Source organism: Adiantum capillus-veneris, chromosome 12 (genome assembly GCF_014529385.1).
Source record: "Adiantum capillus-veneris isolate H3 chromosome 12, ASM1452938v2, whole genome shotgun sequence".
NCBI classification, from domain to species: Eukaryota; Viridiplantae; Streptophyta; class Polypodiopsida; order Polypodiales; family Pteridaceae; genus Adiantum; species Adiantum capillus-veneris.
In genome coordinates, this window is record NC_140942.1 from 45,246,427 (window position 1) to 45,312,605 (window position 66,179).

Genomic DNA, 66,179 nt, shown 5'->3' on the forward strand with positions numbered 1-66,179 from the left:
TGTATGTAAAGCGTGAGGGTGATGTACTTCTCATTGTGGTTCTTTATGTTGATGATTTGCTGATCATTGGACCAAATGAGAGACATATTGCTAAATTTAAGGCTGATTTGAATGTTACTTTCAAGATGAAAGATTTGGGGCTGTTGCATCATTACTTGGGCATGGTGGTATTGTCTTGTGTCAGAAAAGTTACATAGAGACCTTGCTATGTAAGTTTGGACTTGAGGATTGCAAACCTATTGCCACTCCCATGGAAACAAGTTTGAAGTTGAGTCTACATGATGCTGGCGATCCTGCTGATGTCACTCTTTACCAAACTGTTGTTGGCAACCTCATTTATGTATGCAATAGCAGGCCGGATATTCAATTTGCAGTCTCACAGGTCAGCAGATTTATGCATAGCCTAGGGTCTAAGCATTGGTAGGCTGTCAAGAGGATTTTCTGCTACCTTAGTGGCACTTTACATCTTGGCTTGTTTTATCCCAAGGGGGAATCATTGCCGCCAGATGTACATGCTTTTTCGGACTCAGATTGAGCTGGTTGTTTTGACATGCGAGTGTCCACAAGTCTTTTTTGTTTCATGCTTGGCAATTCATGTATATCATGGTTGAGCAAGAAGCAACCTATTGTGGCCACTTCGAGTTGTGAGGCTGAGTACAGAGCAGTCTTCACAGCTACAGTTGAGTGTGTATGGCTCAGACGCCTTATGGTTGATTTGGGTGTTGGACATGACACTGCCAACACTATCTACACTGACAGTCAGAGTGCATTGGCAGTTGCGAGGAATCCAGTTTTTCATGCTCGCACAAAGCACATTGAGGTGCATTACCACTATGTCAGGGAGAGGCTCTTAGCAGGAGAGATCGACTTGAAAACCTTACAGATCTTTTCACAAATGCATTGTCTCATGAGAAGCTTGAAGCTTTTCGCAAAGCTTTGGGCTTACTCCCCTTTGTGGATTGATCATGTCCTCAAGGCATGGAACTTCCCTTTACTCATGCGCCAGCTCTCGTTCACCGCATCACTCCAGGGGGGATTTGTTACCATATACATGTGGTAGTGATGTGTATGAACACACTAGGACGACCAGGGCACTTTTTCCCTCTTAGGAGGTTTTTCTCCCCCGAGCATTGTATATACGCCCATCACTTTAGGGCTATCTATCTTTCCATTGCACACTAAGTAACACACTCTCTATTGTGTGCCTTGAGCTTCCTTCGTCTTCTCCAAGCTGTGTGTGCTTCTCTGCAACCCTAATTCCAATAATTCTATCGGGTACCATTTTCACAGCCATGAGGAAACACTAATGTGTCAATTCAAAAATCAAAGTATAGACTGATGTGTATGTCTTTCATCTTGTTCATCTTGTAAGCTATTGTCAGTGAGTTATTTGTAGCTCTATAGCTCTAAGCTATATAAAGACATAGGATTGGAGAACCCTAAAGCTTGGGATGCTTTTTTTTTGAGAGCATATAAACAAAAATTAAAAAGGAAGGCGTGCAAGGAAATCAATAAGCAAGCTAAAGAGGAACTAGAATCACTGAACAAAAAGAAAAGTGAAGTTGGTAGCCCTCAAAAGGATGGGATCACAACACCATAATACATGCACTCACCCTACAACATCACGATTATTATAAAGAGAGACCTATTTACAACCCAAGGTTGTCAATCAAGCACATTTCTCCATAGCACTCAAAAGTTAAAAGACGTTGGGAACCATTAGCACACTCATAACCTATGAAGGGAATGTGGCTCAAGACCCTCACGATATGGCCAAGCTAATGCTCAACTATTAAGCCAAATTATAGGACAACTAGAAACTTGCTCAAAAGAAGTGAAAAAAGTGAGAGCCGCACTTCTCAACACTATCATCACAATTATAACACCCTCACAACCAAACCTGATAGAAAAGGTCTTCTCCAAAGACGAATGCTCACTTGTGTTGCATTCACTAGGCAAGGAGAAGTCTATTGGATGGGACAGCATGACAACCAAGTTTTCCAAGGAATTTTGGGTGGATTTAAAGCCCCTATGACATGATTGGAAAACAAACATCTTGTAGAAGGGGTGTGGTGAGTGCTAGACACAAGCGTGAAAAAGGTCTCATCAAACCTATCCCAAAGCTTCCCTATTGCTCTCATGTTAAAAACTAGCAACCCATCACAATGATGACAGTAGCATATAAACTCATTGCAAAGCAGTGGCCCTTAGGCTATCTTCACTTTTAGATAAAGCTATCAATCCCCACCAGCACGACTTTATCAAGAGAAGGTCAATTTATTATAACATTCAGGCACCAATGGTTGGCATCAAGTATGCAAACTTCACCAATCAAGAATGTATCCTATAACAATCTGACCTGGACAAAGCATCTGATTGTTTGGTCAGATGTTATAAAAGCATTGGGCTTTGGTTTTTGGCAATGTTGAATAATACACACATTAGATGGCAGTCACTTAGAGATGTTGTTTAATTAACAAAAGTGTGTGTGCCTTTGAAGTTAAAAGTCGATCAAATGAAGTTGCCCACTAGCCCCACTGTTAACCCCAAGAGATGACATCAAAGGTCAATCCATTGAGCTTGAATTCAAGAAGAGAGAGAGAGAGAGAGAGAGAGAGAGATTTCAATGCCATCCTTGAAAGTCAAAATATGACCTATGGGAAATGAGCATAGCAATAGAGATTCCGCATTGTGGTTGGGAGAGGAATGTGTGTAGGGAGCTCATGCTAAAAATGTGGGAAAAGAAAGCCCTAATATGCTCAAAAGTTGAGCACTCAAGTAGGTTGTGATGCTGAGACTTAATGGCGACATAAAGTGCATAGCCGATGAGACTCCTCGTCAGTGCCCTAACACCATGTCTGACATAGAGAGAGAGAGAGAGAGAGAGAGAGAGAGAGAGAGAGAGAGAGAGAGAGAGAGAGAGAGAGAGAGAGAGAGAGTTTTGGAACTCGAGACTTGATATTCAATATAGAAAGAGAGGATGACGCCAAAGAAGAGGGTCCTTAAGTTGTCAAAACAATCCAAAGAGACATCAAAGATCCCCCTCATCTTCAACTCAAGGATTGTGTGTGTGTGTGTGTGTGTGTGTGTGTGTGTGTGTGTGTGTGTGAGAGAGAGAGAGAGAGAGAGAGAGACTTGCATTGTATTATCATGCACAAAGGTGGAATACGACCTACAAAATCATATGAAACATGTTAGGTGCTTTAAGGTGTGACTCTGAATGCTTCACGATTGTGGATACAAGGGTGGCAATTGAAAGTCCATAAAGTGGTTAAAGAGAAATGTACGTAGGAGTTGGACCTCACTGAGAATATATATATATATATATATAGAGAGAGAGAGAGAGAGAGAGAGAGAGTCACATCAAGCATGGTTATGGCATCAATTCTAAGAGACATCAAAGGTCTACAGTACAAGTCATAAACTCAAGAACTAAAATGCAAGGGTGAGTGTCCCAAGATCTCTTCGTTGTGTAAATTGGACAAAAATTGTATATTGCTCACAAGAAAGTGGTAGATATACAAGCAAGCAAAAGAAAGCAGTGGAGAAGTTGTATTGAAGCGATGTTATAGAAACTCCACTCATGATCTAAGCTTTATTAGTTGTATTGGTGGTTATAAACCCCTGTCTATGTGATGATGTGTACTATAACCTAGCTTGCATGCAAGAAAGAGAATGAGATGCAAGCAATAGCAATCAGGGGAGATGACAAGGCTAGTTGCATTCTCAATGTCAAATCCAAAAACATGAATTTTGATCAATGGATACACACACACACACACACACACACACACACATATATATATATATATATATATAGAGAGAGAGAGAGAGAGAGAGAAGGGGGAGGGAGGGACACTCTTAATCAATGGTGCTCCTATGGTTCACATGAGTACATCAAATGATTCATAGGACCTCCTTCCTTGGCGTCACTACTATCATTAGTTTTATGGAGAGACTCAGTGATGTATTGGAGAAATATTTGATATAATAAGAAGCATTGATTGTATGATTGGCATTACAAAGTGGGGATACAAAAAGCCATTGAAGACCACACTTTCTATGGCTGCAGCAATGCATAGATTACATACTACTATGAATAAATTGGGAAAGGGAAAAATTAGGGGATGTCTTGATAATGTTCACACATAGAGTTGATCATGGAAAGCTTAAGCTTAGGGTCCATGCTGGATCGTTGGGCTTTGAGTACAAAGAGCATGCATTTTATCAGCAAGCACTTAAAAATGAAGGAGATCAAGGGCACACACCATCTACATTTTCCATCTCAAAATGTCACATCTACCTTTTTTTAATGCAATGTTTTCTTGAATGTGAGAATAGCAACCCATCATATGCACTTTGATGTTTATAAAATGTCAAAAAAAGCCCATCACAAAACACACTTTGAGGTTTATAAAATGTAAAGAGAGCCATGTAGTTTATAAATGATGATGATTTTTCCAATCCAAATGAGAAAATGGCCCCTGGACCTCCATGCCTATGGTTTCCCACTAAGGAACTTTGTCTTTGTGTATTCACATGAAATATAGGTGTTGTTAAGGGCTTATTGACCCTAGAAAGCTAATGGAGATGCCTTGAATTTTGTCAATTCTGCTAATTTTGGGACTGAAGACTGAAAAGTAGCAATTCCAGAAGAATTGAATTGGCAATCAATCTTCATTACTGACTACTTAATTTTCCATATTTTGTAGTTTTTCTCTAGAGAGCGTACGAAAGAAAGTTATTATAAAGTTGCTACCCCTTCAAGACTTGATTTTGCTTAATTTTGTAAAAACCAACTTTTTTACGTGATGTCCACCCAAATGTGACTCCCAAGGGCTCTTGTAGTCTTCCATTCTCCAAGCTTTCTATGCTTGTGAGGAGATGGTAAAGCCAAGGATGCTCTTCATCGTTCCCTTTATTTCACTTGAATCTTGAATCCATGCAAGGTTTGTGAACGATTCCATTGTATATATGTGTAATGCTGAGTTTTAAAGCTTGTCTCTTAAGCGTTTTTGTTTATGCAAAGGTAGATGTGTAGATTAAAGCTGAAGCTTGTGATATTTGAGCTTGAGATTAAGGGGGAGTTTCCTTGAGGTTGCGAAGGTGCTACATCACCTTGCTCAATTGAGAGTTGGATTCTATTACTTGCATACGCATTGCATTAACACTAGTTTGGTACCAAAACAGGACACTTCAGTGTTCTTTTTTTACAAATTTAAATTAAATGCTACTCGCATTAGACGGTTTATTTAAGAAAACCCCTTAAATATGTTACTAAAGGGTCTTTAAAAAATATAACCTTGCATTTTAGAATCTACCATGATCAAGAACTATACAAGTTGACCCTCGTAAGTAAGGTTGCAATTGATACTTTGAAGAAATCGCCTTTATAAGCTCAAGAAAAAATGCAGCGACCTTGTAGAAAATTTTAGGTGACCTTTCCACAATTTTGCTATAGATAATTGAAAGTTTCATGTGCAAAAAGTTTGACTTTGGAGTATATAAAATAATGGAAAGTTCTATGTGTTTGATATGGTCATTTCAAGCATATCGTTGTATACAAAGAAAAATATGTTTCTAATGTATATGTGAGTTTTAGAAAGTGATACATTACTTGCACTTTCCATTGAGTACTCAAGGTGGCAAGTAGAAGGGCTTTGGTATGAAACAATTATTGGATCATTTTGAATATTCAAAATTGCATAAGAGAAAACTTTGATATTTTCATTCTTGAGACATAAGCATTTAAAACCTCAAACAATATCAAATTTTCCATATAGATCAACTAAATGTATCAAAGTAAGTGGTATATACACAATTGGGGTGCCTAAAACCTTGGTTTCAATGTTATTATGGAGAACTCAAGATTTTCAAGAGTTTTTGCACGATAAAAAATTCAAGATAGAGTTCAAGCAACGAGATTTAATTGAGTTAGGGAGCCCAAAAAATAAGTAGTTTCTTGGGTTAAACATATAAAGTCATTTGTAGTTGTCAAATTGCACTAGAATAGTATCAAATTCATGAGGAAACCTTTGGAAGACCAAAATTATGCTCTTATTCAGCACATATTCAAGTATAAAATTATGTCTGTAACTTGTGTGTGACTTGAAAACCTATCTTTGAAGTGAGTTCCATTGTTTTGTAACACTAAGTGCTAACACATGGCTTTTATAAACATAAAAAAGGCCATCTCTACAAAAAGATATAAGAATTTTATGATTTTTTTGGCAAAATAGCTTGAAATTTTACTAAAATTTATGACTTAGAAACTTACCAGAATTCTCTCCATACGGATTTTATTTTGATATGGAGAAAAATCCAATGTTTTCTTTCCCTCGTAGCCAACCTATGGTAGAAATAAATTGCCACAACTTGGTAGAAAAACAAGACATTTTAGTGTCTCGGGACACTTAAGTGTCCAATTACAGAACTAGTGTTAAGGGGATTGAGTGGGTTAAGAGAGCTGAATGGAAATGGGAGATTTTGGGTGTGCTAACTACATTGGATGTCATGGTATCTTCTTGGTAAGAAAAAAACTTATTCTCTCCATTGCCTACTTTGCATTGTTTCTCTACTTCATTTACTACATAATCATACCTTTGTTGCTAATCAATCTTACATGGTATCACAACATCAAGGTGCTTGTAGTTGAAAATGTAAAAAAAAATACTTATTGTCTAAAAAAATTCCTTTATTTTTTAGTAATGGTTTCTCCTCTAAATGGTTTTTGTTGCAAGTGCCACACCACTTTTAATTGGTCAAGCAACCTTCATAGAAGGTAAACTTGATGGCAGTAAGAACACCCTAAGGAAATTCAAAATCTCCACAATTCCAAAATGCTACAAATTAGTGAATTCAACATATATTCCAATTGAATGACCTAGAGTCCAATCCGACAGTTGATCCTGCAAATCCAAGTTGATAATTCCTCTTGATGTAGCCGTCCTATGCGCATTTGGTTAGAGAGAAGAATTGTGTGTTTTGTACATTATTTTCTTCTATGTCACCTTCTCAAGGTATGCCTCCTGTGATTCTTTTTTGCTCTTCGATGATTAAGAAGCATGCACATGACTACGCTTCAAGGGCCATCATGGAAATTTTCGACCCCCCACTTCAGGCCCTACAAGCATGGCAATGGTCCCATTGGACTCCCAATGGGGTGCAATTGTGCACCATACAAGTTGTAACTCTTCGTGAGCTTTGGGGCACCTAATACCCTAAATAGCAACAACAACACAAAGGCGGGAGTGATGTTCCATTTTACCAAAATCGGACTCATTTTGAGTTGATACTATGTTGTCTTCAAATTGCTAAATTTCACTTAATAAACATGGTAAATTTCAATATTAGGTCCAAATATAAGCATACAATTTCAATTTGGTGCCAACTTGATATGTTAATATGCCATACGGAAGGCCACATTGTGGAAGCTAGTTCATTCATCCGTACAATTTTTGTAGTTCATAGGTGTGTCCTGAATTGTCTTATGGAGACTTTTTTTATACTTTTGATGCTTTTTATAATGTGGAAGCATTAAAAAAAAAATGATAAATTTTCATCAAGCCTTTGCCTATAATTAACTCCTCGAGTAGACTACCTAGTGCAACTACATAGAAGCTTCCTCTTGTACAGTGGAAACCTATGGAAAATAATGTGTCTAGCCTACCTATGCAGGTATATTGAATATCCCCTAAGACAATGCTTGACTTAGAGGGTTCAAGTTTGGGTTCATTTCAAAGAAATCCACATCTTGCTTTCATGTAGTAAGGTTGAGCATAGGCATTGATGCCCATATGTATCCTTGAGAGTGATTAGTAGACTTGTGGGTAGAGTTAAGATTTTACCTTGCTTCTCCATTGGTTGTAGAGTAGCTACCACGGCTTCATAAGTTTTTTAAAGCTCTTGGCTAGTAGGAATTGAATTTTCAACTTGAATTTGTTCCATCTTGTAAGGCATACATTGATTTCCTTCATGTCACTGATATGTATAACATCCCCCTCTAGGAGGTGTGCTCTCTCTCTCTCTCTCTCTCTCTCTCTCTCTCTCTCTCTCTCTCTCTCTCTCTCTCTCTCTCTCTCTCTCTCTCTCTCTAGGTATGCATGATTCAATTTGCTATTTTGTATGTAGTTTGCATATGTTTTGTAGGGTCAAAACATCTCCTCACGTGTTGATGGGCCAATCCCTCTTTGTAGGGAGGTAAGCACTCAAGTTTGGCCCCTAATGAGGATGCCACCTTTTGCATATCACACCTACTCTCAAGCTTAGCTCAAGGATATAAAAAAGTGCTTCTTTGCATGGCTTTCATTTTTTTCAATAATCGATTTTTCTACTTTCATTTACTCTCTTGCTCATTTACTTATGATTATGTTAACCAAGAATTCTTCTTTGCCCAATCCTCCATAGCTTCAAACCTAAAAATGAGGGTGGAATGGAAATCATAGTCTAGTTTCTGCAATCTAAATCTCTAAGACATGGATCAATTGTCCATAGACCATCAATTTGCAAGGATTGATACTTTACACCCCAAATACTATCAATCAATCCATGGATGAGAACTAGCCAATTATGGAATGTCTTAAAAAGGGAATTGTTTTTTGAGAACATCATTGTGTTACCTATCTTATGCTGTTGGTTTAAGTATTAAAAAGAAATGACATACTTATTTGAATGAAGTCAAAATTTACCTTAAATCTGATTACTTTGGTCAATAATACAATAAATGATTAGGAAAGAACCTTTTAAACGAAAAAGAAGTATTGTCATGCACATCAAAACTATTTTGGATGAAAGTAGATTGTTACATTACACTAGAACCTTTTTGAGAGAAAAAATCTCTCTCTAAGACTTCATAAATCATTAAAAACAAACAATATATCTAGCATTACTACCAAACTCTTTAATATTTAAATAGATAAGACAATAGCTAATCTTATAATTTTTGACATGAATACCAACTGATAAGTTCTTCAACACTTGACAGATATCCAAGGCCTGTTTGTCTTGTTTATATGGATGCAGGTGAGAATCCCGTCCTTGCTTAAAGAGATCTAGCTTAGTTGCAGTCCGAACTTGAAGATGAAGACCTAGTTCATCCATGTACACGCTTCTCTTCCTGATGTATAGGATAATTGGAATGTACCCCCATTATCACTAAATTGTACAAAAAAGATTCGAATACAAAAATGTTTTGTGCTAATATTTCCCTGTTGTCTAGGGCTAGATGTCTTTTGAGCATGATATTGTTTTATGTCCAAGTATTATTTTTAATACAAGAACACATACAAACACATGCACACACACATCTGCAATCTAGAGATCACAACCTCCACTTCTATTATCCATTAAGAGTAAGCTTACAACTTAGACTTAGGTGGTCATAATGTGTCCGCCCATAAACTAAAGTTCATAGTTTCCAATAGAACTTTTGATGACGTGCCATTTATTTCCTTCAACCCTAAGGCTATAAAAATGACTCCCATTGAGATCCCTCCCATAGCCTCCAACTATTTATGATCTCCTGTTGCAATATGTCTCCTCATTGTCTCCTAATTCCCTCCCATCACTTCCTTTTTCTTACTCAATGGATCCTTTCTAGATTGAGTGCGAGAGAGATTTACGTTATTCAAAAACACCAATCAATAAGACATTAGGCTATTCCAAATGTCTAAAACCACTACCACATTAAAAAACACTAATGTCTTTTGCCATAGTCTCTTTTGCTAAGTGGGTATAGTCAGCAATTACTTAGCTATATTTGAGAACACCTTTCAATAACGGTTGTCAACAAGCTTGGTTGAGGTCCATAATAGTCAAATGAAGCATGAATCTAACACTTTTGGCTTTCTAAAAGAATCTTTAGAGGAGAGTTGGGTTAGGCATACTTTCAATGTTTTCAGCGATGATAAAGACTTACCTTAAATGTTATTTCAATTTTAAAATAGTAAACTTATTTTTTTATTCACCTCCATTTCATATTGTGACATGTCTTGACTTTTCTTGCATTCTATCCTTAAAGTGAAGCTTCACCTTGCATAATTCTAGTAAATTCTATAGATACACACACACACACACACACACACACACACACACACATATATATATATATATATATATATATATATATATATTGATGAGCTCTTTTTATTTCACATTTCATTTCACCGCCGCACACGGCTTGACTTTTCTTGCATTCTATAACTTAATTCTAGTCAATATTCGAGAAAGTCTCTTTTATTGCCGAGTTTCCTCCTCACAAACAAGCAAACCAGAAATACTAACACAAATTTAAAATTTGCATGAGTTTTGAACTATTTTCTCACATACTTCACTGCTTTTTCTTCCCTTTACCATGGTTTGCAACGGGTTAGTCTCGATTTTCAAGTGGCTCAAGGCTAAGCTCAGGCAATCCTTTTTTGAACACTGATTCTAGTTGAACTAAACTTAATGATTTTATCATTTTCTTATTGTTTTAGAAAGCCACAGTGACCCTTTCACTTGTTTTAGACTTGTTGATGAAGAAGCACATTCTTGGCAACAATATCAATAATGTTTTAATAGAGTGTTGTCAACTATTTCTTAGAATAGGCATTTGAGTTACAAATACAAACTTCATATCAAATAAAAGTGTCAACATCAAGTTCAAAAGATGGTAAAATGCCTTAGATACATAAACAAGGTAAAGACTTCATGATGGCCTCAAGAAGGCAATATTTTTTGCTATAATAAATTGAGTGATTATTAGAACACATTTGACATGTTAATGGTCTGTGTTTGGGAAAAATGTGTCTCAGCCTAATATCGTGTCGTTTTCAATTTCAAATATGCCAGTTGAGAGCAAGGAGAAAAGGAGAAACTACATCCCAAAATAGAGAAAAATAGTGTAAAACCTAAAAAATAAATCTAATTTTTTAAAATTTCCTCTTGGAAAATTCAAGAAAAGGAATTTTGTTGTTTGGAAAAATGATCTTTCCCGAAAACTTTAATGGAGAGAGGTTAGAGAGAGAGAGAGAGAGAGAGATGCAAAGGGGCACACACACACACGCACACACATTTTCATAATGAAAATGCTCAAAATTCAAATGAGTATAGTGAGGCTTTTTTTTTTTTACCAATATAAAGCGGAGATGTTTATTAGAAAGAGACAAAAAGATACATCGACATGCTCAAGGAGGGAGCATACAGATTGGGGACAGAGTTGGTAGCTAGCTTAAACATCAAGGGGTTAGATCTTGAGAGCATCAAGCTCACATCTAATTTTTACTAGTAAGGTTATGGCATATTGCCACTTTTCCAGCGAAGAGTTCACATCTTCTTGAATCTCTTCCTCCATGATGTCTCTCATGTAGCACAGCTCCTCATCAACTCCAGCACGCTGAAAAAAATCTCCCGAAGTGTCCAGCATCTTGTGCTTCTTCCGGTAGATTCTGCACTCAGCAATGGAAAGTTTTTATATCTGCAAAACAATTTCATCAAAGAAGATTCTCAGGTTTGAGACCTGGTAAGCCTCCTCATACATATAGCAATTCCTCTGCCTCCAGATAGCCCACATGAATTCTCCCCTTATATGGTTCCAGATAATGGATGGGATGCCTACATTATCACCTAACATAACATTTTTCCATGAAAGAGTGCGGCCAAGACAACTCAGAACTAGTTTCCAAAAGGGAAAGTTGAAAGAGCAGTTCATGAAGAGGTGAGGAAGGTCTTCAGGACAATTCTTGCATCTGGGGCAAGTTCCAAGAGCAAGGCCGTCGTCCCTAAGTTTCTGGCCAGTCCAGACAGCTTTGTAGATGATCAGCCAAAGGAGGGCGGATTTCTTTGGGGAAGATGCAGTTGACCATAGGGTCCTAAATTTAAATTTCCATTGCCTCCTATCGAGGGAGAGACCCCATCACTGATTCAGGATGATGTGGAGGGGGGGAGAGAGGGGCTTAGGTACGACCTGAGGATGGGAGAGAAGGTAACCACCTGACCACACAATACCTTTGAGGGAGAGGACAGAGGAGCAATTAAGAAGCCAATGAAAGGAAGCAGGAAGAAGGGCTAGTCGCCTGCGAAGGTATGCAAGTTCCCAAGGCCTCAATTGAAATTTGAGAGAGATTTCTAGGTCAGAGAGCCAGACAAAGGCTGCCGGTGACCATACATCAGCCCAAACGCGAACTCCCTTGTTGTGAATGGTGAGGGCAAGTCTAGAAGTATCCACCTGAACATCTTTGCAGGTGACCCAGGGCAGCCAGATGGAGTCATTCAGTAACAAAGGCTGGCTATGGCTCGATTTCCAGTTAGGGCTCAATCTGAACCTGTGTCTATTCCATGCTCCCCATAAGGACCTCATTAGGTCAGATCCTGTGGCCAGCGAGAGGTGAGGGCTGAATAAGAGGGTGATAAAGGGAAGATTCACCCAACCTTTTGCCTGTGAGAGTCTGAATCTACTTGTGGTCCTGAGAAGCAATACCGACCATTCCTCACGAGGATGGTGAATAGCTCTGACCACCAATTTGACAGCCATCTTGTCGGCGAGAGAGGGGATATGAATGATGCCGAGTCCTCCCTTGTCCCATGGCAGACAACAGATGTCCCATCTCACCTTTGCTCTGCCTTGAGTGAGAGGGTCGCCAGACCATAGGAAGTTGCAGTAGATTTTGTCTATGTCCTTTAGGTGGTCATCGGTGAAGGAGTACGAGCGGAAGTGCGACGCGAGAGAGAGTGCGAGAAGAAGAGCACGACGATATGGTGAACTCGCTCTACCGTAATGTGTAGAGCATAGTGAGTTCTTATTAGGTTTTTACAAAAGAATATGTGTACATACCTGGCGGCCCGCCCACTTACCTGGGCGACCACATTGGGCTTTATACCCCAACAACCTCCCACTTAAAGTCTAATGTGGTACTTGAAGTGTGAGAGAAGCTACTATACAAGCTAATATACAAGAGATGTAGAGAAGTGAAGTACTACCCTACACCTAACTGCTTGCAAAAATGCGCAAAGCTCTCTGAGGGAAGTCCTTTTGTAAGTAGATCAGCAAGATTTTCTGTGGTGTGAACTTTGACAAGCTGAGGTTGCTTATCCTTGAGCATTTCCCTGATGAAATGATACTTCACATCCACATGCTTTGTCTTTGAGTGATAAACTGGATTGCGAGCCAATTGTATAGCACTTTGACTATCACAATATAACACAGGCATCTCTTCTTTGATTCCCAAATCTGTTACTAGTCGATTAAGCCAAATTGATTCTTTGCATGCCTCTGATGCTGCAACATATTCAGCCTCTGTAGTAGATTGAGTAACACAATCTTGTAATCTAGAACGCCATGATACTGCTCCACTAGCCAATGTAAAGACATACCCTGACGTAGACCTTCGGTTGTCTAAGTCACCTGCATAATCTGAGTCTGTAAAACCCTTTACACTTAGCTCCTGACTCCCATAGCATATACGCATACTCTTTGTAGCTTTCAGGTATCTCAATATTCCTTTCACTGCCTCCCAATGTTTCTTGCCTGGGTTTGACATGTATCGACTTACTACTCCCACTGCAAATGCAATGTCTGGGCGAGTAGCAATCATTGCATACATCAAACTACCCACTGCAGACGCATATGGAATCTTATCCATTTCAGCCTGTTCTTCCTCAGACACAGGACAATCTTGTTTGCTAAGTTTCACATATGGTGGCAATGGAACACTCAGTGCCTTTCCCTTCTCCATATTGAAACGTTGCAAAACCTTGTCAATATACTCTGTTTGAGATAACCAAATCAACTTCTTTGATCTGTCTCTCTCAATGCGCATACCAAGTATATGACTTGCCTCACCCATGTCTTTCATGTCAAACGATTTTGCCATCTTTGACTTCAAGGCTGAAATTTCTTCCAAGTGCTTGCCAGCAATCAACATGTCATCCACATACAAAATAAGGATCAGCCAACTACCATCCTTAGCCTTCTTTGTATATAGACAGTGATTGAACTCACTATGTTTGTAGCCTTGAGAAAGCATAAACTTGTGGAATTTATGGTACCATGCCCTCAGTGATTGCTTTAAGCCATAAAGACTCTTTAACAACTGGCATACCCAATCTTCCTTGTCTTTCTCAACAAACCCTTCTGGCTGCTGCATGTAAATTTCCACATCTAAATCACCATGCAAGAACGTTGTCTTGACATCCATTTGGTGCAACACCAAATCTAATATGGCAACCAATGCAAGAAAGCATCTCAATGTAGTCATCTTGACCACCGGAGAGAAGACTTCATCAAAGTCAATGCCTTGTTCTTGCTTAAAGCCCTTGGCAACAAGCCTTGCTTTGTACTTTGGCTGACTATCATGAGCGGTGATCTTATACCTGTAAACCCATTTACAAGGTAGAGCCTTTTTGCCCTGTGGTAATTTAACTAGCTTCCATGTCTTGTTTTTATGCAGATCTGTCATCTCTGACTGCATGGCCAATTGCCAATTCCCGGAGTCCTTCATTTGCACTGCTTCCTTGTAACATGAAGGCTCATTGCAATCAGTCAACATGACATAGTTCATAGATGGAACAAACCTATCAGGAGGTCACATGACACGTCCAGATCTACGCACAATAGGTGGCTCAGGCTCAGCCACAACCTGTGGTTCCAATCTATCCTGTCCTTGCTCCTCTTGAGCCCAGACATTATGTCTTGCACGTGCAGGTCCATCTTCTTGGCAGACAACTCTTCTAATCTCCTCAACCCTCTCTGGTTTAGAATGATATTTGGATTCATTAAAGTGAACATCATTGCTGCGGACAACCTTTCTGGATTCGGGATCCCAAAGTCTGTACCCCATCTCACCAGAATTACCATAGCCTAGAAAGATGCACTTTCTACTCTTTGGCTCAAGTTTGTTCCTAAATTCCTTTGGAACGTGAGTATATGCCTCACAGCCAAAGACTCTGAGATGCTTGTATGAGGGCATTTTGCCTGACCATACCATCTCTGGCACTGAATCCTTCTGCAAAACCTTGCTAGGAGATCTATTTACAAGATGAACAACTGTTGATACAGCTTCAGCCCAAAACCCATTTGGCAGCTGTGCATTAGACAACATACTTCTGACCTTCTCTTGTATGGTCCTATTCATCCTCTCAGCAACACCATTTTGAGGAGGATTGTAAGGAGCAGTAAGTTCACGTTTTATACCTTTTGACTCACAAAAGTCCTAAAAGGCCTTTGAAACATACTCTCCACCATTGTCAGTGCGTAAGCATTTAAGCTTCTTGCCACTCTGATTCTCCACAAGTATCACAAACATTTTGAAAACACTAAACGCTTCATCCTTGTGCTTGAGAAAGTAAACCCATACTTTCCTCGAGTAATCATCTATAAATGTCATAAAGTAAGAAGCTCCCCCTAGAGATAGGTTAGGCATAGGTCCACACAAATCACTATGAACAAGTGCCAACTGTGTATCTCTTCTACTGCTTCTATGCTTATGTGGCTGCTGTGTTTGCTTACCATACAGACAATGTTCACAGAATTCAAAATCATTAAATGAAAATCCAGGCAAATAACCAAAATGAGATAAGATTTCCATTCCCTTCTTGGACATATGTCCTAACCGGCTATGCCACAAAGAAACGTTCAGCTGCTCGGTTACATTGATTACATTTTTAGAGACATTTGATACATAAATCATGTAAAGTCCTCCAGACTTTACTCCATGTGCTACTGTCATAGAACCCTTGGATATCTTCCACATGTTCTGTCCAAAAGTGGTGACGTAGCCAGCATCATCAAGTAAACCTGTGTTGATCAAGCTCTTTGTAATTGCGGGAACATGTCTCACATTCTTCAGCGTGAAAGAAGAGCCATTCTGAAACTTCAATTGAACATCTCCAACACCTAAGATCTCACATGTCTGCCCATTGCCTAGCCGAACATGATCTTTAGTGGTCACATAAGAGGTAAACCACTCCTTGTTTGGAGACACATGAAGTGATGCCCCGGAGTCTATAATCCAGTCACTCAGTGCATTTCCATCAGATGCTGTAAGAAGAGCTGAGTCCATTGTATTCTTCAAGAAGTAGATGTCTCCTGACACTAGACTGTCATCCTCTGCAACAGTGTTTGTCACATTTATTTCTTGAATCTTCACTGAGGACTTGTTCTTCTCACCATGGTCTTCAGCTTTCTCTTTGCCTTTTTCTGCTTTCCATTCTCTGCAATCTCTTTTCATGTGACCCTTCTTGCCACAATGGTAGCATTCTATGTCACTCTTGCCTTTAGCACTGCGGGACTTGCTACGAGACTGATTCCTCTTTCCACCTTTATACTTTTCTTTGGTCCTTCCCCTGACAACTAAGGCTGTTCCTTTGCCTTTGTCCATTGTCTTTCTATTGGTTTCTTCAGTAAACAGACTTCCTTCTACACCTGCTATGTTCAAACCATCTGGAGGTTCAGAATTACTCAAAGCTGTGCGAAAAGTGTCCCAACTTTCCGGCAATGTGATCAACAGGAACATAGCTCTAACAGGTTCATCAAACTTGACACCTTGAGCTGACAACTGACTATAGATTGTGTTGAATTCATTCAGATGATTGGACATAGGTGTCCCTTCTTTCATCTTCAAGTCAACAAGCTTCTTAAGCCAGTATACCTGTGAAGCTGCACTCTACTTCTCATAAAGATCACTCAGCTTTAACCATGCTTGATAAGTCGACATCTCGTCTGCTACATTGAAGTAAACACTTTCTGCCAAAGTCAGCATAATGGTAGAAAGTGCCAATTCATCCATTTCGCTCCATTCATCTTCGTCCATATCTTCTAGTTTTATCCCCTTGAGCTTTATAGGTTTTATCTGCTTCTTTTGTACCAACACGTGTCAAATCTGCTTCTTCCACAATGGGAAATTGGTTCCATCCAGCTTCTTGATATTGTAAAGAGCAGTGTCCTGTGATCCAGCCATAGCTACACTTCACAGTGGTTTAATTTCCTGGGAAAAATTCGGCAGAGTTTCCCTTGTAAACTGACCTCTGAACCAATATCAACCTGTCAAATGAACCAAGAAAGCTTCAGATTCTGCATAAATTTTGGCAGAGTCTCCTTTGTAAAATGGCTCTGGTGTACTCAAAAAACAGACCAAAAAACAGCTCAAAAAACACTGTCTCTCTGACACTGTAAGCTGCGGGTAAACCTGTCCTGCACCTGTACTGTCTCTCACTGTCCTGTCATTGTCCTGTAAGCATAGACTGTGACAATGCCTCAACGGCAGTAAAGCAAAGATGCAATCCCAACTGTCTAACTCACAGTCAATACATCCTAGCCGCCTATCTAAGGGTGCTCGAGGGATCGCTCCAAGACCTGTATCACCGAAAGGATCTCAACATTCGAGAATCCCCCAACTCAATAAAACGTCACTCGACCCTCAACAAAGGCTGCAGTAAATCTGATAGTACATAGACTTCCCACAAAGTCATACATCCACAAATTTCCCACTATATGTTGTAACCGCTGCGGCGGTTGTTTGCTGCGTGACTCACAGCCAGCAAACCTTCAACAAACATACATCATCTCTGACAATACATCCCATGTGGAAGTACCTGCAATGTCAGGATGAAATCTGGAATATCAAGCAGCAAACACAAGCTACTTGATGAACTAGTGGATGTCGCCTACAGTCTGTGTGTAGATGCGCCCGTGTCGTATGTGACACGCCTCCAAGAACTGTGAGCCGTCCTTCGATGTGTAGACAACCACAAATCAACACTCTAGGAGTGTCGATATCCTCAGCACGTGCAACCGTAGGCCGAAAACCCCAAATTTGCAGAGTCAGATCTGCACCCGCTGAGACCACGTAGTCGAAAATGGCCTGCGCAAAACTTTGTCGAAGCCGAACGGTGACCGAGATGACCTCAGAATGAAATTCTGAGCACACCGAGGCCTACAGGGGGGCCTCCAACAAGTGAGAATGAAGACAACATAAGCTATGAGAAAATGGTTGATAACAACCACTCTGCCCATGAGAGAACCTTGGAATCCTTTCCATCTTTCAAGTTTTGACTGAAAACGTTCTAAGACCCACTTCCATCTGTCCTTCAAGGTGATCCCAAAACCCATAGGGATGCCCAATAGACGAAATGGCTAGTGAGGTAGAATCAACTTGCATCCTGAGGCCAAGAGCCATTGAGGAAGAGGGACAACACCTTGTTTCACCCCTATTTTAGAATGATTAATCTTTGAGTTAGAGGCTGTACAAAACAATTGGAGGCAAGTCCAAAATTCCAAAAGTGATTCTTCTTCATTTGCCAAGAGCCCATTAGTGTCATCTGCAAATTGTGAAAGACATTGCTGTCCTTCTGAGTTGGGAAGTTGTATACCTTTTATTTTACCTTCCAGCATCCTGGCCTTGACAAGACAATTGAGGCCATCAGCCGCTATTGCAAACAATAGGGATGCTAGGGGGTAGCCTTGTCTAACTGAACGATTGAGAGAGAAGTAGTTGGACAGTAGTCCATTGAATGCAATCCTTGCCCGGGCGTGTCCAAACAGGGTTCGTACAAACCTGACCAAAAGGGGCCCAAATCCCATCTTTTCCAGACTTAAGAGGATGAACGACCACTCGAGTCTATCATATGCCTTATCAAAGTCCACTTTTACAAATACAAAGTCCTGATTGGAGTCTTGGGCATATTCAATGCCCTCCCATAAAGAAATAACTGCTTCCATAATGTTACGTCCCTTTATAAATCCTTTCTGCTCTGAGGAAATCCATTGCATCAGAACTGGAGTAATTCTATTTGCTATAGCCTAGGCAAAGATCTTATAAACTGTGTTGAGCATCGTGAGAGGACGCCAATTAGACAAGGATTCCCTAGGACCCCTCTTGTGCAAAAGCTTGATAACGCCAATGTTGATCGAGAAAGGCAAAGATTCATGAGAGACTGCTTCCTCCCAAACTTTGAGGATGTAGGGGGCAAGTAGCTTTTTGAACGTTTGGAAAAACTCAGCAGGAAGTCCATCCAAACCCGGTGTCTTGTTAGGTTTAAGCGACTCAATGGCCTCCTGAATTTCTGTCTCAGACAGAGGTGCATCAAGCCGGTGGGAAGTTTCCTACGGGATGACTCTCTTGCGGGCAGCCCATACTTGGGCTCTCGCCAGTTCTATTTTCGAAGAGATGACTTTTGGTGTACTGAACAGACCTTCGAAGTGAGCTCTAGAGTACTCCAAGATCTCCTGGTCGTTAGAAACCTTCCTGACAAGGTCGACAAACAAGGGGACGAGTTCCCTATAGTTTTTCCTCCTCAAGGATTTGAACATGCTTTTGGAGGGTCTGTCTACTTTGCATGCCCACCACTCTTTAAAGAAGAGAGAAGCGTGTTTAAGAGCTAAATCTTCTTCAGCTCTAATCTGAGTTCTAAGAATTGAGAAGAGGGATTGTTGATGCAGATCAGGCGGGGAGTTCTCAAGGACAATGAGTTCAGCATACATAGCCTCTTTCCATCTCTTTCGAATAGAGGTAACATCTTTCCTGGTTTGAATTAGCAGCCGTTGAGACCTTTGGACAGCAGTAGACCAGGCTTTGGCCAGGGATGGGTAGGAAGAGAAGCACTCTGTCCAGATGAGAGAGATTTTTTCCTGCACTACGAGGAGTTTAAACAACTCGGGGTTGGTGTGAAACCAATGGTTCATGATCCTCTTGGCCTTATCATCTAGAGTGATACTGACAGGATAATGATAAGAGAGACAACTAGTGAGGATGGGGTTGACTTTGATGCGATCAAAGAGATTCGCGAGAGGAAGACTCAAGTAACAGCGATCAAGGCGAGCCTTCCTGGATAATCCTCCTGTGCTGTAATTTTGCCAGGTGAACTCTCCTGGAGTGCCAGCGTCCCACAATTGAAGAGAGTCCTTGAGGGATGTCCAGAAACCTTTTCCCCTCCCAGAAATGCACATACCTTTGTTAAGAAAACGGTCCTCAATGGACTCAACCATATTAAAGTCCCCCAACAAGACACAAGGGCCATTGAATTGTGAGAGTTCATCCCAAAGCTCTGCTCTGTTAGCAGTAGAGCCCCCAACATAAATAGAAATGATTCGAAAGTTGACTGGTTGAGGGGGGCAAATGGAGCACCAATACTTGCCCATTCTAGCTGAAGAAGTGGACCAGTGTTTAGGAAAACCCAGAGCTGAGCTCCCTGAACCTCTAGGGTGGTTAGTAGTGATCCATCTGAGGTCCTTGGTAACCTCAGAGAGGCGTCTGTCCAGATCCTCTCTTGTAACTTTGATCTCCTGAAGAGCCACCACATCAAATCGCTTATCTCTGAGCCAGTTGGCTACTTTCTTAGCCTTGGTGGGGTCAGAGAGCCCCTTGATGTTCCAAGAGACAAACTTCATCTATGACTGCGTTGGGGGGGTTTACCAGCACCATCAAACCTTGGAGGAGTCTGAGCGACATTAGCATGGTTGCGTTTGTTATCCTTAAGGATTTCCATGGGGGAAGGGCTCGAAACCGGGACCAAAGCAGAGGAAGAGGGCACACTAGGGGAATTTTCCTTGTTGGAATCATTCTTTCTAATGTTATCGAGAGAGTTGACTTGTTGTTCAAGGGTAGAAGGGGGGGGGGGACTGGAGGAGTGGGGAGAATACATTCTTCATTCTCAGAGTCAGACAAATCCGCAAAGTCTGAGGGTGTGGCGAGGACAGAAAATCTATTGGGCCTAGGAGGGGTTCTCTGAATAGATCTATGAGCCGGGGTGAGGTAGGGCTTAGGGGCATTGGACTGATGAGGGGAAACAACAGAGGCAGGCTGAGTGGGAGCGCCAGGAGAGGTTGCAGTAGGTGATGGAGCAGGGCCTAGGGGGGGAACGGGAGCAGGATTCTTAACCGGACAATTTCTCACATAATGGCCTTCCACACCACATAGGAAGCAAGCCTTGGGTAAGTACTTGTACACTAGAGGCTGCTCAAAACCCTAACCGTCATCTGTGAAAATGTCAATGGCTGAGGGCAAGGGAGCAGAGATGTCCATCTCTACTAGAACTTGTGGGTGCCACGAAGGATTAAACTCTCTTCTGGGTCTTCCCCCAAGTACTTTGCCTAACTTCGAGGCAATCATTTTGAGGTGTTGATGGTAGTGAAGTGGGAGATTGGGTAGCTCAACCCAGACATGATAGTGCTTCTGGGCAGACACTTCGGGGTTGAAGTGCTTATTCCATCGGGAGAGAAGAAGGGGGGAGCTCCTGATTAGCCAGGGACCCATTCTGATGATGTCAAAGGCCATCTCGGCTGTCTGGAAAACAAAAAGGTAATGGTTCTTGGGCAAAGAATGAATGGTTTCCAGGACAACACCCCTTGACCCCCACTATTGTTTGATCTAGCCTTTGAGAGTCTCAGAAGGTGGCCTAGGCCTTGCCAAAAGTCCTATCACCGCCCTGGCTTCAAGGTCCTTTTCAAGCTTGGATATCTGAGATGCAGCGAGAATGACGGAAGGCTTACCTCCATGGTTGCTGCACTTGGCTGCTTGAGGATGGCTTTGGCAGTTGGTGTTGAAGACCGAAGCGAAACTCGCGGGGTTGGGCCCCTGGCAGCCTTCACCAGGGATCAAAAGTGGTCTTGATGTTCCAAGGATAGAAGCTTGCCCGTCATGCTGAAGAGGGTTGGAAGTTTGGTGAAGAAGGTATGCTTGATGAATACGCTCAGCTTGTTCAGAGGAAAAAGCTTTGAGTAGAATGGGGGGCATTGGGGCAGGGAGGGCAGCAAATGCATTGTCACGTAGAAGAGATGAGGGTGGGGTGATCCATGCATTGAGCTGTTGTGACTGGGCATGATGAGCGAGAGAAGCTCCTAGGAAGTCGGGGAAGGACATGGCCTCGCCAGGGTGAAGGACTGAGCGGCTCTGCGTCTCCCGACACACTCTTTGGCAATGTGTCGAATTTCAACATCAAGTCACCTTCGCATGCATTTCACACCCTTAAAGTGAAGCTTCACCTTGCATAATTCTAGTAAATTCTATAGATACACACACACACACACACACACACACACACACACACACACACACATATATATATATATTGATGAGCTCTTTTTATTTCACATTTCATTTCACCGCCGCACACGGCTTGACTTTTCTTGCATTCTATAACTTAATTCTAGTCAATATTCGAGAAAGTCTCTTTTATTGCCGAGTTTCCTCCTCACAAACAAGCAAACCAGAAATAGTAACACAAATTTAAAATTTGCATGATTTTTGAACTATTTTCTCACATACTTCACTGCTTTTTCTTCCCTTTACCATGGTTTGCAACGGGCTAGTCTCGATTTTCAAGTGGCTCAAGGCTAAGCTCAGGCAATCCTTTTTTGAACACTGATTCTAGTTGAACTAAACTTAATGATTTTATCATTTTCTTATTGTTTTAGAAAGCCACAGTGACCCTTTCACTTGTTTTAGACTTGTTGATGAAGAAGCACATTCTTGGCAACAATATCAATAATGTTTTAATAGAGTGTTGTCAACTATTTCTTAGAATAGGCATTTGAGTTACAAATACAAACTTCATATCAAATAAAAGTGTCAACATCAAGTTCAAAAGATGGTAAAATGCCTTAGATACATAAACAAGGTAAAGACTTCATGATGGCCTCAAGAAGGCAACATTTTTTGCTATAATAAATTGAGTGATTATTAGAACACATTTGACATGTTAATGGTCTGTGTTTGGGAAAAATGTGTCTCGGCCTAATATTGTGTCATTTTCAATTTCAAATATGCCAGTTGAGGGCAAGGAGAAAAGGAGAAACTACATCCCGAAATAGAGAAAAATAGTGTAAAAACCTAAAAAATAAATCTAATTTTTTAAAATTTCCTCTTGGAAAATTCAAGAAAAGGAATTTTGTTGTTTGGAAAAATGATCTTTCCCAAAAACTTTAATGGAGAGAGGTTAGAGAGAGAGAGAGAGAGAGAGAGAGAGAGAGAGAGAGAGAGAGGGAGAGATGCAAAGGGGCACACACACACACACACACACACACACACACAAACATTCATAATGAAAATGCTCAAAATTCAAATGAGTCTAGTGAGGCTTGAAACTTGAAATGTCACCAATCAAAGTTAATGTGATGGTGACCATTGGATGGTGAGAGGTGCAAAGAAGAATTGCACGTTTTCTCTACCACTCCCTTATGACCTACTTGGCCCAAAAGGATAAGAAACGTCAAATACTTAATGCTGCTCAAATCTTTCTCTCTTACTACATCCATTGCCATCACTAGGCATATAACTTTTTGATAATATTGGATAGGCCTTGCATTGTGCAGATGTGGACTCTTCGCAATGGACTTCCAACACTTTGTTTTAGATTAGGGTCATACAAAGTTCAATTGGGTGCTAGCACTAGCGGACACATCCAGATAATGCACTTTAGAGCCTTCAAATAATCCACCATATTCCACTCGAATGTATATGACCAATGCCCTCCACTATGACCCCATGCCCTCCACCATATTCCACTCGACTGTATATGACCCCATGCCCTCCACCTCAAAAACATGTTGTTCCTTTAATTACTGGTTATCTCTTGAATGTTTTCCTAAGCACAATCAATGCAAAAATTTTAAGTTCTCCAAGGGGACTTATATGTAGGAAGGTCTACCTTATTAGTAACACTGTTAAGATCAAAATTCATTGCTCTACATCATGTAATTTGTGCTTTACACATGAAAGTAGCAAGCAAAAATTTGTTGTTTCAGAATTGCACGCTAAACCAATTGGGGAAATCACTTTTTATGCTTGGACCATTCATAATCTTTGTTTCCTTGACAATTTTGCAGTCATCTAGCTTAATTACAAAAACTAACCACACCATTGCATCACCTCAAAGAGCTAAATGATGTGGATGTGTAGTGCAATCAATTTGTAAAGAAAAATATATGTTTCTTATAAACCACTTCCTCTAATGGATGTAAGTATGTGCCATCAATATGGAAAGGTCTTCCTAGCTTATATAGCACCTCAAAAAATGGATTGGGGAAAAGTGTGTTTTTGAAGGAGTTTGGAGGTGAAGATTCTTTATTGTTTCTTTTTTCTTTTTTTGCAAAACTCACCATATGTGAGTGGAATGTGAGGCTTCTTTGATTGTTTCTCAAGAAACATAAAAATTGGGAAATAGAAAATGGCTTGGGTAAAAGTCTCTATTTTTGTTTGGACTTTTGTTATGATATGTCAAATACTCTATTGGTGAGAAAATAAGTTGTATTGAAAATACTCTATTGGAGCGCGGGTATCTTGATGAGTTAGCGGAAATATAGTGGATGTCACACTAAGGGTGGGGACTATGAGAAGTGGCTACACTTGATCATGCATACACCCTGTTGTGTTTTTTATATTTGTTGGTAGATGAATAAAAAAAGAGTATGGGAGTCATTCACTTCTGGCGGTGTCCACCTTTACATTATGTTGGAACATCAATAATTTTCTCATCTGAGCTTATCATATGTGAATTCTATCTAGCAGATGCAAATTCTATGTTTACAAGAACACCTTTCAATTTTACCCAAAGAAAAATATGCCTCTATTTTGCGCACTTTGGCTTGAACTATAAACAAAGAGACGTGCTAAATTGTACATGGGGGTGGATTGGACCCACATTGTGAATTGTCTTCTCCGTGCACCTTGGTGTGTGTCTCTCTTGCTCTCTCCATGTCTAAGTTAGTGTATCATTGTGTGCAAGACTTCTATGGTTGTTTCTACGAGACACTTGGAATTGAAAATGTCCTTTATTTGAGATTCTTACCTCATCAATGAATCTGGCAATAATTTGGCAACAATCTTGTCAAATAATTTTTTGCCCAATATTTTTGTAACATTCATCTAATCTAAGTGAAGATCATAGTGAGTTTTCAATGAGGATGCTGGACATCCCACTTCCTATAAGAGAGCTATAAGAATGAAATCTTTTAAAGTGGTTGAGCCATATTGTAACTCTTTGAAAAGGCCTTTTACGATTAGCTTAGTGTAGTAAGTGACCAGATAGGCATTTGATGCATTCACGATTGTGTTCTAAAAGACGTAGGAAGTTTAGGATTTCTTGGAACTAATAGAAGTTAGCCATTAATCACAAGAAGGTAGAGGCCATATGTAAGGCACTAGTTCCTACTACTTTGAAGGAGACTTCTAGATCTTTGGGCCATATAAGGCATCTCTTTATAATGGCTTAGCGCCATTTATAGAGTGAAAATACACTCATTATCTCTTTGATAGATGTAAATAGAGTCTTCATTAAGATTGCATCATTTAATTTCTTATGGCATATCAAAAGTTTCTATTTCTTTTGGGATGATGGGCTTTTAAGCATTTTTTGGATGTCTCAAATTAGCTACTTTTTAAAGTCAAATTTGGCCAATTCCCCTAATGCACAAGGAAACTGTTGTAGCTTGCCTAAAAGATCTACCTTGGTTATCAAAAAACTTTCCATAGCTATCCTAACAGCTTCCAAGGGATCATCAACTAGATCTACAATCATAATCCTCTCAGATTTTTTCCAAAGGAAGAATCCTTATATTCTTATGCTTATTTAGTTCCCTTATTAAGACTCTAACTTCCGCTCTTCTTCATAAAATCAAATTTGTATCGTGGGTTAGTTCCAATTTTTTATGTTGATATGCTAATTACAATGGAAAAAGCAATTATACAGAGCTGAGAGAGAGACTCTTGTTGTGTAGAACATAAATACAACTTAGGCTAACCATATGGCTTTGGTATTTTTTATTAGAAAACAAAACTTGCAAGGAAGTTGGTTTACATAGATTTTGATTACTATGGACATTGATTATTTAAATTACTTTAGAAATTAGATTGTCATTGTATCATACTCTTGCGAAGGAGCATGACATTGTTAATGATTTAAGCAGCTTTGAATTGATGAACTTATGCCTTTTTAATGAATGGGTTCATGGTATGATCAGATGTTTATGTTTACCCGTTAACCTCATGAGAGTGTAATACGAAAAACATGGGACTTCACAGTGGGAAGCTCTTACCTCCAGCTACAGTACTTGCTGGGCAATGTCTAATCCCATCATAATCATAAAAGTACTTGTCTTGATTGAGTAATTCTATCAAGTACATACAATATGAGGGGTTCGACTGCTCGAAATTGATTGGTCATATACATCTTGTATGCATATGCATCAAACTTTATGCATGATGATGTGTGAATCATCTCTTAAATGAAGGCTTCTAATTTTCTTTTTAAAAAAGGTTTAAGTATAATTTGCTGCACTAAAAAAGACGTAAGGTGTTGAAGACGCAAGCACTGACGTGGAGTTATGGGCATGATGTGGATTTGTTAGCACTTACGTCGCCGTGTGTGCTAGCCTTGAGCTCATCAAGCACCAAGGTGAGAAACTTCAGGCATTGAGATGCCTGTAGGTGAAGGTACTGATGATGGAGAATCTACATAGAGTGAATCTCCGCTAGCACTTGATTCTTTATCGTGAAAGCAATGGTGCCCCTTTAACTCACTAGCTTCTGCTACCCCCTTCTCTATAGGAGGCAAAGGATTCTGACTTCCCATCTCCACCCTGGCCTCGTCTGGGTCTACATATCATAGAGCTACCATCATGCCCTGCTTTCTATAGTGCCACTCAATCGAATACTTCAATGTCAAAATACTGCGCTTTGCCTGTGCTTCATTGCCTACGCGCACATCTTTCGGACCCACACCAACCATGACACTTGTGTGCCAGGGCATCCCCACAATGCTAGGGAATATAGCTCGAGGTGCATCATCTCCAGCAAACTCAGCCTTCACCATACCAGAACCATTGTCACACACAAGAGGTTGCACTTCCTCGACATCCACCACTTCATTCACCTTCTCTCTATGCACAATTGACTCCTTGTGTGCAGTCTCTATCTTTGAGGGGAGAAAGCTTATTGCCTCAAGCGTTGTTCCCACAAGCTCTCACATATCTGTCCAAATTCTCACCTCAGATCACCACCTCCAAGACCTTGCACCAATGCTCCGATACCACGTGTTGAGAGTGCAAGGGAAGCCAATAGCTTCACGTATAGACATGGGTATGGGAGAGAGAGCACAAACAAGAGATGAGAGAGAAGATAAGGCAATGATGGAGCAAAACAAAAGAGAGATTGCATTAGACTTATTGTACTATTAAATAGCCTTTACAATATGTTCACACACAAGTGTCCGCCCAAGTTTGTCTGACCCCAACACTTACTGCCTAGGGCCTTGCTTGATTTGCAATCCAAGTCAAACTTGTGAAAGCTACACTTGCTGCTTGTAGAGATAGCCGTGCTATCTTCCTCAAATTCGTAGAATGTTTCTGCAAAATAAACTCAAAATCAAGTTAGCTTTAAATAAATCTACATACCCGTGACCTTGTCGACCAACTGAGGTTGTTAATTCATGCAAGCTTGCTCGTGAATGGTCTATGGTTGCTCTAGCTACACTAGACCCGAGGATACCTGTTCACTTGCTTAACAGGACCACTTTGATTGTCAAAGTCGTGAAAGCTTGGCACTATTCCTGTGCGGATGTTGGAAAAAATCCTCACTGAATATTTTTGATTATTTAGAATGCCCTCGGTACAATAACTTGATTGCCAGCCCTTGGCTACAAGATTGATGTCATCGTTCACTCTTCGGCAATGAGAAATCCAATGTCATAGTCTTGCTATTCTATGTTGCATGATTGCCAAAGAAACCATCCATGTTGAAGATCATGGCTGCATCATGCTCCCCGACGATCACAAGTGCCTGGTAGACCTCTTAGCTACGGTAGCTTGGACCGTCGGCATGCTAGTTACTTAACACATAAGGCACTTTCTGAAATGTAGGGTGCCAAGCTCGATATGAGGCGAGTAGAGGTTGCCGAGGTTGTTGCATGCTGATTTTATGTACTGGATGCCTTTAATATCAATGCATGCAACCTTGCAGTGAATTTATGCATTTAGAGCATGGGAATGGTTGTTGCATGCTGATTTTCTGTACCGCATGCCGTGCATGCCAATGCATGCAGCCTTGCAATGAATTTTTGTGCTAAGGGCATGGGAAAGCATTTCGAGCACGGGGGGGGGGGCAAGATAGGGTGCCCCAACTCAAAAAATAAACATGTGAAAATCCCACGCTTTGTAGCGATGGCAACAATCACTGAGACAAGCACATTAGAAGTGGGACTTGAAGCATCGCGTGTGATGCTCCCATGCCGTTGCAACAAAAACAAAAACCATGCCTCATGCCATGGCACTTCTATTGAGCCTATCTGTGCGCGCTTCTCTGATGGCTGTCCTCGGCTCCAACTTCCCTTCAATCGATGGTTCTTGCCTCCTCTACAGCGAGATTTGTCTTGCAAGCCCCGTTTCCTGCTCTGCCGATGCTTTAGGGCTTTGCAAAACGACTTATCCCCTACTCCTTCCAAGCTTCTTTGGTTTGCTCTCCATGGAGAGAGAGAGAGAGAGAGAGAGAGAGAGAGAGAGAGAGAGAGAGAGAGAGAGAGAGAGAGAGAGAGAGAGAGAGAGAGAGAGAGAGAGAGAGAGAGAGAGAGAGAGAGAGAGAGAGAGAGAGAGAGAGAGGCCATGCATCGCCATGCAAAGCTCATGCCTTCTCCCTCTTGCTCCTCCTTGCCCATCGAGCTCTGATACCAATATGTGATCGTGGGTGGACATGCATATTGATCTCCTCCCAACCTCCCTACTTATAGCCCTTGGCTCTTGCAAGTAGGACCCCTTAACCATATGCCCTTGCCCTTGGCTCCTAGCCGTACCCTTGTCCTAACAAAAGACATGCCCACCTCTTCATCAAATGTCCATTCAACCAACCTATCCTTGCTCCTCTGATTAAAGTCCTTGGCTTTACCCCCTCTTGGCAACAACTATTATTAGGAGAAGGTGTTGGTCTCCCTTTTGCCTTTTGGAACAAGGATTGCTTTTAGTTTTTGTGAATAATTTGGAGGAAAGAACTTACTATGTGTATGAAAGTGCTTACCAAACTCCTAGTCCGAAAATACTTTTTGACTTTGTGTTTTTGCAAGATAAAGAATTATGCTCCGGCCAAATCAAAATACTTTTTGACGTTGTGTTTTTGCAGGATAAAGACTTATGCTTGTGCCACATAAGAATATGGAGGAAGAGAATTGCCATTCTCCATGGAACTTCTTTGAGATGTGAAGCATTGTAAGATGAAGGTAGGGTTGGAAAATTCCCGAGGGGAACTTTGCTCATCTTGAAGAATGGACCCGGGAAATCGATTATCAAGTTCAAGGGGTTATAGGAAGAATCTAGGAAGGTCAAGCATTCTTAGATACTCTTCAAAGGGAGTTGGACTATCTACCTCGGGTATGATGGAGCTCTGGTTGTGCTGTGGCTGGTTGTCCCCCCTAGTAAGGGATATTTTGAATTGTAATTATGCTCGGATTATAGTAGTGGCTTCGAACTCGTCCTATCATATCTCCAACTTTTGTATCACCGTAAACAGTCAATCTTTGAGTCTCTTTTTATGGTGAAAAAAAGAATTATGTATGCTTAAGAAAAGTTTTTTTTGAGGAACATTGAGTGGGAACAACCCCTAGATACCATATTTAAAGAGAGAAGATTCAGATGTATGGATTGGGCAACTAAAACACCTCATGCGTACATATCGACCAATCAGATTCGCAAGCGGCCAACAAGAAGAAATTGGACAACTGACTGATCGTTTTTTTGCTGCCCGTCCTCTCGGGCCTCGGCTTCGTATCAGCGTGTGTGACAAACTTATGGCTTATACATGTCTTCCTGAAATTTGCAGCTTCTGAGTTCTACGATCCCCATTCTCCCACAGACGATCATAGGAGCAGGCGCTTCTGTCGAAGTTTCAGGTGGGCGCTTCTCTCTCTCTCTCTCTCTCTCTCTCTCTCTCTCTCACACACACACACACACACACACACACACACACACACACATTTTTGTGAAAACCTTCAATTTCACGCGTGCGCACACACACAAGCACGAAGAGAGAGAGAGAGAGAGAGAGAGAGAGAGAGAGAGACCAATGACTTACGCACGGGCCAAAAAAGATGTAAAGCTCTTTTAAATAGGATCGCCTTGGCACATGCTGAACTGGCACTCGCTGACGATTAAAATTAGGATACGTTCCGGCAGAGTGTCTGAGAACAAAAGGTTCCCTCGCCATTTTCTTGTTCCTGTTTGATATTTGGATGAGAGATGGCAGGAGTTCTAACCATAAACCTTTTTTATATGCAATCTTTTATGTGTCTCAGATTGGAAGCAGTTAGTGTCTCCACGAAACCAGTTGAGACAGTGGTGGCTATTGCTTGTCATATAAGCAATTTTCTTCCTTTTTGGATCCAGCAATCCTTTGCAGAGAAGGCTGAACCAAGTAGAGTTGGAATTTTCAGCTGGATATCATCTTCCAGAGCCTTAAAGCTGAAACATTTGTAATTAATAATGTGATGCAGGCAGCGTTCAGCTTTGTTTATTTCTGAATATTGGGAGTAAATTTTCACAAAATAGACACATTTTCCTGCTGGATTTGAAATTCAGAAGTGGCGAGATCCTCTCTGTTGTTTCTTATGACTCACATCACTTCACCAAAGGTTGTAGTGCCTCCTTTTGGTTGTACATTGCTTAGCCCAAGACAAGTGCTGCGTACAGATAGATCAGATATCTTCACTTGTGAGCCTTATTTCATTCTCAGACAACGCGGTGTTTTATGGAAACAGAAGGGGTCCTATGGGCGTATGAAGCACTTTTCCTCAGCGACATGCCAGTATTCATGTCTTTCAAATGCTCATAATTTGGGCTCTAGTGAGAAAGGGTGTTGGAGGTTACATCAAAGTGCTTCATCAGTGCCTCACACTCGCTGCATATCTTGTCCTGATAATGGTGCTGCCATACCACGTTTTCCGTCTGCAAAGTCTGGATGTTGGCTTCCTTTGTATGCCTCGAAAATCCACCCAACAGAATATACTGGTGGGGTTTCAAAGAAGTATCAAAGAGTCTATTGTCAACATGAGGATGTCATTGCCGCTGGAGAACTGGATTGGAAAGGGTTAGCACCTCCAGAGTATATCAATACTTTTCAAGGAAAGGAAGAGTTGTCTGGGGTTGCCTCAATTGTGGACAACTTATTTGTAAAGCCACAGGAGTCTGACCAGAATGGTACCGCTAAAAAGCAGGAAGCAGACCCTTATCAATCAGTCACACATGACAATGCTGCGACAGCCATGGATTTTTCCAGGGAAAGTAACCCAGAAGAAAGTATTGTTGAAAAAGAGGCCTGGGAACTTTTGAAAAATGCTATGGTGTATTATTGCGGAAATCCTGTTGGAACGATTGCTGCCAATGATCCCTCAGATCCGACTCCTCTGAACTATGACCAGGTGTTCATTCGGGATTTTATTCCTTCAGCAATTGCATTTCTGCTGAAAGGAGAAACAGAGATTGTACGGCATTTCATCCTCCACACTTTACAGCTTCAGGTTTGTCTATCTTTTATGGCACATGTAGTTAGAAAGTAAGTTAGAGCAAGCATACCTTCATATTGTTGGTTGCATGTGTTTTGTTCGAATTTAATGAGAGTGTTTGCATCTGAAACCCCTTGCTGTAATTCAGTCAATGGATTGGAAGTGACATTGTTAAGAAGGTCCAATTCATTGAAGGAACTTGTAGCAAGTTGATGAACATACGATAAGCATCCACATAAACAATAGAAGATGGTCAAAATGATTTACAGACTTCGTAAGTCTACAGCAACACCATAATTGCTATTGTCTTGGCTAAAATGCTTGACAAACTTTGAAAATCTACAGAAACACCATAATTGCATGAATACATCAAAATGACTGAAAATCATACCCAAAATGATCTACTACACAGTGTGAATTTGTGAGGGCTATTTTGTGGCCGTGCTCCCTATGTGAGGTATTCCACCCGTGCCGCTCTTGTCAGAGGTGTTTCCGTCCATCCACCTGTTGTCACTTCTTTTGTGCTATCAGAGCTCTCATGTTTGCTCTGACCTGGGTCTGTTTCCAGGCTTTCCGACGCCTTGATGGCTCATGGATTTACTTTTCCGGTTTTGCATTGAGAGCTCGCTAGTCAAGGTTTGCTTTGACTGTGTCGCAAGGAGTCGATTGGGACCTGTGTTTATCACTTGGATCTGTTTCCAGGCTCTGACGCCTTGATGGTTCATGGATTTAATGTGAGCTTGCTAGCAAGGTTTGCTTTGACTGTGCTGCAAGGAGTTGGTTGGGATCTACATTTTTCAGCCAGGATCCGATCTTTGAGCTGATGGTGCTCCAACATAGCTTTGGAGTTCCAGTCTTGGAGTTCATGTTGCAGCTTGCTGCACTGCTTGTTCGTGAGGTTTGACGACTTGATCTGTTGCTGATGCGGTTGGGACCACTTTGGAGTCACTTGTTTGAGAATTGGGTGCCCATGTAGCATCTACAGAGAGGAAATACATTGCTGATTTTACATCAAATCTAGATTGATCGTATTGTCTATGTATTTCGAGAGGTTCTAGCAAGGTACGAGGAGACACATCAGTTGCCATTTTGGCCAGATTTGGAATGGTCATCAACTCACTTTATCTGCTATTTACAACAGTGCACCAAAAACACTTAAAAATTGAAAGTTGTGCTATCAATAATTGGCATGTAGAAACCACATCCCAGTGTAAAACCCCACATTAGCAATTCCATACGCTGTGCCACTTAGTCCATATGCATTCCACGTTAGCTTTGTCCGATGTCTGTATAGTTGTGTGATTCACGCCATGCTTTTGGGCCGCTCTGGTTGGACTTGAGCGATCGGATCTTGCCCGTGTCGTCTCCACTCCGCTCCAATTGGGTACATTAGTGACATGTCATCATTTTGTGACATCCCCCAATAAAAGAAGAGTTATCGCCCTTGATTATGCTTGCAAAACACACACATCAATAGTTGGTAGAGGTGGCTCTATGCAGGCATCCCAACGACTATCCACGCAAAGCAATACATGCACAAAGCATGCACTAACACATACGACAAACAAATCACATTCACGTCTTGGTTCGCGCTTACAAGACAATACACTCGCAAAGCATGGACTAACACATATGACAAATTGTGAGAAGTGGCAATGGAAGATGGACGGATATGGCTGAAAACAGCGGCAATAGGTGCCTTCAGATCCAATGGTGGACAACCACCACCTCCGAATGCAGTACCTCTAGCAACCCTGTTGCGGCGATCACCTAGATCTGCAATGGGGAGAGTTGCCTAGGGCAAGAGGCATAGAGGAGAAAGATCTTGCAAAAATGCAAAGGTAGAGCACATAGAGAAGGCAATCTGGCAAAAAAGCTAGAGGTAAAAATGCCACAGAGAGAGAGAGAGAGAGAGAGAGAGAGAGAGAGAGAGAGAGATTGAGATTCAGAACACTCGCAAGCATTAATGGTAACTAAATTGATGTACATGGTAGAGTTTTGGCATCTCAAGTGAACTGCCCAATGTGGTCCCATTATTTATTTTGGCTTTTAGGTATTTATTTTACTTATTTGTAAAGCCTGGGTAGGGCAATTTAATGAGGTTGCTATATATGCAACCCCTTGCCTCCATTGTATACACATTCAGTTTATGCATTGCCAAGGTTGATTGGTTCAGGAGACTCTCTCTCTCTCTCTCTCTCTCTCTCTCTCTCTCTCTCTCGTGCTCACTCTCCTTGGTCTCTATGCTTCCGCATCGTCGACTTTGACATGGTATCAGAGCCGTGTTGGTCAAGAGCTTTGGTGGAGGAGCGTCGTTGAGAAGAAGAGAACCTCGCTCGATGCCGACGCCTCCTCCATCGGCGTTTTAAAACGTTGGTCTTCTAGCGGCGTCTCAGAGCCTTTGTGCTCTGGACGACATTGCTTGCTACCCGCGGATAGCGTTTCGGTTGCCCGCCACCTCTTAGCCCTGTATCATAGCCGTTGATGCACCTTTTGAGCCCCCCCCCTCGCGAGTTTTAAAACGCCAGTGGCGGCGGCTATTGGTGATAACGACAATCCTTCCTCTCTGGCCAGCGTCTTGAAACACGGACTACGAAGACCCCCCCCCCCCCCCCCCCCCCCACACACACACACACACACACACACACACATACACACACATTTTGGCTTAGCGTTTTTACACGCTTTGCACAAAAGAGTTGTGGGCGCCTTTAGGTAGCAAATTGGCTGGCCACTTCGGGAGTGAAAGTGTTTATTGGAGCACTCTTTGGGCAGTGAGGCAGATCCTTGGCAATCATACTTCAAAAATCCCCTCGTTAGGGCAGCAGAGAGGGATTTTGTTGACGTTGTCTTCGATTGAATTGAACGGGCAGTGCCGAGCTTTGAGCGGCCGATCGGCGAGGAGATTGGAGCTTGAGAGAGGGATAGCAGAGTTTGTGGAGCCCACTTTGTGTAGAGCTCTCTGTGTAGAGGAGTGGATCAGCTTGGAGTCTTTTTTTTGCGGCCCACCCTTAGAGTGCGAGAAGGCTTACCATATTACCATACCTTGCAACTTCAACATGGTCCCCCCTTGCTCAAGCGCCAGCGACAAATTGAACGGAAATAACTACGCTCATTGGAATTTGATCATGCGACTTTGGTTCTCACCGAAAGGCTTATGGGATATTGTCGACAGCTCGGAGCCCCGTCCCACAAGGGATCCCAACAACAACTGCACCCGCCTTCAAGATGACGAATATCTTAAATCGTGTGTTAATTGGGATGTAGCAATGCGAAGGCAATGTCGGCCATTGCGGAATCTCTTACAAAGGACATTTCTCCAACCATTCAGACTTTGAAGACTGCCAACAATATGTGGTTCAAGCTCGTCGGGATGTTATTGAGATTCTACGATGCGAGTAGTCACACTTCTTGGACAGTTATTTGCCCTTCAGTTTCCACAAGGAAGTTCCATATAATCATTTCTTATGAAGGCTAATGTTATTCATGATCAACTATCGACTATGAAAAGTGCAATGACGAGTACTCAATTAGCTGCTTTGGTTCTCACAAAGTTGCCTGAGGCGTATAAAACGGTGGCTAGAACACTTCGGCTACAAGTCACGAAGGAAGAGTTGGAATTTGATGGTCTCAACTCTTTTCTCATTGAGGAGGAAGCCGTGTTGATAACTCAAGGCAAAATTCAGATTTTTGAGACAGGTGGGAAGCACTTGCTTCTTCGGATTCCAGAAAGAGGACCAAGAACCGTTGTTACAATTGTGGAAAGCATGGTCATTTGGCCAAGGATTGCAGATCTAAAGGCAACGGTAAAAGCAAGCATCATGAGGAAAGCAGTGATAGTGACTCAGGGAAGGACAACAAAGAGGCTGCTGGTGTGGTGATGACTACACTGGCATAGATTCCTGCCTTCTAGTCACATGGAGACCAGTGTCGCCACCAGCTTCATCCAAAGAGAGGCTTGTGAGTGACAGAGAGGGGCAAACAGTGCTCCGTATAATTAATTTGGACCCTTGTGTTGGAGTTCAAGTTATCGGTGTTTGAACCCGTAAGTCGGAATTCAAGGCACATGCATTTGGCGAGGAACCAATGAGACAAATCTAAAACACTATGGATGACAGGATGTGTTCCACAATTCATTATCTTGGAGTATTATATTTTTGTGAGAGTGCGTGAGAGAGAGAGAGAGAGAGAGAGAGAGAGAGAGAGAGAGAGAGAGAGAGAGAGAGAGAGAGAGAGAGAGAGAGAGAGAGAACACAAACGCTAGATGTGGGGAAGAGGGGGCGATCATCCCCCCTTGACTACCAGAACAAGAGACATTCAATGCAACTATTGGTGTGTGTAGTGGGTACCCCCCTTGGCCTCACATATATAGATGTCCAAGGGGAGGTCGAGCAGTACAAAGGGATGCTCCACGACCCAACAAGGAAAAAAAGGTGTAGGACGTCGGGACAAAAGACAGGCGGCCGGACAATGCAGCCTATATGCATATGCTATGTGTGGCCAGCGCGGAGGCACACTAGCTGTACATGCATGTCCTAGACCTGTGAAGCAGCAGAGTGGTGTAAGTAACAATTTTGGACGTGATGTGTTCACCGTTCACGAATGGGGATTCTTGGACGTAGTGTGGTCTACAATTCATTTTTCTAAAAAGGCAACCGATGCTCAAGATGGCATTCTTCTAAGGTACACAGTTGAGGGTAGCAAATCCGAGGTGTATCCAATAGTCCAAGCCCTTCTACAATGGTGTCCATGGTAGCTTCTTCATCGACTTGGTCTCACTATTGATGTCCACTATGAGCTGTAGCCTATAGAGAGGGTATTAGAATTTTGGCATCTCAAGTGAACTGCCCAATGTGGTCCCTTTATTTATTTTGTCTTTTAGGTATTTATTTTACTTATTTGTCAAAGCGTGGGTAGGGCAATTTATAGAGGTAGATATATATGCAACCCCTTGCCTCCATTGTATACACATTCAATTATTCATTGCCAAGGTTGAGTGGTTCAAGAGACTCTCTCTCTCTCTTGCGTGCTCACTCTCCTTGGTCTCTACGCTTCCACATCGTCGACTTTGACAGTACAACCAATGGGCATCCCTTCCCTATATAGGGAAAGGTGAAAAATGCTAGACCTCCCCAATAAAAACCCCTCGATCCATAAATGTGGGCAATTGGGAAAAAATCTGATAAAAAACATAAATATTGCTTGTAGGTGGAATCCAATGGTACTGGGTATCAGGGAAAAATACCTTCGAGGAGTGGTAACAAACTCTAATACAAACATTAATCATATTCACATCTTGGTCTGCATTGGACTTCAAATACATCATTGATCCGTGCTGGATCTATCTAGTCTTTTACCTCACATGCTCAAAGTTCAAACAAACAAACATATAATATGAAAGAATAAACATCTTTGTTGCAACAATAATTTTCATTTCATATTTACATAAATATAAGACACTATACAGAGTATTTAACTTAATACCCTCTAAAATGTCAGTCATAATTGATTGACTATGTTAGTTGATCTGTGACAAGAGTGTGGAGGCACTCCTATATGCAATGGACACTTGTAATAGACTTGGACACTCCAAACCAAAGATACACTGCAACACATGTGAGAAACTGCAAATAATTGAACTTTATTGGACAGAGAGAGAGAAAAGGAGAGTTGACACGGAATGACGGAGTTTTGTCCGCAGATGCACTAGTCTTTTGGTATTTCTTTAGTATTGCTTCGCATAGTTACAACTCCCAAGGGTCCAACTCTCTCTGAGACTTTGCGTCCAGATGCCCCTTGAGAGTGGCCCTCTGGGCACTTATAAACAGTACAAGGGATGCCCAAAAGTAGAGCCCCAAAAGCATGAGTTCTAAAAGCTCTTGCAGCCAAAAGCCAGCAACTTGTGGAAGGTGTCAACGACACAAAGTGACCAATAAAACCGCCGAAAATGGGCTGAAAACCCAAAAACGTAGATGAAGATCAAATACGCAAATGGATCTAGAGGGGTTTTCCGCGACAAAGATGTCCAGAAATGGTAGCGCTAGCAAGGAATCAGCAGATCTGATGTTTCTTGCAAAAAACGCAGGGTGAAGTGACGTCCTCCGCGACAGAAATGCTCTCGTTCCTTCGCTTGCCTGGCTGATGCAAAAACGTTGGCAGATCTGGCTCCAATTTGCAGAAATGCTGGCTGATCCAGCCCTTGGGAGAAACTGAACATCGAGAATCTTGCCCACCTCTGCTAAAAGGTGGGCCTGGAGGAGATCACGCACCTCTCCTCTGCTAGGTCGGGTGCCGATGATGATCTTGCATATGATGGAGGTCGCTTGGAGGCGCTCCACCTCTGCGGCTACGCTAGCTTGCTCTGTCGGCGAGAGAGAAAGTTGGATGGTGGGCTCTACAGGGTCAGGCGAGGGGGCTTCTAAAGAGTCCCTCTAGGGTGGAGCATGAGCCTCCATCTGTGTCTACTGCTGTGAGTGCGGCGGATGACAAGAAACAAACGACTTCCGAGGAGCTCCGACGGTGAAGGACAAGCCCTCAAGGTCGAGGTGCATGAGAAACCGACGGCAAGGGAGAAGCAGGAAGGGGCAGCTGGAGGCAGTGAATGGGGGGGCTGGCACGTCAGGGCAGAGGAGCGAGCGGGGGAAGCGGGCTACGTGCAAGGGCTGGCAGCACCAGCACGCAGGGCAGGGCAGAGGGCAGCGCAAGGGCGAAAAAGGGGGGGGGGGGGGGGGGGGGGGGGGTAATCAGCGATGGTGGGGGGGCAGCGTACAGCAGCAGCGAGCACTGAAAGCTCAGATATCCCCAATGCATGAAATGTCCTTGCATGATATCTTGATTCAATATTAAACTGTGTGGCTGTGTCAATGTGATTGTGTTTTAAATGAGGTTACCTCTGTATTAAAAATAGTTCAGGTTGGATGCTCTATTTACCATGTGATAGACCTTGCGTGTTATCCTGTAGATTTTTGGTGACACACAACAGAATGAGAGTTGGACTGCAAGTGCTGATGTGGTTTTCTTACCATCATGTAGCATGGGAAATTTTGATTTTGTCTCATTATCAAGATTTCTAATGTCTTCAATATTCCATTGTAGAGCTGGGAAAAGACGGTTGACTGCTACAGCCCTGGACAAGGTCTTATGCCTGCAAGTTTTAAAGTAGGTCTTATTCCTCGTGATGGGGAGGAGAATGTTATGGAGGAGACATTAGATCCTGACTTTGGAGAGGCAGCCATAGGTCGAGTCGCTCCTGTTGATTCTGGTAATGCTTGCTCCTGGATATTGTTCTGTTAAACGGCAATTTATGAAAGACCAGCTTGCATGGTTAGTGTTAGTGCACAAAATTTCACTTGAAAACTTGTTGTTCTCAGGTTTATGGTGGATTATTCTCTTGAGAGCATATGGGAAATGCACAGGAGACCTTTCCTTGCAGGAAAGAGTTGATGTCCAAACAGGCATGAAAATGATTCTGAAGTTATGCTTGGCAGATGGTTTTGATATGTTTCCTACGCTACTTGTCACGGACGGGTCTTGTATGATTGATCGTAGGATGGGCATCCATGGTCATCCATTGGAAATTCAGGTATCAGCATTTGCTCTCTACATTTCATTTCATGCATTCCAAGTCGGAGCCTTGTGCTCCTGTTTTGTGATTACTCAGATTCTTCCATTGATTGGATTTCAGGCCTTGTTTTACTCGGCTTTACGCTGTGCGCGAGAGATGATCACTCCTGAAGATGGGTCTTTGGATCTCATTAGAGCCATGATAAACAGATTGATAGCATTATCCTTCCATATCCGAGAATACTATTGGGTGGACATGAAGAAACTCAATGAGATTTACAGGTACAAGACAGAGGAGTACTCTTATGATGCTGTCAACAAGTTCAACATCTATCCAGATCAAGTATCTCCTTGGTTGGTGGAATGGATGCCTGATCGTGGGGGATACCTGATTGGAAACCTACAGCCTGCTCATATGGACTTCCGGTTTTTCTCTTTGGGAAACTTGTGGTCCATTGTGGGTTCACTTGCAACACCTGAGCAATCAGATGCCATTTTGGACCTTTTTGAGGCAAAGTGGATGGATCTAGTAGGAAATATGCCACTGAAGATATGTTATCCTGCATTAGAGGGTGAAGAATGGAGGATCATTACTGGCAGTGACCCTAAAAACACGTAAGTTGCTACTCTCTTTATTATTAATTTTTTTAATGCGGTCAATTTATCTCAAGAATGTAATATCATAGTGATATTTTAAATGTGCTGCTTTATATCCTCCTCCTCCTCCTCCTCCTCTCTCTCTCTCTCTCTCTCTCTCTCTCTCTCTCTCTCTCTCTCTCCCTTTCCTTTTCTTTGCGAAAAATTGGAGCTTGTACCCTTTTGCATAGCATAAGATCGACCATAGGTCATGAGACAAGGTTATGAGAAAAACCTAGGTCATATACAGGCACTGTCCGTATGTCTGCCTCTTCAGCATGTTCGTATGTGCAACAAATCTCAGTACGAATTGTTGGCTGCTCCACTTGGACTCTGCCATTGGGTCCCTGCTTCCATCTTCCATCATTATTTTGTGACAGCATTTGCGGTGGAGATAGAACCTTCCCTAGTTGAGCCCTAAGAGAGGAGAGAATCAAGGGGGGAGAAAATAGGATAGAAGGTCGTGTGATACAAGGTTCAAGGATGCTTTGGTGAGTTAAGGATTGTTTTATGAGTCCCCGTGTTGCAAAGTTTAAATGAATTTGGCCATAAGTTGTCTATCCATATGCTAGTGACTAGGTATTGAAGTTAAAGCAAATCAATTGTCATGGGCTCACAGAGGTGTAGAGCTTGGAGTACCGGCATTGTACTGAGTTCAAGCAATTTAAAGAAATACCGAAAGAGGCACCAGCGTTTGGGGCCAGTGCTCTCTTGGGGTGGAACTCCGCCACTCCTCGTCTCGTGTGTCATGCATCTCTTTCAGGTGAGTTGTTATTTGAAGTGCTTAAAGTTGTTCAGTCTGTTCTTTTTCGTTGGCACGTGGCGCGACAGAGCTTCAGGCGTGTGCGTTTCTAAAAGCACACCAGTCCTACCAAAGAGCAGACAGAGCAAGATAGCGCTTTCAAGTTTCACATATAACTTTATTTAAGAATCTTTGTGCCCCGACCCCGAACTTATTAGCCACTTTTACCCTTACTTCATTGCGCATCGGGCACGCTGAGTGCTCCTGTCTTCATCGCCCTGTTCTTAGGGCATAAGACATAAAGATAGAAGGATCAAAGATTTTTTGAGCCACTGTTTTTCTCAGAGGCAGTGCCATGCAGTGGTGGAAGTCTATAGCTACCAAACCGCACACTCCAAGGACTTGGCAAGCTTTCAAGAAAATTTTTGCCCGAAGTTACATGCCTTGAGTTTGCTTCCTTCGGATTGCAACTTCTGGCAGAGTGGGGTATCTTGAAAGGCTTGCCACAGAAACCCTAGCAACTCTAACAAAGTGGTCATGGCAATGCAAGTACCCCCACCAACAATCATGGGGTGGTATGGTCATCTCTACCACGACTTACTGTTGGGTCAGCATAGCTTATCCTAGCTTTGCACATTGGTAGTAGTATTTTGCTCAATAGGCTAAGGTTTCTCAACCTAGAAGCTTCTTTGACATGATGTGAGCCCCTGAGCGAGAGCTTTTGAAGGCAATATATTTTTAAGCAACATATCTATCTACTAGCCGGTTCGGCCCCATTGCCGCCTTTTGCGGCGGATTGTGGATATAGGAAAATGCTGTAAGAGTGCGCGTGTGCGGAAGCGTGAGAGGAAAGAGAGAGAGAGAGATAGTAGACCACAAGCGCAAGATATGGTGAAGAGGGGGCGATCAGCCCCCCATGACTACCATGAGCAAAAGACCCAATACACAATGATCAGATATTGTGGAAGTGGGTACACCCTGCCCCCATAAATAGGTGCCCAAGGGGAGGTAGGGCAAAGCTTGGAAAAGATCCCTCACGACCAAGGTTGCATCCGTACAACGTATGGATAGGTCCGTATAGTACAATGGTACAGTGCAGATCCGAACTTATGGATAGGGATCCGTACGGATGCTTTTTTTCAAAGAAAAAAAATCGTGCATTGTGAGGTTTGCATAACTTATTAGAGTCAGGACTTCATATTTCAGTCTTGGATTATCATTGTGTACTTTTTTTTTATGCTCTTAGTTTTATGAGACCATGACATGAGACATTTGACACTGTTTGGCTGTAGACATTGATCAGCTTTGTGTTTTCACTGTTCGGTTAGAGTCGTGGACTCTAGTCTTTATTTGAAGTCTTGGTGAATACATAAGTATAGGTATGAAGTACTCTCATTTTTAGGCTTTTTGAAAAAAAGGACGAATTTTTACGTACCTAAAAACTCAATCCATTCTGTACTACGTACCTTACGCACCGAATTTGTGCTGAACACTACGTACCTAGTTACCTTGCTCACGACCCAACATAAATGGTATATGGAAATATACATGTGGGCGCCCGGACAAAGGTGGGCGAACGGCCCAAACTCGGGTGGCTGGGGACCAAGAGCAACCTAGACTATGGGTGGCCAGCTTGGAGACATACTAGTCGTAAATGTATGCCCTAGACCTGTGAAGCAGGAGAGTGGTGTTCTAACACCCCCTCTCAGCACCTGATACTGAACAAACCGCATGAAGCCGAAGATGTGAGGCAAATGATGAAGATGTCCGCTGCAATGTCCACTGAAGGACAATACTCGGCGAACTCCGCAAGTGTAGCAGTAGTTTGGGGTGCCACGATCGCCAAGAAATCTCGATGGTAAAGTGCTGTCACGAGGAATACAGCAAACTGCTGTATTCCGCCGTAAACTCCCTCCGAAACAAGGAAAGCAAGACTAAACAGTCTGCATTGTAGAAGCTATCGTAAGTTGCAACAGTCACGAGGAGACAGTGTAATAGGGAACGGACGGAACGGGGCCCTCCCGTTCCCGGAACGCGTTCCCAAGCCCGGCGCCTCCTCGAAACGGGAACGGGATTGGAACGGCATCCGAAACGCGGAACGGCAAATCCTGAACACCAAAGTTTTAAATGACAGTTTTGGGCAGTTTTTTTGAACTTTTGGGGGGGTGTTATTTCCATCCTCTCCTATATAAAGAAGGTCTTTAAACCTTCTCTCTCTCAAGCTCTCTACCTCACCCTCTCCCTCAAGGCTCTCTCTCCCTCTCCCTCTCCCTTCCCCTCAAGGCTACCGTTCTGGCCTCCGTTCCTGTTCCGCCACCCCGAGGGTCCTTCGTTCCGTAAACGTCCCGGAGCCCTCCGTTCTCGTTTCCCGTTCCCGTTCCGTGTAACTATGCCAGGAGACTGCATGGATCACCACCGGATGATGTCCTATCAGTAGGTAGGGTAATCCAAGATAGGGGAAAGCTAGACTCAACAATCTGCATTGTGAAGGGCCTCTAAGAAGAGGTGTGGTCAGACCAAGCTGTCTACACTGTAATCATCCTGTAGAAGTAGGAAAGCCAGATTGAGCAGTCTGTGCTGTGAAGATCCTCTGAGTAGAGGAAAGGCCAGACCAATCTGTTTGCACCGTCTTGCTTGTATCTCCTGCCTCCAATCCTCCAGTGTCAACCAAAACAGAATCCGCGCCAACAACGCCAACAAACCGCAACTCGGTGTGGCTCTCAATGAAAACGAGCTGGGAGTGGCCTACTACCCAAGTTGGGGGATTAGTATGCTGCAAGGTTATCGAGGGTGAGTGTAAGCAACTCTGAAGGGAGCAATCCAAATGATCAGGAGTGTATAAGAGCAACTGCACTACCATCCAAGCCAAGCTTTGGGTGACGCCGGATGTAGTCGCGTAATGATGCGTGATCTCTCGTATCTCGCGGGTAAACTCTCCATGAGAGTCCAAAGCACTGATGTCCCACTCCAGTCTGTAGATCCAAGCACTGAACCTGTCCAAGAAGAGATCCAAGATCCTCTCCCTAAGTCCATGTAGATGCTCTTGTGTAAGCAAGTGATCTGACGTATCGAGGTCAAATGGTAAGTGTCTGTCCACCCAAGATGTCTTCTTTGGGAATGTCGGAATCCCATATGCCATGAGCATGGCCATATCTCGCGTGAACTCCTTTGATGAGTGCATAGGTGTCCATAGCAAACCACAAGTCACCACCCCCTCTAGAGTGCGCAACTGCCGAATGATGGCTGGAATGAATGGATCTCCCAAGGATCGATGGATAAGATCTCAAGTCGCCGAAGAAGGTACCGTCTCCAATGCTGTGCTTAGACAACCACGGGATGGTGTCCCGATAAGCAAGGGAGTGAACGACCGCACTAAAGGCAAAAAATCAGCCTGCTGTCCGCCCAAAAAATGCTGCAAAGGGGCCTGAAACGCTGCTATAACAGAGAATTCAGCGTGCCTGTACGCCACCGATCGGTACGGGAGCATCGCAAAGGTTGTGGGTGAGGGATCCTCGCACTTCTCAGCCATTGGAGGGCTGAAAACAGAGAAAAAACAGCAAGTAAACAATGCTTGAAAGTGCCGATTTGTGTAGATACCTGACCGTGGGTGTGGATCTGCAGGTGCCAGTCGGTGTAGGAGACTCCCATGGAGGTCTTGGCCGCTCCCGTGTGTGCAAGTGCTCAGCGTTTTGCTGAAAATGCAGAACAAGGCAAAAACGCAGAAGTTTCACAAAAAACGCAGATCTGCCTTGGGAAAAACGCAGGGCTGATCTGATGCCGTGGGGTGCGTTTCTCTGCAAGGAGGGGGCGCCAAGAGAGGGAGCATCAGATCGCAGCAAACAGGGCCAAAAAACTCAGCCTGAACCAAAAACGCTGATGTGATGAGCTCCCAACACTCCTCTCTCTCACTATACCACTCCTGTGGAGTAAGCTGTGTGGCAGGCTGGAGTGTAGGTCGCCCCCCCTGCATCACTATCATCCTGCTGGTGGAAGATAGCTCAAACTGAAGTGCCGGGCCCGTGAGGGTGGACCAAGCCGCTGCTCCCCAAGTGTACTGTCGAGTTGTGGAAAGAGCAGGCTTCAGTTGAAGAACACGAAGCCACACCTGTTGTGCCAAAGGACAGTCCCAAAGACAGTGACGTTGACTCTCCACAAGATGGTTAACAAGCTGCACATGCGGCCGATAGACCACTATGCACTAGCCAGCTCCCAACTGCTGAAGCTCTGTGTGCGACCAGCCACTGAAATAAGGTGGCTCGCCTCGGCTGTCCGGAGTCCCACAACCTCTCCCAAAAGGTTGCCAAGAACTCAGCTGTGAGACCCTCCTCCTGCCAATGAGGTGCTGCAGCGGGGCGGGCCTCTCTCTGTGCCGCTAGTATGTGACGTCCCAGACGAATAGTGTACTGAAAGAACGGGACACCTAGGTGGTCTGCAGAAGAGAAAGGGTCCCTCCAAAGCTGCTCACCAGGATCCCACTGTACTCGTGTCAGAGTACAACACTCCCAAGCCCACAGTCTCCAGTGTCCAGTCTCAAGAGCTGCTGGGTCAGGATCAATGACACAAGTCCTCCCACAGATGCCCACCACTCGGATCCTCTGAAAACAGCACTGCCCCCTGTGGGGCCTCTACTGCAACTCGCTGTAAGCGTCCCTCCCCCTGTAACTCGAAAAAAAGGGATGGAACAGTCTCAAAGTAGGCCCGGACTGAGATGAGAACCTCCAGTCGTGTGAAGGCTCCCATCCACCTGGGTGCTACTGGCTTGAGAGGTGTGAGCCACTCATCTGGAACTGCCTTTGAGATGTCCTGGCACATGCTCTGCACCCCTCTCATGCCCTGTAGCTAGAAGCCCTGCAACTCCTCTGACAAGCCTGAAAACTCTAACCAGTCATCTAGAGAGCGCGTTGGACCCGTTGCCATGGGACCCAAGAAACGTTAGGCCGACTATCAACCAAGTGGCCTCTCTGAGTGCTAACCATGGGGTTCCAAACAAGGGGCTGTCGTAGGCGCTCCTCTGTGCAAGTAGGCTGTCTCTGCTCCAAGCCTCGCCGTAGGTGCTCCCAAGATCGAAGCAAACTCACAGTGAAGTGGTCCTCCAGTCTCCTGCTCAAACAAACTCTGCGTATCTCTGTGAAGATCCATCTGGTCGAAGGTCGCCAAGGGCCTACAGTCTGAGGCACCCTAGCACGAAGCCGCTGTAGCAAGAACTCCTTCAAGGGCTCCTCACCTGGAAGAAGTCCTCTGACTATGAACTTCCCAAGAAGGGCTCTGCTCTGCTGTGCTGGATCAATGATCCCAAGCTCTCCCTGTGAACAAAAAAGAGTGATCGCCTGCCAAGCCACTTTGGCTCGGGCTATCTGAGTGTCACGTCCTGACCAAAGGAAGTTCCTGATCAGCCTCTCTACCTGGCTGATACACGAACTCGAGAAGATCCAGCAAGAAGTGATGTACCACATAGTCGCCAAGAACTCCAGGTTGGCCACTACTACTCTGCCAGCCAAAGAAAGTCGTGCTGAGCTCCAGTGTAACAATTTCCTCCTGATAGACAGGAGGAGGGGAGCAATCTGCTGCTCGGGTGACAAGTCCAGACCAACCTGACAGCCCAAGTACCGAATAACAGTCCCTGGGGGAATCCACCTAAAACCCTCTCCTGGCATCCAATCAGGTACTGGAGCACTACCAACCGAGAAAGCCACTGTCTTTCTCCAGTTGATCAGTGCGCCAGATGCACATCAGAAAGTCTCAAGAGCCTGCTCACACCTGTGAAGGTTGGCCTCTTGGCCATCCAAGTACAAGGCCGAGTCGTCAACAAACTCAGCGTCCAAAAGCTCATCTCCCCGAATAGGAAGTGCTAAGCCCCGCAAACCAACCTGTTGCGACACCAAGAACTTGCTCATCGCCTCAACATAGAATAGAAAGAGGAAGGGGGCAAGAGGGCAGCCCTGTCTGACTGAACGTGTGAGCATGAAACGATCGCCTCTACCTCCTGACAAAAGTACTTGATTGTGTGCTCGTCTGTACAAAGCTGACACCCCTCTGATCCAAGCATCTGAGAAACCCATCCTGCGTAGAGTGCCCTCCAGAAAGTCCCAGTCAACTCTGTCGTAGGCCTTCTCAAAATCGAGAAGAAGAATCACCAAATCCTCACCACGAAGCCTCGCTAAGGCAGAAGCCTCCCAAAAAGTAAAGATGTTGTTAAGGATACTACGCTCCTTTGACAAAACCAGTCTGGGTCCCATGTATAAGGCTCTCTAGAAGTGGTTGAATCCTCAAACTCAGAGCCTTGGCAAGAATTTGTAGGTTGAGTTGAGGATGGTGATGGGGCGCCACTGTCGAATCTCATCCAAGGAGCCACCCTCCTTGGGAATGAGGTATATCAGACCCTCACTCATGCTGTCAGGCATCTCTCCTGTGTGCAAGATGTACTGGAAGGCACTACAGAGATCAGGGCCAAGCAAGTCCCAGTACTCCAAGAAAAAACTGGGAGTCAAGCTATCCTCACCTAAACAGCTACAACGGGGGAGTGCACTAAGAGCCGTGTGCAACTCCTCAAGCTGAAGTGGAAGCTCAAGTCTCTGGCGCATCTCCGCAGTCACAAGGCCCACACCTGCTCCCTGCATGCATCCTGACTCTCTGACTGAGGCTCTGTAGATAGTAACTCACGGTAGAAGTCAATAGCAACTGCAAGTATGTCCTCTGGCTCAAAAGCAACTGACCCGTCGGGCCTCCTCAACTGGCTGACCTTGGCATGCGTATGCCGAGGTCCCACTGCCTCGAAGAAAGCACCAGTCACTCTGTCACCCACCTGCGTCCATTGAGATGCCTGTCTGTGAAAAGCAAACTCATGGCGCCGCTCCTCTATGCTACCAAGCTCCTGGCGAGCCTGTTGTAACTGCTCCTCCAACCAAGGACTGTCTGGATGCTACTCCTGCATCCTCTGCAAGGAGGCAACGCCCCGTCTGAGACGCTGCTCCTCCTCTCTCGCTGCAGTTAGGCGAGTCAAGGACTCCTGGAGAAAGAAACGACTAAGCTGGGCTAGTCCTGAGGCTACTCTGTCAGCAGGAGAATCCTGTGTGTCTAAGCTCTGTGTCCAAAGAGCCTCTACTCGCTCTCTAAGTGCAGAGTCCAACAAAACCTTCTCAGAGATGCGTAGCATCATGCTCCCCTGCCTCTGCCTATCTGTCACTGTGAGGATCATAGGTGCATGGTCCGAGAAGGAAGTCCCTGCCAGGATGCCAACTGTCCCACCCGGGTCACAGAAAAAGTCACTAGTGTAGAAGCGATCTATCCGCGATAGATTCACTCCTTCCACTCTGCGGTCCGAACGAGAGAAGGCTAGGCTGTCTGGGGGCCTCACAAAGCTAGAGTGCTGCCACACATCCGAAACCCTCAGAGTCATACAAAACCTCTCTCAAGCTGCCAGTCGTGTTAGAAGTGTCCTCCAACATGTTGAAGTCACCCCCAATGCACCATTGCTCTGCTTGCGGCAGAGACTCAACAATCTGTGACCGAAACTCTGCTCGTGCACTCGCCACATTGGGCGCATATATGTTGAGGTAGCCCACAAGGCAACCCTGAACCTGCATAGTGATCCACTGAGCCCTTTCTGGCACAATAATTCCTTTGTCCACAATGGCCTGCTGTGGAGACTCCGCAATGGTCATACATACCCCACCCTTGATGCCTCCAGGTCCAAAAGCAGCTGACCAAAAAGTCTCATAGTGACCACACAAAATCTGACCACAACGCCGAATGCGGCTCTCACAAAGATGATGCTCCTGCAGCATAAGAATGTCAATCTCACCACCCACAAGGCATCTCTGCAGCTCCTGACGCAGCCGACCCCTCTGTCGCTGAAACTGGGGCCCTCCTAATCCTTGCACATTCCATGAGATGATCCTCATGGAGTCAGTGAGAGAAAAGAGATGCTGCAACAGCAGCCAACCTCGCTATCTTTGAGGCCGGTTTGGATGGGGAGTAATCCTCATCCGAACGACCTCTAGACAAGCGTGCAAGAAGTGACTGGCCTCCTCAGGCCCAAGCCGAGTGTGCAGCCTGAAGGGCTACATCATCTGTCCAGGAATCCTCATGTACAAAAACATAACACGGAGGGCACTGAGTGTCAGCAAACAAGTGTACCACAATGTGCCTGCAACCTACTGCATCTGGAGGTGTCACACTGAACTTGGCAAGAGGCCAAAGTGTCTGTACCAGATCTGTCAGTGCTAAGTCCCCTATGTGGTGTGAGGACTCAGTAGCCTGTGTCTGGAGCCAGTCCAGGACTGTGTGCTGGGTCCACTCTGTGGTATCCCTACCACACAACGGAAAGGAGAAACCCACCGCTGTGTCCAGGGCCTCACTGCCTCTAGCTGCAAGAAAGAGGACGTGGACTCGAAAGCTGGCCTCCTCCAAGTCGGAAGAGGAATCACCCAGAAACCGAGTGAAGCTGTAATCGAAGAAATCCCAGCGTCTGCGAATGTCGAAGCTGGTCAGACCTCTGGGGATCGTTGCAAAGGGAGAAGTGAGCACCACAAAAGGCGGCCTCAAGTGGGGCTGTCCCTCACGAGCCACACGGCTCGTAGCGAAAGCACTACCAAGAGAACGCCTCGCGGCAGAAGTGTGGCCAGTACCTTGCATCGGAGGAGGAGTAGCGAAGGGGTTCGGAGACGAGTTTGTGGGCCCCATCGAGGAGAGGGGGGGGGGGGGGGAGGAGGCGGGGGGGCAGCGGAGGAGGGAGGAGGAGGCGGTGGTGGGGGAATAGAAGTGGAAGGGGCCTCCTCAGGCAGGTCCTGTTGAAGGGGGTCGAAACGGTTTCCAGTCGGAACCCAGTGCTGCTGAGCTGCAGCAGGTCGGCCACCAGGAGGAGCAGTGGGGTGAGCTCTCCCTTGACGACGATGGCCAGGCACCTGCTACCAACCATCAACTGGCTGGTCACTAGTCTGTCGAAGTACCAACCTGTGTATCCTGTTACCTGGTTGCTTGGCATGCTCAGCCTTGGGTGGCTGCGCATGCGGTGTGGGTCGAGGTCTCCTGCGAGGACAGGCCTTTGCCATACGGCCCATTTGTCTGCAAATGAAACACTGGTTCGGGAGACCCGAATACTCCACACTTTGTCTAATCCATCCCCCACTCACCCTAGGCAGCAGTTTCACCTTGGGGAGGGAGTGCGTCTCACGAACAAGAACCCGCACAGTAGGTAGACCTGCGGCCTTGGCCACAACGGAAGCTGTCGTACGTGGAGACTCCAAAACTGTCCCGAACATGGAACCAATCCTGGGTAGGAGGGGGTGGTACTCTCGCCTCAGGCTTGGAAAGCAAACCGAAATCGGCAAGTCTGCCTCCTCCTCGTGCACATCTGTAGTAGGGTCGAAATTGTGATGCCAACGTCGGAAGTAAGCTCGAGCTGCTCTGATACCGAGCGGGCTCATCGAAATCACTTTTGGTCGCCATGTCTACAGACTCGAACTCGACCTGGTAGTACCCTCTCCCGAGGATCTGGACATTTGTAATCTTGCCCACATCGGAGAGAAGACGGGCCTGCAGTAAATCCCGAACTTCGCCCCGATTGGGCCGAGTTTCAATGACTTTACAAATAACTCAAGTGGCTTGCAAGCGCTTCACTTCGGGTATCAAGCTTGCTTGCTCTTCTGACGAAAGAGCAAGTCGAAGGGTCGGCTCCGCGGTGTTGGGCGAGGGGGCTTCTGTGGAGTCCCTCTGAGGTGGAGCAGAGGCCGCCATTCTGTGTCTGCTGCTGAGAGGATAAGGTCGTTGGAGGCGTGGTGAATGCCCGCAAGCTGAAAAAACAGCCTACAGGCTCGAATAAGGCGAAAAAAGGGGCGGAAAAAAGGGGGCGGGGGTGTGAGAGAACTGAGGCCAGGGGGCGGGAGGCTGAAGCGGCAGCAAAAGGGGGGCGAGGGGGCTGGCTGAAATTGCGCAGTAGCGCGCTGGGGGCCAGCGGCGGGCAGGGCAGCAAGCGTGGCGGGCAGGGCAGTGGTAGGGCAGCAGCGAGGGAGCTGCGCGCGCAGCGGGGGGGGCGGGGGGGGGGGGGGGGGCGTGAGCGGCAGCGAGCGTTCCCATTGTCTCGTTGTTTCAGAGGATGGAGTATTGACGATGTACTGAGTTGAAGCTGTTAGGAAATAAGACGTAGCTAAATAGATTTTGAGTAGATTACTTAATGGAGAGAGATAGATTTCACACAAAAGAGATTATAGAGTAGAGAGAGAGAGAGAGAGAGAGAGAGAGAGAGAGAGAGTACACACGATATACGTGGTTCACCCAATGTGGGCTACGTCCACGGGAAAGCAGCCACTCAATGGCTTTAGCACTTCAAAAGAAGAAGTAGTTTACAAAGGGATTAAACCCTTAATAGAGCTCCCGCCTTGCTTCACTCTCACCACTTCACACTCACCTTGTTGCATCAACTTCACACTATGAAATGTGTGTAGAAATGGCCTCTTTTTATAGGCCAAAAGGGTTGCCCTCTCTTATGAGAGGAAGCCATGTGTAGCCGCCCTTGTGCGAATAAGTCCAAATCGGACCCTCCAATCCGCCCATGTGTGGCCGCCCTTGAGAAGACAAGTCCGCTTTTGAATTCGGTCACCGGCCATTGATTACCGGCCATCGGCCAACCGATCGGTTGTTTTCCGACCACTTTCCGGCCGCCGTCCGGCCATAATATTCCGATGAAAAGGAATATTCCGACGAGGGGAAAAAAAAGTCTCAGGGGCCTTCGTCCCCAAGGCCCCTAAAGTTACCCCTGATTCTTGTCTGTGAAAATTTTGGTTTCCGGTGAGTGATTTTCCTTCACGCACGATGGCTTCTCCTCATAATGGGGGCCTTACAAATGTGCGCTTTTACCACAGAAAATTACAAGGGTAAATCAGGCTCCATACTCAACAATCTCCCACTTGGAGACTGATCTCCCAACCAAACCTGTGATTGCTTTCCATTCTGGCTTCTTATCCTTGAATGCCAATTGAAGATGAGCAAAAGCTCAACTTCTCCTTGTTGACCACCTTTGTAAACATGTCTGCAGGATTTTCACTTGTATGCACCTTTCCTAGCTTTAGTTGTCCCTCTTCCAAAAGAGTGCGTATAAAGTGATATCTCACCTCAATGTGCTTTGTCCTTGAATGAAAGGCTGAGTTCTTCGCAAGATGGATAGCGCTTTGGCTATCACTGTACAAGACACAATTGTCTTGTTTGAATCCAAGCTCTTCTAAGAATCTGTGAAGCCACATAATTTCTTTTCTTGCCTCCGTCATTGCTACATACTCTGCTTCCGTGGTAGAAAGTGAAACCACTTTCTGCAGCTTTGAAACCCAGCTTACTGCTGTGCCTCCAATTGTGAACACATAGCCAGTAGTGCTCCTTTGAGTATCTTTGTCACGTGCCATATCTGCATCAGCATACCCTTCTAGAAAAATATAAAGCATTTGTTGTTGTCCCTTTTAGATACCTAAGTATCCACTTCACAGCTTGCCAATGCTCTTTACCTGGGTTGTCCATGAACCTACTCACAACTCCCACCTACTCACAACTCCCACTGCATGTGCAATGTCTGGCCTTGTCCAGACCATAGCATACATTAGAGAACCTACCGCTGCAGCATATGGAACTTTAGACATATAGGCTATCTCCTCTTGTGTCTTTGGACACATATCCTTTGTTAGTTTAAAGTGACCAGCCAAAGGTGTAGAAAGTGATTTTGCATTTTGCATTGCAAACCTTTCTAGTACCTTCTTGATGTAATCTTCTTGAGATAGCTTTATTGTCTTCTTCGTCCTGTCCCTTGATATTTTCATACCAAGTATCCTCTTTGCAGCACCTAAATCTTTCATTGAAAAAGATTTAGACAGTTCCTCTTTTAGGTCTTTGATGTCCTGCATGTTAGCACTTGCAATCAACATGTCATCAACATACAACATTAGGATGATAAATTTCCCATCTCCCAAATTCTTCGTGTAGACGCAGTGATCCGAGTTGCATTTTGTGAATCCATGATCCAACATCCATCGATCAAACTTCAAGTACCATTGTCTTGATGCTTGCTTTAAACCATACAAGCTCTTCTTTAATCTGCAAACCATTTTCTCCTTACGTTTTACTTCATACCCCTTTGGTTGAAGCATGTAGATTTCCTCCTCTAAGTCACCGTGAGGGAATACCGTATTTACATCCATTTGCTCGAGATTTAGATCATGAGCAGCCACAAGGCTTAAGACAAGCCTAATTGAGTTCATTTGTACAACAGGAGAAAATATTTCATTGAAGTCAATACCTTTCTTTTGAGAAAACCCTTTTACCACAAGCCTAGACTTGTACCTTTTCTTCCCACCTTCTTCTTCCTTCACCTTGTACACCCATTTGTTTTGAAGTGCCCGCTTACCTTTAGGCAACTCAACCAATTCCCATGTTTGGTTGCGATGTAGTGAGTCCATCTCTACTTGCATGCTCTTCGTCCATTCTTCTTTGGATTCATGTTGCATAGCTTCTTTGTATGATTCCGGCTCTCCAGAATGTGAGATCAAGAGATGGTTGAAGGAAGGAACAAACCTTTCTGGAGGTCTACTTGCTCTTGTAGATCTTCGGGGAATAGGTTGAGGCTCCTCATTTGGTTGACGTTGTTGCACATTGTCACCGTTTGCAGTCCTTGAGTCTTCCCCGTCCTCAAGCTCCATGTACTCATCACCTGTTTCTTTTGTTTGATTTCTTTCCAAGTAATCTTTGTACATATTTTGTTCGTTAAAAATTACATCCCTACTCCTTAAGATTTTACCATCTTGAGGATTCCATAGGCGATACCCAAAGTCACCTTCTCCATAGCCAATCAAGAAACACTTTTTAGACTTTGCATCTACCTTTGATCTTAGGCTTCTATCTATGTGCATAAAAGCCTCACACCCAAACACTTTGAGAAATGCATAATTCACCGGTTTACCTGTCCATGCCTCTTCTGGAACTCCCCCATCCAATGCCGTTGAGGGCGACCGATTGATAAACACACAGACGTACTTACAGCTTCCGCCCAAAGCTCAAGCGGTAGGCCTGCATGTAGCCGCATGCTTCGTGCTCGCTCCATGATTATCCTGTTCATCCTTTCCGAAATACCATTTTGCTGAGGTGTCCTTGGGGTTGTCCTTTGCCTCCGAATGCCATTGCTAGCACAAAAGCTTTCAAAAGCTTGGCTGCAATATTCACCTCCATTGTCGGATCTGAGGCATTTAACCTTGGTACTTGTTTCATTCTCCACAAAGGCTTTCCACCTTTGAAATATGGAAAATACATCGGATTTATTCTTCATGACATAAACCCATGTTTTTCTAGTCGCATCGTCTATGAATGTTACATAGTACAATGAGCCACCAAGTGATGGTGTACTTGCAGGACCCCAAACATCAGAATGAACCAACTCAAGTTTTTTATTTTTTCTTTCTTTTCCTGATTTTTGAAATTTTACCCTCTTTTGTTTACCATAAACACAATCTTCACAGAACTCTAAGTCCACTTCTTTCAAACCTGGTAGAAGCTTCTTTGTTTGAAGGATTTGCATTCCTTTGGCACTCATATGCCCAAGCCGGTAGTGCCACACTGCACTGTCAACTTCTGTAGTTGTTGCACAAGCTGAAGGTTGCGTGCTAACAGTACACAAGTAAAGTGTACCGACCTTTTCTCCCTTGGCAACCACCAAAGATCCCTTTGAGATCTTCCACCGTTTGTTTCCGAATGCAATGTTGTGACCTTCATCGTCCAATTGTCCTGTAGAGATTAAATTTTTGCGAAGAGAAGGAACATGCCTAACATCTTTAAGCTTCCATTCATTTCCGTTAGTAGTTTTGACAGAAACTGTACCTTTGCCGACAATCTCACAAGCTTCATCATCTCCCAAGTATACATACCCAAAATTACCTTTGGTGTAGTCTTGGAAATGTTGCTTGTGTGGTGTCGCATGGAATGAAGCCCCGGAATCTACTATCCAGGAATTAGACACAGTGTCTAATGAGAGAATTAAAGCATCTTGCTCTACTTTACCTGCCACATTGGCCTCCGATGTTGGCTTGTTGTCTTGAGACTCTGTCTCCTTCTTCTTCTTGGACCAGCAATCCTTCTTGACGTGGCCCTTCTTGCCACAGTTCCAACATTCAAGAACTGACTTTGTGCGTGACTTGCTCCTCCTTGAGCGATCACGACCCTTTTGGTTTTTGAACCTCTCCTTAGGCCTTCCTCTTGTTTCCACTGACAGTGCAACACTTGATGATTCTCCTGTGCTTCTCCTTCGTATTTCCTCGCTTAGGAGAACACCTACAACATCATCAAACTTAAGAGTATTTGTGCCAGAAATAGAATTACTTACAGCCATCACAAGGCTGTCCCAACTATCCGGTAGAGATGATAGTATAAGGAGAGCTCGCACTTCATCATCGAAATTGATTTTCACCGATCGAAGTTGACTTATGTTTGTGTTAAAGTCATTTAGGTGTTCTGCAACTGAACCATTCTCTGTCATCTTTAGATTGAACAAGCGCTTTATAAGAAATACCTTATTGGATGCCGATGGTTTCTCGTAGAAGTCGTCAAGTGACTTCATCAAGTCCTCCGTGGTCTTCATCTCCGAAACATTGAAGGCCACCGTTGACGCCAAGCTTAACCGGATTGTTCCCAGTGCCTTCTGATCAAGGACAATCCATGCTTCATCTGCCATTGTTGCGGGCTTCTTTGCAAGACCGCCTAGTGGCAAATAGAGGTCCTTCTGGTAGAGATAGTCTTCAATCTGCATCTTCCAATGTTGGTAGTTTTTGCCATTGAACTTCTCAATCTTGAGCTTCCCTTCCTCCACCATAACTCCCACTCAATTCAAGGAATCCTTTCCTTGAGATAATTTAGCTACAAGCAAACCTTGCTCTGATACCAGTTGTTAGGAAATAAGACGTAGCTAAATAGATTTTTGAGTAGATTACTTAATGGAGAGAGATAGATTTTACACACAAGAGATTATAGAGTAGAGAGAGAGAGACAGAGAGTACACACGATATACGTGGTTCACCCAATGTGGGCTACGTCCATGGGAAAGCAGGCACTCAATGGCTTTAGCACTTCAAAAGAAGTAGTAGTTTACAAAGGGATTAAACCCTTAATAGAGCTCCCGCCTTGCTTCACTCTCACCACCTCACACTCACCTTGTTGCATCAACTTTACACTATGAAATTTGTGTAGAAATGGCCTCTTTTTATAGGCCAAAAGGGCTGCCCTCTCTTATGAGAGGAAGCCATGTGTAGCCGCCCTTGTGCGAATAAGTCCAAATCGGACCTTCCAATCCGCCCATGTGTGATCGCCCTTGAGAAGACAAGTCCGCTTTTGAATTCGACCACCGGCCATTGACTACCAGCCACCGGCCAACCGACTGGTTGTTTTCCGACCACTTTCCGGCTGTCGTCTGGCCATAATATTCCGGCGAAAAGGAATATTCCGACGAGGGAAAAAAAAAGTCTCGGGGCCTCCGCCCCCGAGGCCCCTAAAGTTGCCCCCGATTCTTGTCCGTGAAAATTTTTGTTTCCGGTGAGTGATTTTCCTTCACGCACGATGGCTTCTCCTCATAATGGGGGCCTTACAAATGTGCGCTTTTACCACAGAAAATTACAAGGGTAAATCAGGCTCCATACTTAACAGAAGCAATATAAAGAAATACCGAAAGGGGGGTGGAACTCCGCCACTCCCCGTCTTGTGTGTCATGCATCTCTTTCAGTTCATTTGTTATTTGAAGTGCTTAAAGTTGTTTAGTCTGTTCTCTTCCGTTGGCACGTGATGCCCTTCCCCGCGACAAGCTTGGAGTAACGACATTGTACCGAGTTCAAGCAGTACAAAGAAATATTGAAAGGGGCGCCAAGGTTTGGGGCCAATGCTCTCTTGGGGTGGAACTCCGCTACTCCTTGTCTTGTGTGTCGTGCATCTCTCTCAGTTGAGTTGTTATTTGAAGTGCTTAAAGTTGTTCAGTCTATTCTTTTTCGTTGGCACGTGGTGCCCAGTCCCCGTGACACTTTCGTTTCTGTAGGCGTGGCTTCTCAAATTGTAGAAGCACCCAGTCATCTTCCTTTAACTACAAGTCACGTCGATGCTTGTCCGCTGCCTTCTTATGATGTGCTTGAGACGTCTCAAGAGCCTCGCGCACCTTTGCAAAAGCAGTGTCCAGATCCTGAACATACTGGTCCGCTTCAAAAAACTTATCCTTGGTGCTTAGAATAGGTGGAACCTTCTTAGCACCCTTGATGATCTTAAATGGCGCCTTCCCCGTAGACGAATGTAAGCAAATATTGTGTAGTTGTAAGCAAACTCCACCAAGGGAAAATTCTCCTTTTGGGAGCCTCTGAAAGAACCTTTACTTCACATGATGAACAGTGCGTGGGCGAAACAGAATTTGCCGATGTCTTGGAAAGAGGGTCTGTTGAAGTTGTTGACTAAACAAAGCGCTTTGTGAGTAGTTCTCGCATTGACGGCAAATTACTCTTATGCCGGTTATATATAAAATCTTGGCTAAAATCATTGTGAACCGTATCAAGGAACCTCTTATGGTTGGTATCCATTCCGTGCAGTATGGATTCATACCTTGTTGCTAGATTTTGGATAATCTGGCTAATGTATTGATTGGAATGGAATATGCCAAGTAAACCCAACAGGATGCTCTTATAATGCAGGTAGACATTAAAAAGGCTTTCAATACGGTACAATGAGATTTCATTGCCGCTACAATGCGGGCCCTTGGATTTGGTCCATAGATGGTCAATGTCGTATACTTCTTGTATGCTCACAGTACATCTTCAGGCCTCCTTGATGGGGAGTTGATAGAACCTGGACCCCTTGGATGCTCTGCCAGACAGGGTTGCCGGCTTAGTGCCTTGTTATATGCCATTGTCTCTCACCCTTTGTTATTGTATTTGGATCACTTGACTTCGCTAGGTTGTCTTCACAGGCTGAAATTACCCAATGGGAAAGACTTCGCAGGGTAGGCCTATGCTGATGATTCGTTGTGCATGCCCCACAATAACCAGGATGATGTGCGTCAAATCATGCTGGCATTGGATACATTTGGCTTGGCAGCAGGCCTTAAGGTTAACTTTCGGAAATCCAAACTCTTGCCTCTTGGTGTTTGTGACTGGCATCATCTTCTGTGGCCTGGTGAGATTCTTGATCCGCATGTGGTGGTCAGGCACTTAGGATATCCTATTGGCTGGCAGGTAACTAATACGCAACAAATCGATTGGGTCATGCAACGATTGAATGCCAAATTGCACTATTGGAAACTGTCTACATGGCCGCTACATGTTCGACTTCGTATTGTTAGCAATGGAGAAACTTTGCACTCTTGGGGGGTTGAATATTTTGGACCTTCGTCGCCATGCATTGGCAAGGAAGGCTATGCTATTGCCTATTCTTGCACGATAGTCTCAGCCATGGACAATTATGGTTGCTAATCTATGTCAGCATGTTACCACTCTCGCCTTTGTTCACTGGCAGACTTCCCTTTGGGAGATTGTGTTTGGCAAGATGGTCGGTTATATTCCTGGTTGCTTGATCACCTCTGGCTTGCTCTCCGCTTGGAAAGTTGTTACGGATCATCTCTCTTGGCATGGCAAGCAGCAAGCAGATGAGAATTCGTTGCATTTGGAAAGCATTCATTGAAGTAAGGTGTTCTCTCTTACCCTCGTTGATCGGTTGCCTCGTCAAGCCTACTTCCTCTGTGGTTGTGGCATACGCATGGTGGATGATGTGGTGGATTCATATGGGAATTTTCTTACCTTTTCTCAGGCAGCAGCACGCTTTGGGTTGGGCCTACATTATCGTCAGATTTGGAGCTTGCGTCAGCATATGCTGGCTGTTTTCCTCCCCATTCTGCCACTGGCCAGTTGATGTCATATGCAGAATTGGAATTTATGGGACACTCCTTTGGATGCGATTTCTGCCCACCATATGTATGCTTTTCTTATGCAGGACTCTTGGCTGGCTGATCACTGTAATGCGCTCTGGGCTTTACACAAATCTGATCAATGGTGGAGACGGGCTCTTACTGCAATATGGAAGTCTCACTTGCCTCTTAGGAGTGTCTGTTTCTTTGGTGCTATTTGCTGGGAGTTATTCTGGTTGGAACTCTCCTTGCGGCCGGTCACATTAGCTCCTCCCGTTGTGTTAGTTGCTCCGCTCTTGATGAGACTATCAAACATATGCTTTGGGATTGTCACTGCATCAACCTTCCATTTTCCTCGGCAATTTTCCACAAACGATTCTGGCTTTTTTGCATTCTTCCGATTTCCCTCCAATGATTTGCCATCTTCTTCGCATGGGTCAGATTTTGGTCGCTATGGTCTTTGTGACACCATCGCAATCTCCGCATGTTTCACCGGCATGAGGCAGATCCTTTTCCATCGTTCAAGATTTCGCTTAGGCAATCATTACGTTTTGCCTTAGACATTGGGGACATATCCCTGGAAATCTTGCAACTCTTCTATGTTTGCTTTTAGCGCTTTCGCATTGCAAAACACTCTGTGTTCCTCCCTTTGTATCTGATCTTTTTGGTGGACTTTCCTCGTTTTGAGGTTTCCCACAGGTAAATTAATCAAAACAGAGTTACAAAAAAAAAAAGTGTGCGTCTCTGTGTGGATGAGACCAAAAACGAATCAAGGAGAGAACTTGTCGTAGCTTGCGACTGCTGAGTGGGATGCAATGCTAACCAGACCTGCCAGGCTAGCCCAAAGCAAGACTTAGCTCTGGGGGTGGATTTTACAAAGGGCTGGAGACAATGTGCTGACAAGGCAGAGGCTGTAGGCTCCTGTGGGGAGACCGGCACACATGGTGGCTGAGATATGGGGCAGCAGGCTAACAGTAATGCTGCTGACAGCGGGAGGTGCCAAGGATCACAAGGCAGGGAACCAGCAAGGCTAGCGACAGCAAGGTCGTGGGCAGTTCAGCTCTGTGCAGGGCAAAGCAGCATAGTGCAGCGTGCTTGCATGGAAGCTCGGTTGCGGCAGCTAGAGCACATAGAAAAGTGCAGTGGCACCCTGCAAAGAGATTGGTGAATCGCCCTTTGGTAGTAGGCATTGGTAAGTTGGGGTTGACACCATACTCACATATCTGAGGTGTCCCTGTATGTGTTCTCATATTGCAGCTCTTACTATAATAATGCAAGTTGATGTCACATCTTCTATGCATCAGGAAAAACATTAAGTATTAATGTAGATGACTGGCCATATTCCATTTAATTTTTTGTTTTTCTGGGCGACTGTCAATCTGGGATAAACAAATCCTTTATGTGAGTTTGAAGGGATTTGACTTCATGGATTGTCATGCGAGCGGCTCTCTATTGAGCCCTCTTTCAATAATATCTTTTTTAAACCTTGGGTTGTTGGTGGGTCTCTTGCAATTGTGTTCATCTATTGTCATACCAGGCATAGATATTTCTAAATGACTTTGATTTTGCAGGCCTTGGTCTTATCACAATGGAGGTTCTTGGCCCACCCTTCTGTGGCAGGTATAGGAACTCTCTCCATTCGTTCTCATATTGAGGCTGACAATGAGAGAACTAAGCGAGTACTTCTGTTTACAACAGCTAACGGCCGCTTGTATAAAAATGAAGAGACCGAAAATCGCCCAAAGAGCAATCGAAGTAGCTGAAAAGAGAATATCCAGGGATAGGTGGCCGGAGTACTATGACTTGAAAACAGGCAAATTTATTGGCAAGCAGGCACGCTTGTATCAGACATGGTCGATTGCGGGCTACCTTGTGGCCAAGCTACTGCTGCGCAAACCAGAGGCTGCTCAAATGTTGACATGTGAGGAGGACTTCACTCTTCTTGAAGCCCGAACTCTGCTGGAAGCCACGCCGAAAAGGAAGAGAAGTCGCAAAGGTGTAAGCAAACCGTTTCTTGTGTAATAATTGCTGCTACTTAATCTGTTCCATTGCCAGCGTTTACGTATCTGAAGTGGCAATAACCTTCTTGTTGAGATCCTCATTTACATACATACAATAAGCTTCTGTGTTTGTAAGCATCATTAGGAGAGCCTTGTTGTATTTATACACCCATCTCTGTCTGCTCTTCCTCTAGCTGTAAGAGCAGCATCAAAGCTCATATATAGTTTGGAAAGGCTCTCCATATAAAATTTTCCCTGAGTGGGGAATAAAGAAGTTTTTTAGGTTTTTAAGGTTCATTCATGCCATTGGCAAGTTTACACAACAATGAAACTGTTATCTCCTTCAAAGGAAGAAGTGAGATATCTTCTATTGTCGGAAATTCCTGATTTAACCAGTAATTCACACAGTCCCTCCCTCCCAAGTCCCGCAAGGTTTTCTCGTCTGTCTGTATGGCGCTGGCAATTGCCGCCGCTGCTGCTACTTCCTCGAGCTCAGTTAATAAAATCTGGCAAACTTGAAAAAAAACATATATTGGGCCTATTTGTAAATTGAGGCCTTGTCTTCCAAGAAACATGAAATGAGCATGCTAATGGGTTTTGGGAATTATTCCTTGTTGGAGGTTTTTGAAAATTCTCTCCAGCTCTGCCTCATCATCAACATATTTGAACAAGAGCAGAGTGGTTATGTGCATTGGTGTACCTTGGTTTTACATGTGTTGTAATGCGGCACTAAGTATTGGTCTACTTTGGCAGTTAACAATCTCTGTTTACTAGTTGTCGGATGATGGTTAAGGATTTTCACAAGTATGGCACAAATGGTTGTCTGGCTGAAAAAGTGACATGTCTGAGACTTTTTTTAAAAAAAATTTAACATGTGGGCTTAAAAAAAATAAAATATAATACCTTAAGTTGCTCTTTCATCCTGTAATATACTTGGATGGTAGCATGATCCTTGGCCTTGCTCATTTGAGGCATCTTAGCTTTGACGCTAGAAGTCTTTATCACAAGGAACTTACATTGTCTTGATCCTGATGATTTGCAGGCTGATGAAATAACTCTGCCTTATATAGCTGACCTGTATAGGGTTGGGCTTGGAGAAACCTAGCTTTATTTTCTTTTGATTTTAGGAGGTTAGACTTAGAATTCTAAGCTGACCTATAGAAACTTGGGTTTGGAGATATCTACCTTTATTTTCTTTTGATGTTTGAGGTTGGGCTAACCTTGGTAGGCAACCCTTTTGCAAGTTTCTCTTATGGCATTTATGTTCAGATTTTAAATTAGATGGAATACTGGCTCACTATATTGCTAACAAATTTTCATGGAAAATTTTAGAATTGATGGATATTGATTGCAAATTATTGCAGACTTTCACATTATTGCATCTTCTACATAAATCTTTGATTAGTTGAAATTGGATCTTCCTTAGACAAAAGGGTCGAAGTGCATCTACTTTTATAAATTTTACCCTTCGATAATTCTTATTGAAAGTGGAGTGAGATAGAAAGACTAACACATGATAAGCATATCACAATCACTAGATAAGAGAAAACAATTGCATCATTGATGAAAACTCTACAATGAGAGTATACAATGGGAGGCTAACATAGCCTAAGGTTGAATGACATGATTGCTTAGGTTAGTCAGTCCATGCTTATGCAGGAGAGGGTTTTCACTAGAAATGACAACACAGAGTAGAAACTTGGCCATCATTACCCCTGAAGCTTGGAGATAGCCTCAAATATGGGAGCACAAAGCTCAGAAGATGAATATAGATGGAGAGAGAGCACTGGTTGCTATTTGGTGCGAAGGGTATTAAATGGCAAGATTGGCTCCATGTATGACTAAGAAAGTCGAGCTTGGCTAGTGGCATACTGTCCATGACTATTAGTCGATGTCAAATCGTAATCATTGTTTTTTTCCTCGCTAATAGAAAATTCTTATAAAAATAACGATCACCAACACTAAAGTGTCGTTTTTTTTAAAAATTGTCATAATTATTAAGTGAAGCTAGAAACAAGATTTTAGGTCATGTTCATGTCTTAACTCAGTTATAAGATGAAGCACAACCAAATTTTTAAAATTTTTTAAAAATAATATCATATTAAGATTATGTCTGTAAGTTAAAAAATAAATAAATTAGTGTATTTTAAAGAAAATTTCCATAAATTAAATATAACTTTTCATTAAATAAGTTTTTGCATAGATTTTCAAGGTTTATGGATAGGAAGAAACTTATTGTAACAAGAAAGCAAGCTTCATACCTTGGTTCTTAGATCATATCATTATTATGTTAAAAAAAAACTCAAATCTTGAACTGTTGACAAAGAGAAAAATTTTGATCTTTCAAGGCCTCTTTCATTAACATGATTAGATTATGGGACAAAACTTAAGGTCTAAAATGTATCTATAGGCAAAAACCATCAATTAAATACTTTTCAAGATTTCAAACTCACGAGCATCTTGTAGTTTAAGCTCATTCACATTTTTTTTAGTACATAGTATCTTGCAAAAACCAATGAAAGTGTGCATATAAATCCCCAAATTGCATCCATATAAGATAATTGCATACAAATAAGTGAGATGGTTGAGCAAACCCAAAAGTGGACTTTATTTTTAAGACTAATCTTTGATAAATAAATAATAAGAATTTCAACATGCGCAATTTTTAAGTGATACTATTTGATGGTTTGCATAACCATCATCAAATAGTATCACCTTAAGTAATGGAGTTGTAGATCTAGTATATATGCAGTATAAAACATTGAAAATTTAAATGAACGTTTTATGTGGTCGTTAATTGAATTCAGAAATGTTGCATATTCGACCCACATAACTTTCTATATTTAATTTTAGTCACAAATTTTTTTCCCACATGAGAACTACAAAATTGTCAATCGCATATAAATACTTACCATGGAATATTGCATTGCACCTTGCTTATTTTTTTCTTAGACTAGAGTACAAGTTTTATTGAAATATCAACTACTGTTTTCAATAGGTACTTTTAATGAGTAGTTTCTATTGAAGTTGTGTACAAAAGTGAGGGCTTATGATTATTATGAGTAATTTAGCTAACATGTTATAAATTTGCAAAATAATTTCTTGAGATGTTTTTAAATTTTCACGTTTCATTTTTAAATTTTTGAGGAAAAAGGATAGTAAAGTGTCCTTTTTGGTACCAAACTAGTGTTAAAAGGAATCTCCATCATAGGTAGACCTCTAGGTTTTCAAAATTCATTGGGAGATATCTTACTCATGTATTTAAGTACATGAGAAATGTCTAGAACCTAGATACATGCATATTTACAAGTCAAAGGTAAAACCTTATTGAAAAATCCTTTTTTGAGTGCAAAACAAATAGCACTTAATTGGAATGAAAATTTCAATCGAGAGATTGCTAATTCAACTTTGACATGTATGCTTGAATTTATCATGATCTTGAACATTTGAGCAACGGCTTGCTCTAAATTTGAGTCAACTTCGAGAACATCTCCTTTTTGATCTATCTCTCTAACACATGATCCTATTAGAGTTATAGCATCTCAAGTGAATAGCCCAATGTGATTCCAATATTTATTTGTTTTAAGGTATTTATTTTACTTGTTCGATAAGATTGTGGGTATGGCAATTTACTGAAGGAGGTATTTAAGGCCCCCAGGCCAATATATAAGCACTCCTAGCCCCCATTGTATTATCGTCTATTTCATTGCCCGGTTGGTAGATTGAAAATCTCTCTCTCTCTCTCTCTCTCTCTCTCTCTCTCTCTCTCTCTCTCTCGTGCATCCTCTCTTGGCTCTACGCTTCTATGCTTTTGCATCATCGACTTTGACACGGTATCATAGCTTCAAGATCTTTGATTGTGGGAGGAGAGTGGGGTAGGGCAATATACTAAAGGGGGTACTTAAGGCCCCATGCCAATACATAAGCACACCGAACCCCCATTGTATTATCATCTATTTCATTGATTAGTTGGTTGATTCAACAACTCTCTCTCTCTCTCTCTCTCTCTCTCTCTCTCTCTCTCTCTCTCTCTCTCTCTCTCGTTTTCTCTTGGATCTACGCTTTCACGTCGTCGACTTTGAAAAATCCATGAAGCTCTATATGAGAAGCCAATAGTGGGCTGACCGCAATGACGATTCATAGTATCATGGCCTAAAATGCAAAGAAATGGTATCTCTTTCACGTTTTTTCGGTCCAAATCTTCATACTATGGCAATGTCTCCTTGGCTTGCATTTTTGAGCACCATACCATTGATAGAAATGGGGTCTAGGGCTACTTGCTCTTGTTGTAAAGACGAGTGACTCACTAGTGGTGGACATATGTGAAACCATTTTATTCAAATCCTTGATTCATGTGGCAATCTCCACTTAGCTAACCAAAAAGTGAATCCAATCATTAGCAAGCTCGTGAGAACATTGAATGTCATGAGTAGCATCGATGGAGACAAGACTGCAAGGAAGAATTAGCGAGCTGCTTTTGAAATTCATACACACCTCTAAATAAGGTAAGAGGGTAAATCCATTATAGGTGAGTAGAGAGATTCTCTCCACTAATGCAGGTAAATAAACTAGGTCCATACATTCTCTCCATGTTATTAAATAAGATAGCACCTACCCATAATCATGATATCCAAACTTGACATCACAAAGACTAACCTTGCACTATAAACAAAACTTAAATAAAGAGTAACGTTAATCATAAAAATAAATTAGAATCAATTTAACATGATTAAGACTAAACATTAGTCTTACACTAATCAAACTTTGACTACAAAGTTAAAAATAGAGAGTAAAATCAAAAGAATAACTCATGAAAAGAATAAAAAAATTACTAGACGTGTAAAATAACTACATCAATAATCGAAAATCTATAACAAGTGTGCACAATGGGAGGTTTGTATAGCCATGTGACCCAATGGTCATGTAGAAATATGGCAGTGCTAAGGTTAGTAAGTCCATGCTTATGCTAGAGAGGGTTCCCACCAAAAGTGGCACTAGGGAGTAGAAACCTAGCTAACAATTCTGTTGTACTAGATGGATGTGATTTAATTGAACCTTTGAAAATGGCATATGTTGATATAACTTGAATTTGGCTCATGCTTGTCTTGTTTAATGCATATCAACATATTAACATCGTATATGAATGCTCTCAAAAATCATGCTTGGCTTTGCTTATGTTCTTATTTAGTTGGCTTGATGCCTAATCTTATCTCATACTTGTTTTTCTAGGCTTGCTATTACTTTTGTTGCTTCATGAGAAGGCCTAGGCTCTTTTGTCTCTAGCTTGGTTTGTTTAGGTCATCTCATAATGGAAACATCTCCTTGTTTGTGATCTTGTAGAATATTTTACTACACTCTACCTTAAACATGATGGCTGAGTTGTAGACCATAAAAGGCGACGCTTTTCTTTTTTCTTCTTTGTTTTCTTAATCTTTGTATAACGCAACCATAGAATATTTTTGTAGTTCAAAGGAAGTTTTTGACAATTGGTATGGTCAAAATTTGTAGTTATGGGAATTGGTATGGTCAGATATTATAGTTTCGGTATTTTTCTAAAATCAATAAGTAAAGACAAGGGAATAAGCTATCTGTGAAAATTAGACCATAATTGGTCAATGTAGGAGGCCTCTACAAGAAAAGAATTGACCAATTCATTACAAGATATGTGCAGGATTTTGAACAATCCTTTGTCCTTAAGGAGGTTGATGGAGTAAAAGGAAATTTTTCTAGTGAGATTAGAGGAAGAAAATATTTCCAAGAAAGGTTATGGTGGCCAAGATTTTTGAAGGATAAACATAGTTTTGCAAGGAGATGTCCTCAATTCCAAAAAGATGGTAGAACAACAAAATTTAGACAAAATGCCACATCGTCTAGTCTACCATTGGTGGAGCCACTT

At 43.2% G+C, this 66,179-nt stretch overlaps 2 protein-coding genes and 2 pseudogenes across 3 annotated transcripts; 2 read left to right on the forward strand and 2 right to left on the reverse strand.

Moving 5' to 3' along the window:
• Positions 1 to 11,224: 11,224 nt before the first annotated feature.
• LOC147445683 (uncharacterized) lies at positions 11,225 to 21,833 on the reverse strand (annotated as a pseudogene).
• LOC147445684 (uncharacterized) lies at positions 11,485 to 12,511 on the reverse strand (annotated as a pseudogene).
• Positions 21,834 to 29,217: 7,384 nt separating the features above from the next.
• On the forward strand, positions 29,218 to 30,424 carry LOC147445685 (uncharacterized). Of its 2 annotated transcripts, XM_086525126.1 has the most exons (3): positions 29,218 to 29,323; positions 29,772 to 29,841; positions 30,244 to 30,424. In XM_086525126.1, the coding sequence occupies exons 1-3, from the start codon at positions 29,218 to 29,220 to the stop codon at positions 30,422 to 30,424; spliced, it is 357 nt and encodes a 118-aa protein (XP_086381252.1). The 2 variants fall into 2 exon arrangements, 1 of the variants encoding a protein (XP_086381252.1); XR_015189800.1 differs by lacking the exons at positions 29,218 to 29,323; positions 30,244 to 30,424 and adding an exon at positions 30,061 to 30,228 and having other exon boundaries at positions 29,616 to 29,841.
• LOC147445686 (neutral/alkaline invertase 3, chloroplastic-like) lies at positions 30,410 to 60,705 on the forward strand. Its single transcript, XM_086525125.1, has 6 exons — positions 30,410 to 31,464; positions 38,545 to 38,710; positions 38,820 to 39,031; positions 39,134 to 39,627; positions 59,855 to 59,903; positions 59,982 to 60,705. The coding sequence occupies exons 1-6, from the start codon at positions 30,556 to 30,558 to the stop codon at positions 60,303 to 60,305; spliced, it is 2,154 nt and encodes a 717-aa protein (XP_086381251.1). The 5' UTR covers positions 30,410 to 30,555; the 3' UTR covers positions 60,306 to 60,705.
• The last annotated feature ends 5,474 nt before the right edge of the window (positions 60,706 to 66,179 follow it).

What these genes read in the sequence shown, in the direction of transcription:
- LOC147445686 (XM_086525125.1), top strand. Translation starts at nt 30,556, where the DNA reads ATGACTCACATCACTTCACCAAAGGTTGTAGTGCCTCCTTTTGGTTGT. An exon ending in TCCACACTTTACAGCTTCAG is followed by an intron (nt 31,465 to 38,544) that starts GTTTGTCTATCT and finishes ATTCCATTGTAG; the next exon opens with AGCTGGGAAAAGACGGTTGA. An exon ending in GTCATCCATTGGAAATTCAG is followed by an intron (nt 39,032 to 39,133) that starts GTATCAGCATTT and finishes ATTGGATTTCAG; the next exon opens with GCCTTGTTTTACTCGGCTTT.
- LOC147445685 (XM_086525126.1), top strand. Translation starts at nt 29,218, where the DNA reads ATGGACCCGGGAAATCGATTATCAAGTTCAAGGGGTTATAGGAAGAAT. An exon ending in AGTTGGACTATCTACCTCGG is followed by an intron (nt 29,324 to 29,771) that starts GTATGATGGAGC and finishes TGAAATTTGCAG; the next exon opens with CTTCTGAGTTCTACGATCCC. An exon ending in CGCTTCTGTCGAAGTTTCAG is followed by an intron (nt 29,842 to 30,243) that starts GTGGGCGCTTCT and finishes TATGTGTCTCAG; the next exon opens with ATTGGAAGCAGTTAGTGTCT.